This window comes from Ceratotherium simum, chromosome 21 (genome assembly GCF_057802395.1).
Source record: "Ceratotherium simum simum isolate JZ-2026a chromosome 21, ASM5780239v1, whole genome shotgun sequence".
NCBI lineage: Eukaryota > Metazoa > Chordata > Mammalia > Perissodactyla > Rhinocerotidae > Ceratotherium > Ceratotherium simum.
The window spans coordinates 331,879-401,188 of record NC_141920.1 but is presented as its reverse complement, the minus strand read 5'-3'; the positions used below and the strand labels follow the sequence as shown (position 1 = coordinate 401,188).

At 49.1% G+C, this 69,310-nt stretch overlaps 3 protein-coding genes across 11 annotated transcripts in view; all 3 read left to right on the top strand.

Annotated features, from left to right (window-relative positions):
- Positions 1 to 609, top strand: part of ABHD16B (abhydrolase domain containing 16B) — a 2,675-nt gene extending 2,066 nt beyond the window's left edge. The window contains exon 1 of the mRNA XM_004430181.3: positions 1 to 609. This exon is cut by the window's left edge and continues 2,066 nt beyond it. The gene's annotated coding sequence lies outside the window, so the exon portion shown is untranslated.
- An 839-nt stretch (positions 610 to 1,448) lies between these two features.
- On the top strand, positions 1,449 to 22,553 carry TPD52L2 (TPD52 like 2). Of its 8 annotated transcripts, none has more exons than XM_087444948.1 (9): positions 1,449 to 1,543; positions 4,791 to 4,936; positions 8,266 to 8,414; positions 9,347 to 9,406; positions 13,726 to 13,827; positions 18,042 to 18,068; positions 19,169 to 19,210; positions 20,301 to 20,349; positions 21,394 to 22,553. In XM_087444948.1, the coding sequence occupies exons 1-9, from the start codon at positions 1,525 to 1,527 to the stop codon at positions 21,397 to 21,399; spliced, it is 600 nt and encodes a 199-aa protein (XP_087301074.1). In that variant the 5' UTR covers positions 1,449 to 1,524; the 3' UTR covers positions 21,400 to 22,553. The 8 variants fall into 8 exon arrangements, with proteins under 8 accessions (XP_087301074.1, XP_004430234.1, XP_014642755.1 ...); XM_004430177.3 differs by lacking the exon at positions 21,394 to 22,553 and adding an exon at positions 20,894 to 21,132; XM_087444946.1 differs by lacking the exons at positions 1,449 to 1,543; positions 21,394 to 22,553 and adding exons at positions 4,097 to 4,119; positions 20,894 to 21,132.
- Positions 22,554 to 25,998: 3,445 nt separating this feature from the next.
- DNAJC5 (DnaJ heat shock protein family (Hsp40) member C5) lies at positions 25,999 to 68,069 on the top strand. Of its 2 annotated transcripts, XR_015555535.1 has the most exons (6): positions 25,999 to 26,179; positions 60,985 to 61,102; positions 61,897 to 62,110; positions 63,365 to 63,536; positions 63,623 to 63,697; positions 64,017 to 68,069. XR_015555535.1 is itself a non-coding variant. In XM_087444945.1 (5 exons), the coding sequence occupies exons 2-5, from the start codon at positions 60,996 to 60,998 to the stop codon at positions 64,118 to 64,120; spliced, it is 597 nt and encodes a 198-aa protein (XP_087301071.1). In that variant the 5' UTR covers positions 26,002 to 26,179; positions 60,985 to 60,995; the 3' UTR covers positions 64,121 to 68,069. The 2 variants fall into 2 exon arrangements, 1 of the variants encoding a protein (XP_087301071.1); XM_087444945.1 differs by lacking the exon at positions 63,623 to 63,697 and having other exon boundaries at positions 26,002 to 26,179.
- The last annotated feature ends 1,241 nt before the right edge of the window (positions 68,070 to 69,310 follow it).

Here is a 69,310-nt window from a genome sequence, read left to right as displayed (position 1 = left end):
ATACACAGTGGCATGTCCATGTGGGGCCACAGACACACCGGAACCGGCCACTCATTGCTGGGGGTCCCCTTCAGCCAGGCTTGGGCTGGACTTTGTTCCTGGCTCAGGGATGCAACACAGAATAAGACAAGCCCTCTGCTCACCACCATCTGTAATGCAGTCGCTTCCTTACCATCTGCCATGAACTGCATGAAGCAAGGACTACTGGCTGTCCCCAGCCCCTGGGGACAGGGGCTGTCTAGGGTGGGTTGAGCAAGAAGCTCTGGAAAAACTGAAAGAAGGCAAGTGGGGCAGACAAAAAATTGACAGCATCAGAGCAGGACATGGCCATGATGCACCTGGGCCAATGTGAGCAGAAGTAGGTATCTAAGGTGACCTAAAGTACCAGGAAGATGCCTGTGGCGAGGAGGTGAGTTTGAGCTGAGACCTTAAGAGGAGTTAGCCAGGTGAAGGAAGGGGTTTCCATGCATAGGGTAATGGCTTGGCTGGAGGCAGGGAGTGCAGTCCAGAAGGCTCAGACCCTAAAGGATGTGAATACCATTTAAGGATTTGCTTCCAGGGACAATTAGGAGCCAAAGAAGGAAAGTTGTGGGACTTGTTTTAGCGGGACCGGGTTGCCTAGTGGTTACACACCTCTCCTTTGGGAAGTCCGGCAAACTTGTACCAGAGTCTGCTGGAAGCCCCTCACTTGGCTGAGTGACCTTGGGCAAGCTACTCTAACCTCAGTTTTCTCCTCTGTAAAGCGGGGAGGGCTCCACCTGGCGCCCGGGGTTGCTGTGAAAAGGAAGTGAGAGAACTGGGTGTCCGCGCGCGGACAGAGACACCCCAGCCAGGTGAGCGCGGCGGCACCCGCAGGGCAAGAGGACAAGTCGCGGTCACGCCTTCTTCCGCGCGACCCCCATACAATACAAAAAATCATAAAAAGGAAGGACTAAAAAAACAAACAAAAAGACTGGGGGAGAGGCTAACCCCAAAGTCAGCGAGTAGGGCCACGGAGGAGTCGCAGGCGCTCTGAGTCTGACCCGCCAAGTTGCGTGAGCTGCGGCGCTCGTACGCAGCGGCAAACACCCCGGAGACCTCCCAGGGGCCCAGCACCGGGTTTCCACAGCGCCATGTTGGACGGTCCTCCCACTTCCCATCTTCCCAGTGCTCCTCCGGACCGTTCTATCTGTGCATCTCGCTGGTGGCGCCGACCTGGGAGGGATTCTCTCAGAACCCTGCCTCCCTTCTCTGCCTTGTCTGCAGCTTCGGCCAATCAGGTTGGAGTGGGTGAACGGGGACGGGCCAAACAATGCCCTCATTGGACGCCGCTCGCGGGGGCGGGACGAAGACGGAGCGCGGGTCAAAGCGGAAGTGGGCCGTCGCGTCGCTGATTACGTAATACCGCGGCGGCTGAGGCTGTCCCGCTGGCTGGTGCGTACGGGGCACGAGACTCCCGCTGCGGCGAGCTCGGCGCCCCCCCCCCCCCCCCCGAGCCCGCGACCCCCGGCCTTCCCCCAGCTGCAGCCCGGCCGCCGCCTGATCATGGACTCGGCCGGCCAAGGTACCCGCGCTCCGCCTCTCCCTGGGGTCGCGTCTCGGCCTCTGGTTTCCTCTGCCCCGCGGCCCTCCCTCAGCTGCCCGGCCCCGGCCTCGAAGCTCCCGATGCTTGTGGCTCGCGTCTCCCGCCCCCGGCTGGACCGTTCCGAGGACAGGTTCCCGGAGTTGTGGGTTCCTCACGCCAGGCAGCTCTCGTGATGCTCCGCCCGGCGCCTGCGGGGCTGGCCGCCCTCTGTCCCTGCGCAGGGCCCTCGGGGACGCTCCGTCGGGCCCTGGACCCGGGCGAGGCTCCGAGGTGTTGTGCACGGCTCCCGGGGGAAGGGGAGGTGAAGGCGTCCTCCCGTTGAGCGCAGCGCCCCGCGGGTGGCAACGCTGCTCGGAGCCTAGCCTACTTAGGGGTTGTCTCGAGGGGGAAGGGTGCGGTGAGTCAAGGGCACACCCAACACACAGGCCTGTTTCCTGAACTGACACCCCATGCCGGTTTGAGATGGCCGCTGGGGGTGTGGAGCGGGCCCAGGAGAGTAAAATCTTGAGAATGTGGTACAAGTGTTTTCCATTCTGGGGCTCCAGAGAGGGGATGCAGAATTCCCATGTTGACATAATTACACTGGATACTTTCAGGATGCGTTTCTACCGTTTGACTCGTGCCAGCTTATTAACTGAACATTAGAGTAACTGGGTTTTGATGCATTCTGTCTGTAGGTTTTTCTGCTTTTGACATCTACTTACGAAATAATTGAACATCAAAGGGACCTGCCCTGTGGCGTAGCGGTTGAGTGTGCGCGCTCCGCTTCGGCGGCCTGGGGTTCGTGGGTTCGGATCCCGGGCGCGGACCGACGCACCACTTGTCAGGCCATGCTGTGGCCGCATCCCACATATGAAGGAGAGGAAGATGGGCACAGATGTTAGCCCAGGGCCAATCTACCTCAGCAAAAAGAGAAGGATTGGCATCAGATGTTAGCTCAGGGCTAATCTTAACACACACACAAAATAATAATAATGGAGCATCAAAAGCCCTGGGCTGATAAGTTCAGGAAGCTTTTCACTGTTGACTTGCATCTCTGCTTTAGTTAGACATAGCAAGCACTGGACTCTGGTTGTGAGAATGGCAGGAAATGTTCACTGAGCCCTTACTGTGCATCAGACACCATGCTAAGCCTGTTGCTCAAGAGATCTTTTTCTGTTTTCAGAATAGCCCTTTGAGGTTGGTCCTTGTGTTAGCCCAGTTTTGCGGATGATTATACAGGCTTAAGAGAGCTAGGACTCGCCCAGGGGGAAGGACTCTAGCCCCCTGGTTTTGCCTAGGGCACCAGCCCCACGTGTAGTCTGTGTAGGTCTTTTGGCAAGACACTTTCCTGCCTCTGTCTTCTCTGAATCAGGAGACTTCAGGGTGTGAGTAGCATCTCCCTGCTGGGTTGCTGAGGCTGGTGTCACGCAGAGTGATTGTGCAGTGTCCGGCGTGTTTGGTAAGTGCCCAGTGTCTTTCTGGGGGTGATTTCCATGGGATCCGATTTTAGCTTTATAGGCAGAAACTGTGCCATGGCCTTTGTTTATGTTTTTTGTTTTTTGTTTTTTGTGAGGAAGATTGGCCCTGAGCTAACATTCATGCCAATCCTCCTCTTTTTGCAGAGGAAGACCGGCTCTGAGCTAAAATCTATTGCCAATCCTCCTCCTTTATTTTGTTCCCTTTTTCTCCCCAAAGCCCCAGTAGATAATTGTATGTCGTAGTTGCACATCCTGCTAGTTGCTGTATGTGGGACACCGCCTCAGCGTGGCCGGACAAGTGGTGTGTCAGTGGGTGACCGGGATCCAAACCCGGGCCGCCAGTAGCGGAGCGCGCGCACTTAACCGCTAAGCCACAGGGCCGGCCCCTGTTTATGTTTTAAAAATGGAAAAGAAAAATTGTGGAGATTTTAAAGCATTTAGTAAATTTGAGAGGTTCAACGTAGTGCATACAAATGATGAAGTAAAATATGTATGTTGATCTCAATTAAAAATCAGAATCAGTTGATAAAAAAAGTGGACATGCTTCATTTAATAAACATCCATTGAGTGTCAGGAAAGTGGACACTCCAGCTGTGTGGACATGTGATGGGATGCGCCAGCTAAGTAGAGCATCTTTGCTTTTAAGTGCATCCAATCTATTTTTAGCAGACTCTAGGATTTCTACAGTAGACAAACGTATCTGCAATGAAAGACATCTTTACCTCTTTCCAACCTTTATGCCTTTTATTTTAATTTACTTTTAAGGGGGGTGAGGAAGATTGGCCCTGGCCTGACATCTGTGCCCATCTTCCTCTACCTTCTATGTGGGACGTTGCCACAGCATGACTTGATAAGCGGTACGTAGGTCCCTGCCTGGGATCCGAACCCGTGAACCCCGGGCAGCTGAAGTGGAGTGTGCAAACTTAACTACTACACTACTGGGCCAGCCCCTTAATTTACTTTTAAAATGTGCCAGATACCATACAAAGCCTGTTTCTTCACAGAATGTGCTGATGAAAAGGGAAGATGTTTTCAGTGCTGATTGTATACAAGTACTATGTGGCAGTCGTGTGGTTGGAGTTGCAAAGAACTGAAGTAATCCATTTTTCCTTGTGTGGTATTTTGTAAGCTTTTAGTGCAGAGAGGAAGATGCATTTAATGCAAAGAAAGAAGAGTGACCGCAGGAATTTGAACCTGATCTAGGTGTAGCAGAGGTGGGTGGAGGTGGTGTTCCCTCTGGGCCTCACTGCATGCTGCGGCCCCCTTGCTGTGGGATGAGGGTGAGGATGGAGTAAAGAGGATTTTTGTTTTGCTGACTCCTTGCAGCAGCTGAATGACTAACCCATGCTCCTTGTGTGTAATTTTAGCGTCAGATCACTTGATTGGAAAATGGTGCTTGTTGTGTTTATAGCTGTATTAAGTTCTTTTGCTCTAAAAAATGGAGGATCCATTAGATTGGGCTGCATTGTTTGTAGCAAAGGTTTCCTGTCTCAGAAGATAGTATTCTCACAGGGGGAACCAGAGTTAGGGTATGGCTACTTTGCGCCAGGATCTTGGGTGGCCTGAGATGTGGCTGCCCTCAGTCTGATGGCCCAAACCATCTTTGCAGAACCTTTCAGAGGAGAGGCATTGTTAGTCTCCACCCGCCTCTCCCCCTGCAACCTGTCCTTTCACCCTTGCTTTCTCCCTTGGTGGAGACCTTTGTCCTATTTACTTCTCTGTAACTTCTTACTTGACACTTTTTGACCTCATTTTGTCTCTGGCAGATATCAGCCTGAATTCTCCTAACAAAGGTCTGCTGTCTGATTCCATGACGGATGTCCCTGTCGACATAGCGGTGGCTGCCCAGACTCCTGCTGTGGAGGGTCTGTCGGAGGCTGAGGAGGAGGAGCTCAGGGCTGAGCTTGCAAAGGTGCTGTATCTTGGCTGTCTGTCCTGGGTGACCCTGAGTTGAGACCCTCTCAGGGTGGTGAGGGGCCAGAATGCTGGCCCTGCTCTGGGGAACTCCACCTGGAGGTCGTCCCTGGAGCCCCACAGAAACTGCTCCTTGCTGCCCTCGCTTTGTGTGTACCTGGATCTTGTCGGTGTCCACAAGGAGAACGTCCACACAGGGATGGTGCTCTGAGCACGCCATCTGCTGGGAGTCTCTCTGTGGGAATTAACACTTGACATTTTCAAGACCCCACCAATCTATCTGCCCCTGGATCTTAATTTTTCTTTTAAAAATACTTGTTTTGTAAAAAGTGCTTTGTGTGATCTTTTTTAAGTAGGAGTCCCTTAAGAGGAAATAGGAGTTAAGAACAAAAGCCTCCAAGTATAATTTTTTTGTGTGTGTGAGGAAGATCAGCCCTGAGCTAACATCTGCCAATCCTCCTCTTTTTGCTGAGGAAGACTGGCCCTTGGCTAACGTCTGTGCCCATCTTCCTCCACTTTATATGGGACGCCGCCACAGCATGGGTTGACAAGCGGTGCGTCGGTGCGCGCCCGGGATCCGAACCAGCAAACCCCGGGCCGCCGCAGCGGAGTGGGCTCGCTTAACCACTTGTGCCACCGGGCCGGCCCCCCAAGTGTAATTTTTATTCACACCAACTGCCAAGGGTGTTTCTTTTTACCGTGTGATGTAGAGTCTAATAGTGACTCACCTGAGATTCCAGAATCTGATGAAATGAACTTGTTAATATCTGACCATAGCGTCCAGTCAGGCAGAGGCTGGAGCACTGCTTGTCCCAGGCCTCCACTCTTGCGTCAGAGATGAGCCGGTTTTGATACGTCCTGGGTCTAGTCCTAGGGCGGAACAGAGGTAGTTGTGCAGATGAACCGCAGCCCCAGGACCGGGTTTTAGATTACAGGGGAAGCATGCAGCTATTTCTGAATGGAACAGAGTTTACTGGAGAAGCAGCAAGATTCCAAGAAGACTTAGGCTTTGCATTTTATTTACGAATATGTTGGTTTAGAGACTAAAACCACAAGGTCTTTTTCAGGGTTGAATTGCAAAGTGAAGAAGTTCTGTCACTTAAAATTTTCAACTTGCATGTCCCCCAAGACAACTATATTACATGCCCTTAAGCCCTGTCAGTCATTGCACCATAGATGGAATGTTCTAGTCACTGGTTGTAACTGCTGGAGTGGTAATAGTTGGGCTTTAGATGATCCTATGTTTTTTAATTATTTCTTGTTTCAACTATTTTCTGAAGTAGAATCTAGCGATACGCAGGGCTCTAAGCTGTTCTTTTAGTTCCTTAATCCAAACAATCACCTTTTTAAGAAAGGGATTTATTTTATTGATGTCATAATAGTTTATAACATTGTGAGATTCCAGTTGTACATTGTTATTTGTCAGTCAGCATATAAGTGCGCCCCTTCACCCCTTGTGCCCACCCCCCAACTCCCTTCCCCCGGTAACCACCCAACTGTTCTCTCTGTCCGTGTGTTAGTTTATCTTCCACATATGAGAGAGGTCATACAGGGCATGTCTTTCTCTGTCTGGCTTATTTCACTTAACGTAATACCCTCCAGGTCCATCCATGTTTTTGCAAATGGGATGATTTTGTCTTTTTTTATGGCTGAGCAGTATTCCACTGTATATATATACCACATCTTCTTTATCTAATCATCTGTTGATGGACGCTTGGGTTGCTTCCACTTCTTGGCTATAGTGAATAATGCTGCAATGAACATAGGGGTGCATAGCCTTTTGGATTGTTGATTTCAAGTTCTTTGGATAAATACCCAGAAGTGGGATAGCTGGATCATAAGGTATTTCTATTTTTAATTTTTTGAGGAATCTCCATACTATTTTCCATAGAGGCTGCACCAGTTTGCATTCCCAACAGCAGTGAATGAAGGTTCCCTTTTCTCCACAACCTCTCCAACATTTGTTATTTTTTGTCTTGGTGATTATAGCCATTCTCACGGGTGTAAGGTGATATCTTAGTGTAGATTTGACTTGCATTTCCCTGATGATTAGTGATGTTGAACATCTTTTCATATGCCTATTGGCCATCTGTATATCTTCCTTGGAAAAATGTCTGTTCATATCCTTTGCCCATTTTTTGATCGGGTTATTTGTTTTTTGTTGTTGAGCGTGTGAGTTCTTTTTTTGTGTGTGTGAGGAAGATCAGCCCTGAGCTAACATCCTTGCTAATCCTCCTCTTTTTGCTGAGGAAGACTGGCTCTGAGCTAACATCTATTGCCAATCCTCCTCCTTTTTTTTTTCCCCCAAAGCCCCAGTAGATAGTTGTATGTCATAGCTGCACATCCTTCTAGTTGCTGTATGTGGGACGCGGCCTCAGCATGGCCGGAGAAGCGGTGCGTCGGTGTGCGCCCGGGATCCAAACCCGGGCCGCCAGTAGCCGAGCGCGCGCACTTAACTGCTAAGCCACGGGGCCGGCCCTGTGTGAGTTCTTTATATATTATGGAGATTAACCCCTTGTCGGATATATGATTTGCAAATATTTTCTCGCAGCCTGTGGGTTGTCAGAAAGGGATTTTTTTTAGAATAGCTGTTCACATAGGAGCTGAAAATATTGAGAACTCCAAAATAGTAAGGCTCTAAAGGATGCTCCTTTCTAAAGTCACATTCTTTTTTTTCAAACCTGAGAAGATTCAGGTCTTTATTGTCAGGATTCTTTCTGTTACCCAACTCAGACTACCTTAAGCACAAAAGATAATTTATTTTTGGCTTGTGTAGCTGGCTTTTGCCAAGGCCTGGAGCTGACCTCAGGAACATGAATGTTGTTATAAGGGCTGTTTCTCTGTCACCTGGGTCTCTGGCCATCCTTCTGTCTGTCAGCTCTGCTTCCTTCCCACTACATATGGAATTCCCTCACAGTGCAGAGGGGGCCTGGCTGCCAGCAGTTCCAGCTTCTGTTTTCCAAGCCCAGACCCAGAGCTCAGAGGGAAAGGGACTTCTCTCTTCCATCACCTGTGCCCAGTCCCAGGGAAGAGCTCTGACAGGCCTTGCTTAGTCATCCACGGGTAGGTGCAGTGATTGGTAGCCCCACCAGAATCACTTGGCTTGGGGCGATGGGATGACAGCTCTCCAGAAGACGTTGGGGTGCTAGTACCAGATAAAAACAGAACAGATGTTTGCCATAGACTCTTTTCCTAAGACGAGTTATGTTTCCGTAAGCAGAAAGTCCTTACATAATTCTGAGAAACCTCCCATTGCAGTGTATATGAGAATGTTAGTCACTTCCTGCAATAGTGGTAACTGATCATGTCAACTGCATGTTTTTGCAGGTGGAAGAGGAAATTGTCACTCTGCGCCAGGTCCTGGCAGCGAAGGAGAGACACTGTGGAGAGCTGAAAAGGAAGCTGGGCCTCTCTGCCTTGGAGGGCTTGAAGCAGAACCTGTCCAAGAGCTGGCATGATGTGCAGGTCTCTAACGCGTAGGTACCTGCTCTCTGGCAGGGACGCCCTGGACGGTTGGAGAGAGTGTTCACCAGGGTGGTGCCTCTGCCTTGTTGATGGACTGTTGAGTTCTTGGGGTGAGGCGCCTCACAGGAACAAGGAGATTGAGTGTGCTTGTGTGGAAGCAGCCAGCCAGGGTCCCTGTGTACTAGCAGCCGTTCTTGTATTTATTCAAAGAGCTTAGAGTCTTGTGGGTGGACACATTAGCTAGTTGTCCAAGCAGAAATGGATGAGAAAAGTATGCTTCAGGGTCCAAATTTGAGAGAACACTTACTAGGTCCTAATGAGACTGACTTTCCTGTCGTCCCCAGGGCTCAGTGTCTGCTGAAGTAGACATGAGTCCTTCTCATGAGTGTGATGTAGTCACAACCCCAGCACCTCTGACTCAGACATGACTCAGCTCTCTTGAGTTTGGGGAGTGTGGCTACAAGGCTCCCCAATGGGGGAGGGATGGGAAACGTTTCCCACTGTCTAAGAATCTTTGTCCCTGCAGAAAGACAGATTGAATTGAATTTCATAAATTTCACCTATGAAAAGCCTATTTCTCTGTCCTAGGAAATCATAGGTTTTGAATCCCAAAGGGTGACTGTCGGAGAAGTGTTTTGGGGCCATGGGCTGTGCCTTCTTTGCTCTTCACAGCAGTGCTGTCCCCAAGAGCCATCTTACATTGAGTGACCATGCCTTCCTTGGCATGATGGGTAAAGGACTTGTCAGTTCTGCAGCGCCTCGCGTGGCCTCGCCTGGGCCTGCACAGCAGGTGCTGAGTAGGAGCTGAGGACCTTATTCTCATGCTGGAGATCCAGTATTCCTGCCAGCCAGTCCTCTGTTTTCCGTGAGATTTCATCTGCAGTTTGAAACCTGAGTTGAAATAGTTTTTCTAAATAATTTACCACAGACTTTCTGTTTTTAGCTATGTGAAAACTTCTGAGAAACTTGGAGAGTGGAATGAGAAAGTGACCCAGTCGGACCTGTGAGTGCCTTCGCCATCAGCACCTCCCTCCTCTTCTCCTTCCCCTGACACTCCTTTTAGGGACGCAGAGGCTGTGTGCACTTGGCACAAGCGTAGTTTTGGTGTTTCTTGGCAATTTTATTTTTAATATAATTTTTCTTTTCTCAAACACAAATGAAACTGTCCTTTAAACTCTTATGGAGCAGGGTGTGGTCGCTGAAGGAAATTCACTCAGCCGCCAGACCACACTGAAAACTTCCCTCTGCCTGACATGCATCCCTTAGATAGAAGGCCTGAGCTGGGCTCGGGCAGCCTGGCTCTGGCCAGTAGACACTCCTTGGCTTTCAGAGTAGACACCGTGGTTGAGTGCCATCTGGACTGACGTTGGTGATTTTTGGTTTGGTTTTTTGCCTCCTTCCTTCCCCTGCAGACCTAGCTCCAGCTGGTGGGTTCTCAGAGCTTCACTCATACGTAAGCAGTGGTTATCGAGTGGGGGGCACGGTGTAGGCTATGCCAGCAGGATCTTGAAGGAGTCCCTTTGGTCTGACAGGCACCGAGCTGTCAGCCACACAGAAGGTTGGCAGAGCATGAGATGCTCGTGGATGGCTTTTCGCGTCTGTCGGAGTCATAGTTCAGGATGACTCCTGCTGTTGTATTTGAGATCCTTAAGCGAGATAACAGCACCTCATTTATCTGTGCTCCAGTCCGATTATAATTGCTTTGAACTGGGTGGGGCAATATTTAAAAATGGTCACTTCCTGGGATTTTTCTGTCTCTTGTTTAGAGGGAAGTGCTGTCATGGTTGCCAGAGAACATGGGCAGAAAGTCCTTCCGTGTCAGGCTGAAAGGAGCTTGTCTTTAAGGTGCCTGGGACCCCAGGTTGGCTGGCTGTGTGCATGGTGCCATTGCAGCCTGGTGTCACAAGGGGAGCTGGTGCCGGGGCTCTGGTGCATGTTTCACTGTGTTTGTGTGGTTTGATGTGACAACCACTTGTTGCTGTAGGCGTTCTAGGAGCACTGGTGTGCTGTGTCCTCAGGGCTGTGTTAGACGGTGCCTTACCAAGGAGCAGGTGTGAAGTTGAGACGGTGCCGTCATTTGTGCAGTTTGGGCACAGGCAGGCTCATGGTGCAGACTTCATCTGAAAATAGCTTTGGGAGTGCACTCTACCCCCAGCCGTCACCGCCCGCGCTCAGCCTCCCCTCGGCCCCTGCACTGCATCTGCCCCAGTTTGGAGGTTCCTGTTTCTGAAGGAGTCACTTTTGACGCCTCATCTGAAAATAGCTGTTCTGTAAAGCCAACTGACATAGAGCTGCTGGGATACCGTTTCAAGTAATTGCAGCTGTGACTCCTCTGAAAGAAACCTGTGGCTCTGAGCCTGGAATTCTGTGGCTGACAGGATGGTCCTTTCCAAGCGCTGCACCAGGCCGTGGCTGTTCCCCTGCAGTCTCACCCACAATTCCGTTGGTGGAAGAGTTGTCAAAGTGATGCTTCCAGGGCTGGAGGCATTGCTGCAGTGACAGCCCAGGAGGAGGGGGCTAACATGGCTCAGGAGATGGGGTAGCTGAGAACATGGGCTGCTCTGTGCTCTCTGGGGTGAAGGAGTGCTGGGGGCCTGGGCGGTGCCTCCCTGGCTGTCGCTGGGGGAGACTGGTGGCCGGGTTCCACTGCCCAGAGCACTGGGAGGGGGAGGTGCAGCAGGAGTGCACTCTACCCCCAGCCGTCACCGCCCGTGCTCGGCCTCCCTTCGGCCCCTGCACTGCATCTGCCCCGGTTTGGAGGTTCCTGTTTCTGAAGGAGTCACTTTTGACGCCTCGTTTCCACACCCCAGAAACGCTGAGGGCTGTGGTGTGTGGGGAAATGGCCTCGTTGGTCTTCAGCGGTGGTGCTGCCCCGTGAAGTCGCCCACAGGCGAGCTCCTCTCCTGTCGGTGGCTCAGAGCCTAGGCCCCTCTGAGTCACCCTCGGGGCTCTCCTCCTTGTCCCCAAGGACTCAACAGCACAGGTGCACGTTCGCTCCGACTGGAGGTTCCCAAACTTGGCCCTGTGGGCACAAATAGAGATTCTGTAGGGATTTTTCTTTAAATCTTCTGCTTCAGACTGTTTTTTACTTCAGCAAACCCCAGAATGGTAACATGATCTTATGTATTTGTTATTTCAGGGAAAACTGAGCTTGGAGACGTGTTCTGAGTTTGTATTTCTGAAATTCAGTGTTGCATGTCATTAGTCGCTTGTACCTGGTGTTTTATAGATAGCGACTGTGGCTCCAGGTGCACAGAGGTCTGTTTCTTGGAGATAATCTTATTTAACTTACTTTGAAATGAAGGCAATTTATTAGGCCAGGCCTTGGATTGGGGGAGGCTCTACCAGGCACTCCAGGTTGGGGGCCCCGGAAGAGGTTCCAGAGCCTTTCCTCAGCAGGCAGTGTTGTGGGGGATGTGCTGTCACACCAGCCACAGGTGCCCTGGCACCTTTATTTCCACAGTCTTGCTAGAGCCTGAGACAGACTGTGGTGTGGGTGGCAGCCCGGGGGAAGGCGCTGTCAGGTGAGAGGGTGCCTGGGGAGTTACCCAGAGTCCGTGTGGGACCCTCCTGGAAAGAGTGTGTAGACTCTGGGTTTCAGGGCCAGTCAGCATGGCCTAGGACTGACCTGCCCCTCTGCTCAGGTGATCCTGTCTAGCTTCTGGCCACGCAGCTCTCTGGGTTTCTGTACAGGTGGTCAGATTTTGTTTCAGTTCCTGTTTGTTTCAGTTCCATGGTAGTTTCAGACTGTCACAGGGGAGGGGATTTCAGGTAGTCAAATTTGTCTAAAGCCTGGATTCAGAATTAGACTTCTTTTTAGTTATTGATTTCAGGAAATGCAGAAGCCAATTTTTCAGCAAAGATTTTAGAAACTATTTTCTTCCCATTATTACAGTATGTTCCAGAATTTACTGGCCTTCCTGGAAACAGATAAATTCAATGTTCTAGTGACTTCTGGGTGTTTCCAAACTCTATTGCTGAGAAGCAGCACGTGTTTTGAGTCTTGGGCCCTACTGGACACCAGAGAAACCCAAGGCCCTGCTGTGCTGTGAGTGGGCCTCTGCCAAGAGGAGGGAGGCCCCTCCAGGGTGCTCAGGGCTGGGCAGTCCCCGAAGGACAGGGAGAGCAGGGGGTCACAGCAGAAACTGACCCCGCGTGGACAGGCTGGAGTGGTCAGGAGACTGGCCTGAGGGAGGAGGGCAGCAGGTGATCACACAGGGCCTCCTGCACGTGGCAGTGGGGAACGAATGGGAGGGAAGGGCTCAGAGGACCTACTGCTGGTACCATGTGACCTGGCCCACTGTGACCTGCTGATGTCAGCAGGGCGAGAGTAGGTTGGCATCTCAGGAGCCCTGCCATCTCAAGCCTTTATTTCCTCAAGGTGGCCAGGTTGACCAGACAGGAGCTCTTGGGTTCAGGATGCTGTGTCTTTTTTTGTAGTACAGTTGGACGAGGGTTGGCAGCTCTAGGTATTAGTTCTCAGGGTGGGCCCAAGGGTGTCCTTGCTGTCCTGTGGCCAAGGCACCCTATCTCTGCCCACCCTTTGCCTGTCCCGCTGACATTGAGGTCATGGAGCCATGTCTCCTGTGGTGCACCCATGTGTGGGTGGATGAGGCGGGAGGGCATGGAAAAGGCAGTCTTTGCTGTGAGCCAAGACCACCCCCTTGCAGTGAGACCCGTGGTGTGAGATGGGGGTCTCCCCGGTTCTGAAAGGACGTTGTGGAGACAGTGCGGGAGAGTGGAGGGCTGGAGGGTCTCCTCAGAGTCTGTGAAGGCCAGCATGCCACAGGCGGCATGTCCCACTGTCAGGTGCATCTCCCGTGGGTGTGGCTGGGCTGTGTTTTCTCCCCTCAGAGGACGGTCTTACATGAGGAGAGAGAGAAGCTTCCTGAGTGCAGTGACAGGGACCCGAGAGCACTTTCTGGCTTCTGCCCCAGACCCCGGGCCTGTTTTCTCTGCAGCAGGCAGATGCTGCGCTTTCCGAGTAGTCAGTGGCTGGGAGAAGTCGAGGAAAGTGGGATAAGTCAGTTTTGAATGAGGCGGAAGAGAACTTGAATTACACTAAGATCAGAAAACAGTGTCATTGCAGGGTTGGGAGGGCCTGACCTGGCAGTGCTGCTTCTGTCCTTGCTGCAGGTCCCCCTGGGGGCCTCAGAGACTGAATGTGTGTCTCCTCCATGGTGACCAGGCAAGCGCTCACTGACCGCTCTGACTGCTCCTCCCTCCTTTCTCGGGCACTCTCTAGGTGCTCTGTGTCCTTGCTTTGTGAGTGGTGGCTGCCCCTTTTGCTTGGTTGGTTGAAATGGTGTTTCTTCTTCCCAGCTACAAGAAGACTCAGGAAACTCTCTCTCAGGCGGGACAGAAGACTTCAGCTGCCCTGTCCACCATGGGCTCTGCCATCAGCAGGAAGCTAGGAGACATGAGGTGAGACACCCTACTCTGCCCCTGGCCCCCCTGCCCTGAGACCTGGGCCAGTCGGGTGAGGTTTTAGGTGTTTTAGATCTATTAGAGGTTCTGCAGGAAGCCTGCTGGAGCCCCAGGGCTCAGATGCACATACCCTGAGATGTGGCCATGCCAGCCCTGGCCCAGTCGGTTCATGGACTCTCGTTTGCAGGGTGCATCTGCCTCCTCTTGGCTGCCTCTTTGCCATTCCTGTATTTCTCGGGAGGGGTGGTCACTGCTGCCTTAGGGTAGCTTCTGATGCTTGGAATTGTTGAAGGTGGATGCTTGTCGTTGAGGTTTGTTTTTTTTTTTTAAGATTTTTATTTATTTATTTTTCCCCCCAAAGCCCCAGTAGATAGTTGTATGTCATAGCTGCACATCCTTCTAGTTGCTGTATGTGGGACGCAGCCTCAACATGGCTGGAGAAGCGGTGCGTTGGTGTGCACCCGGGATCGGAACCCGGGCCGCCAGCAATGGAGCGCGCACACTTAACTGCTAAGCCACGGGGCCAGCCCTGTCATTGAGGTTTCATCGAGAGAAAATGACTCCGGCCTGGGGGTCGGTGTCAGGGTGGGCCATCAGTCTGGGTGGGCCAGCAGGCAGGGCAAGTCTAGGACGAGCTTGTTGTTTCCCTGGGGTGTTTGCCTGGCCCAGATCTCCAAGGGAATGTGTGGTCGCACACCAGGGGCCCCAGCCGAGTGTTCTTCCCTAGAGGCTGACAAGACCCTCTGGCCACGAAAGGTGCCTCTTGCGCAGGACCTAGGGCCGGGGAGCACTGGGGTGGCTCAGGCACTTGGTGGACTGCACACAGTGGTACCCGCCCCAAGCCTGACAGCCACGCCCTCGCCCAGCCAGGCCACTGCTAGCCCTGTGTTGCCTACTCTGGGCTCCATGGCCATGCCTGCTAGGCCACCTCTGCTACACAGCACAGTGCCAAGGGGGTTGGACCTTGGCGCCAAAGGCCATGGTGAATCCTGGCTCGGCGACCTCCTAGCTGTGTCCTTGGCAAGGCCTCCTGCTTGGGGTTGTTAGGATGAAATGCACATCGATGAGTGACAGTGTGGAGTACAGGTCATCACCAATGCCCTGGCCTTAGCCCCCAGGTGCCACTGCCCAACCCTGCCCTGCCCCCTGACCCCTGCTCAGGACGAGTCCCCTTGCTTTTGGATTTCGAGGAGTGCCTCTCTGTAGCCCCCACCCCGTCCTGAGGCTCTTGTCCTCTCGCAGTTGAGAATCACACAGTGGGTGGTGCCTGTGGGCTTGGCATGCTGAGTGCAGTTTTGGGGGTCCACCCAGCTCTGACCCCTCACCTCTTACCTTTGAGTGGGCTCCCTCCCTGCCTGCTTAGGTTAGGCATTTCCCCACCTCACAGGCCTGGTGGTTGCCTTGTGGGACCTCATAGTGGGGGCTCTGCCCTCACCGTTTAGCCAGAAGTGAGGACACACCCCCAGGGACCCACCCAGCTGAGCAGAGGATGGCTTATACCTAGAGCTGTGCTCACTTTTTATTTTGTTTTTTTGACATAATTATCCTTCCCCCCAACGTTTTATTTTGAAATATTTCAAACCTTTGGAGAAGCTGAACAATCAGTACACAGTTGGGCCGGCCCCATGGCTTAGCGGTTAAGTGCGCGTGCTCTGCTACTGGTGGCCTGGGTTCGGATCCCGGGCACACACCGACGCACTGCTTCTCCGGCCATGCTGAGGCCGCGTCCCACATACAGCAACTAGAAGGATGTGCAACTATGACACAACTATCTACTGGGGCTTTGGGGGGAAAAAAAAAGGAGGAGGATTGGCAATAGATGTTAGCTCAGAGCCGGTCTTCCTCAGCAAAAAGAGGAGGATTAGCATGGATGTTAGCTCAGGGCTGATCTTCCTCACACACACACAAAAAAATTCAGTACGCAGTCTTGTATGTTCCTCTGTGCCTAAGGAGTATGCCCTCCACACTTGGGGCTCTGGCCATGCTCCTGAGTGGCTGTGGCTGGGGGGATTCCTGCACGTCCCCTATAAATGCAGGCCTTGCCCCCTGTAGCTGTAATTTGGGCCCAAGAGGGACCCCTCCCCCTAAGCGCGGCTCTGAGTGGGGAGCAAGGAGGGTCTGCAGTGATCCCTCCTCCGGCTTCACACTAATCTGCTGACACTTGACTTGGTGTGTGTTCCTGTAACAAATTTCATTTGAAATTAGATGGGACACCAGCACTGCTGCACTTGGGACGCCTGCTTTAGCCGCCTGAGCCACACTGTGGTAAGCCCGGTGACAGACATCACATGCCAGTGGTGGCTTGGCCTCGTTCCCAGGGACAGCCACAGAGGGGAGGTGGGCTGTCCCAGCACCGTGGAGTGAGCAGTGTGTCAGGTTGTGCCTGTTCTTTCGTCAAAATGCTGGTCTGATAACAGAGCATTTGAAGGAAGCAACAAACGTCTGCTGTGCTTAGATTACATTCTGCACCAGAAATGTCCTCTTTGACTTGTGGTGTTATTCACTCATTTTAAGTATTCTCACTTACTTTTGAGTGTGTTCAGAGCACTGTTGGTGGAAATTGGGTGAGAGGGCGGAGCCCCTGGCAGTGATGGAAATGGCCGTGGGCGAGCTGGTCCCAGGTGTTTTGATGGGGCAGTTCTCAACACGATCTGCTCTTCTCTGGAAGGGCAGCAAAGTGGTCCTGTTTCTCTGTCTGCTTCTCCGAGTCCCCTCTCTGCTCAGAGAACTGGAGTTTGCTGTGGACCAGTGGCACGTAGCTTCAGGCCACAGAACACGCAGGCTGTGGCCAGCAGGAAGCAAGTGTCCCGTCACAGCGATGCTGGGACAGCACTGTCCGTGTGCCCAGCCTCCCTGTGCCTGTGTGGAATTTGCACATGCAGTACGCGTGCGTGGGCCAGCCAGGGGGAGGAGCCAGTCGTGTCCAAGATGCCTGGAGGGATGGTCCTGTCTGCTGGTGTGTCTCACCGGGGGATCTTCCATTTGCCTGGCTTTGTTCTGTGTGTCAGTGGTGCTGTGAACTCTGACGTGAGAGGGTCCTTGATGTGTCTCCATCGTCTCACCACATGGCCTCGGGTGGTTTCTGAGGCTGAGGCCCATTAACCTCCCCATTTTAGAGCCCCACGTTGAGAGTTGACTCCTTCTCGAGAGTGAAAATCCGGTTCAGGGAGCTTTACGTCCTGAGTTTAGGGCGGGGCCATCCCTGGCTGGCAGCTGTAGTGAGGTGTATGGGGCCGGGTCCTTCGGGACGTTGCCCCATTGTGATATCCTCAACGGTCTGTCCAGGAGCAGCTCTGGCCTGAGAGGGGATGGAAGAGGGAGAAGGAACTGGATTTGGGTCAAACTCTGGGTTGAAGCAGGGTTGAATCTCCGTGCAGCTTGGTGACCTTTGACAAAGCACCCGCTTTCTCTAACCCTCTGTCAGATCTTCTCCCACCTGAGTTGTGTGGGCACATCAGGCCATATTATTGAGCATGTGTCGCTTCTGAAATGACCTCCAGGTTGGTGGCCTCCAGATTGTTGGAGGTGGAGGGCCTGGCTGGGGAGTGAGGGTAGCCCTGTGCCCTTCCCCTGCCCCGTGCCAGCAGCTGCCCTTGGACACACACACACACCCCCCACACACACACACACACCACCCACACACACGTCTCTGTCGGCCTCTGTCATCCTGATGATGGAGCCAGAGTGCCACGTGCTCAGCCCTGAGGGTCTCAGGGTCCTGTTTCGGTGTGTGTATGTGCTCCGGTCCAGCTGAAGCTCCACAGAGAATGTAGGCCGGTCTGTTGGCGTGTGTTGGCCAGCCCTGGCTGACTCAGGGTTCCAGGTGACAGCACACCAGACTTGGAGGGTTGCAGAGCCCGCCATGGCCCGTCTCACACCTTTGCACTTCTCTTTGGGGCTTCTTCCCTCTAACCTCCAGGTAGGGTTATGGACTTGCGGGTCCCTCGAGTGTGACCACACCCGGGGGGCAGGGCCGTGGGGCTGCCTGGTTGCCAGTCGTGGCATGAGGGAGCAGCCCCTTTCTCAGAGTTGAGACTGGGGGAGATTGGACAGGGGGTGCATGTCCCGCTCTCCCTGGCAGCGTGAGGCTTGGAGGGGTGTCACTGGAGTCCCTGCGTGGCCTTCTGGAGCTTGCGTGGAGGGGCAGGGCGGGCACCGGCCTCCCTTTCCTAACACTGCGTTTCTTCTTTCCTCCTGCTGCCACCTCGTAGGGCTCGTCCGTTCTCACACTCCCTTAGGTAAGCCTGATGCTGGACATACCTGTGGAAGACTTTTTTCTGGTTCAGGGCAGGGTGGACTCCGGCTGGCCTGGGGGAGGCTATGATGGATGAAGGTGGCGAGAGAGAGGTGACAGAACACCCGAGGCGGCCCCTGCCCAGCACAGCAAGGCCGGCCAGGCACTGCAGTGTGTTAGAGCGTGCACGGTCGCTTCTCAAGCTGTGGTCGTTTGGGTTGTCGCCGGCGGCACGATCGACACAGGGACTCCTCCCTGACCTCCCCAGCAATGGCTGTGTCAACATCTGGGTGCAGTCGCTGCCCGCTCCAGCCCAGCCTCACAGAGCTTATCCATCTCAGCCCACACCCGAGTTTATTCCCACAAAGAGATGTGTTCACGTGGGGGGCGTGCCAGACCCTCTAGCTGTTGTGTTCTCTGCATCGTCCTTCAAAACATGGCTCCTGTTTCCTCTTCCTCCTGAGGAGCAGTCCTGTCCCTTCCAGCTGAGTTTGCCTCATTCATTACTGAGAGCTCTTTCTGCACCGGGGCAGTGTGGGGACCCAGTTAGACATCCTGCCAAGTGGTCCTTTACCTCCTGCTAATTAAACTGTGCTCCTCCAGGCCAGCACCAGCACTCCAATGTCACACACTCTTCTAGCTTGAAGGTCTGGAACCCAGATCCAGAACAATCTGTGATTTTAGATATTTTTACTCACTTGACCTGGTTGTTTCTTTTTTGCCAAAAAGTCATTTAACTTGCTGTGAAGTCAAGTAAGGACATGTGACATCTATTTGTACCAAAAGTTTTTTAAAGCCCCAGGCCTCGGTCTTCTTAGTTCCCCTATTTTAATGCCATCCCTCAGCAATGTCTCGCTTCTGGCACGAGTTTGGAGCCAGGAGAGAGGAGCCTTGGGTTGAGTTTTTCTCTTGGTGAGACAGGCTTTATGAGGCTCCTTTTGTGTGGTGGCCAGAGTGTTCCAGCTGTGCTGGGAGTGGAGGTCCCACCGCCCACCCTGCACAGTCGAGTTTCTGCATGAACCGAGCTGGTAAGCACGGTGAGTGCAGTCTTGTCCTCGTGTTAACTCTTGCTTCCTTCTCTGCTTCTACCATGCTTCCGAGCAGCAGCTACTCCATCCGCCACTCGATAAGCATGCCAGCCATGAGGTAACGTACGCTTGTGCTTGAAGCTCCCAGAGCCAGGGTGGGAGCTGGGTGGGAGCGGGCAGCTCCTACTGGTCAGCCTTGTACTTCCCATATCCCTGAACCAAGGACCACCTTCCCGTGACAGCCTCCTGTCGGCTAAGGGTTGGGAAAGACCCCTTCTAGGCTGAAGAGCTAGTGGGGATGAGGCTCAGAGGAGACCCTTGTGCCAAATCGGCCTCCATCCAGAACTTTCCAGGCCTGCCCATGGGGTCAGGCCAGAGAGGGGCACAGAGTCTTGCACACACACCTGGCACCCGGGAGGATTCAGGTGTCGCCAAGTCTGTTATGGAGACTTATCTGCACCTGGAAGGGAGCCCTGTCTCCTTAGAACACCCAGAGCCATGGCCTGTTCCTCCTGAGAGCCCCCTGCCCGTGTTCTCTCCTGGTCTTTCTTGCAGCCCTGGCTCTCAGTGAGTTACCATCCTTGTTACTGGAGAATCTGCTGCAGCTGCTGCACCCCAGAGCATGCTGAGAGTCCTTGACAGGCTGCCCCTAGAGGCTTGGGGGCAGGGTGTGAGCCACTGAGGGGAGAGCTGGGTGGGACTGGGGCTGGCCTGCTCTCTCTTCCTCTGCCTCCTTATCACTCTCTTGTCCTGGAATTGTCCTTGGTTTTCCTTTTGCTTGACTTCTGTGAGAGATTTGTATGAAGAACACATGGAACTGTTCATAACCCCAGTATGTGTACATTTAGGGTGCAGCAGAGATGTGCACCACGTCCCGCCTGCTGCCCAGGCGAGGGGTCTGCAGTTGGCTCAGGTGAAATCTGGGTCTCACTAGCTGGTGGCATGCAGGTTTTCTGTCCTTGTGGCTGGCAGGTGTGGGTGAGCTCAGTTCTGACCTGGGGAAGCCTCCACAGTGACCTTAGCTGGGCTCTCTGCAGGGGGTGTGCCCCCCTCCCCTTTTTTTGGCTTGTCACGTTTTTGCAGTGAGTTCTCAGGACGCTGTCAGGGATCTTTCCAGAGGATGACCCTAACCTTGAGGCCCTTCAATTTAGGAGGGCAGCACAACCATTTGCTCCTTATCCTGACATCTGCTCCCTCTCTCTTTAAAGGAACTCTGCAACCTTCAAGTCATTTGAAGACCGAGTTGGGACCATAAAGGTAACTCTACCTGGACCATCCGATTCTCTTGATATGGTGTGACTTGTCATTTCCATAAACTTATGTAATCGTTGTAGATTCATGTGCAGTTTAGGAATTAATACAGAGGCCCTTGTACCTTTTATACAGTTTCCCCCAATGATAACATCTTGCAGCATCACAACCAGGATATGACATCAATACTTCTAGATAGAGAATAGTTCCGTTCCCACAAAGATCCTTTGTGGGGCACACCTTCCTCCTGCCGTGCCCCCAGCAACCACTAAACTCTTCTCCGTTTCTTTAATTTGGTCATGCTGAAAATGTCACATAAATGGAACCATACAGCGTGTATCCTTTTGGGATTGGCTGTGTTCACTCTGCATAATTCCCTGAGATCGTCCAGCCTATTGCCTGTCAATAATTTGTTCCTTTTTATTGCTAAGCAGTGTTGATGATACGTCAACTCATGTAGAGAATTGAATTCCCAGCATGGGCCTAGGACCTGCCTGGCATTGTGTGCTCTGTCTCAAGTTTGTCTTTCTTGGTCTTTTCCCATCTGTAGTCTAAGGTTGTGGGTGGCCGAGAGAATGGCAGTGACAACCTTCCCTCCCCAACTGGGAGTGGCGACAAGCCCCTGCCTGACCACACGCCTTTCTAAGCCCGTAGCAGCTTTGCCCGGCCACGGAACACGTGCAAGCACACCCTCATCGCCACAACCGCACCTCTGCCAACGGAGCAGCCAGCCAGGCCGTAGGCAAGCGCGCAGAGCCGGTTTTGAAGACAGTCATGCCATCCACATGTAGACGTGGCCGCTGCGTTCACATGAGTTAGAGAACACGGTCTTGCACACAGATGCTTTACACTAAAGTTGATAGATGCAACAGATCACTGTGCCATCCTTCCCAGGGTGTGGGAAGTGGACAGGGCGGCGGGTCCCACGGCATCTTGAGCCAAAGCCCAAGCTCCCTTTGGGAACCGTCTTAGTTCGTCAGAATGTTGAAAGAATGGGAAGAGTGATGAGTACAAAATAAGTGGTATTTCCTAAACTTCTCCTTTCCTAAGTTATAGAAGGAAGAGTCATCCAGAAAGCCCTGCCTAATCTGCAGTTTTTATTTCAAAATACTAAAGAAGAAAACTGTCCATTTTCTGAGACCCTCCAGGAAAGAAACTGATTATCAGCAGCTGCCTAATTGTTACACTAATGATCTAGCTTTAACAAAAGCAAATTCTTTATTTTTTAAATGCAGTGGATCTTTCAAAAATTAAAAACTAAGCAAAGCAGCTTTAGCCTCGTAGTTAGAAAATATACTGTTTCTTCGGACTCAAGCTGAAATACAAGCCTTACATCGCCTTATGCTTAATTGGTTTATAATGTTTTTATAAATGAAAATGAGGTTCTTGAGTGGGTTTTGAGCACTCTGTAGAATTCTGCATCTAGCCCAAGTGGCAGCATGCCTGTCCCAATGGTGTGTTTTATTTTACTGAGACACTCCATCCCAGTGTATGAAACTTGCTTCTCTCTCCTCACGACTGTGGCAGCTCCCGCTGGCCAAAGGGCTCCTGGGCCTCTGGGGGTGGGGATGGGGGACAGGAGAAAGAAAAGCCAGCACCCTCCACAGTGCTCCCGCACTGCCCTTGTGTGCCCTGCTGGCACATTACCACTCAGCGCCTCCAGCCTGCCTGTTTGTTGCATGCCGGGAGCGAGCAAACAGCAGACGGACCCTGCAGGGCAGGTCAGGGCTGGGGCGCTGGGGTCAGCTGGAACTCTGCTGTCACCTTTTCTCAGGAGCTACAAAGATCTCTTTGCCATTTTGAAGCTGCCGTGCCCCAGCAGCCTCTCACCCAGGGCCCCAAGTGTTGGGTGTGTCTGCAGGGGCAGCTCCGTGCCTTACTGGCTCTTAGCGGGCAGAGACCTTGCCTGTGCGTGCGGCTGCACTCCCTATGGGGAGGAGCCGTCAGCTCCAAGTGTCCGCTCTGGGAGACTGTGATATGCTCTCGGGGACCTGAGTGTTTGCTGGTCACTCAGACACCCCGAGGGGACAGCAGGCCACACTTGTGCTGTGGAAGAACACCACTCGGTGTTTCTTCTCCAGGGTTAGAATCTCTCAGACGGGGTGTGATGAGAAGGCAGGGTGCAGGGGTAGTGACTGATTTATCTTTTCCTTAAAGCAAATACTGGGTAATTTGTCAATAAAGCATTCCTTTATTATGGGAAAAATCCACTTCAGCTTGTGTGGTGTGTCTTACTTCATTCAGGAAGGTGATGAAAGAGTAGCAAATAAACCGACGGACAAAATCCCTGTTGTCATGAGCCTACACCCTGGGGAGAGGCAGGCAAGAAATTGATAATCTCAAGCACAAATTCCAAATCTTCAACGCTATGAAGAAAAACAGAGCACGCTGTGAGAGAATATAATGGTGACAGAGCTGTGGGGTCTCTGAGGAAGGGGCATGGAGAATGAGGAGGTGGTGGCCAGGTTATAAGTTGGGTCGAGGCTGAGCTGCAAGAGTTGTGCAAGCCAGCGTTCGCCCCATTGAAGGGGCTGGGCCTGGCATGACAGCTGCTTGCAGTCTTGTGAGCATCTAGCTGCTGTTATAACAGCTGTTGCGGTGCAGGAAGGCCACCTGCGTCCCTCAGTCAGGTGAAGACCTCTCACTGAGTCTCAGGCAGTTGGAGGGAGCTCGCTGGGTGGGAAGTGGGCATCAGAAAGAAGAGGTTCCCGCTGCTCCATCAGCAGTGTGCTTGGCTGTCCCATCCTCACATCCCTGCTCTACAGATGGGACCACGTGAAGATGACGACAGGTAAATGACAAGGTCCGAGGCGAATGTGGCTAAGGTGAGCTAAGAGCACGGGCAAGCGTGGGAGCGGGGCCCTTGGTCAGGCTCCAGACAGTGGTAACTGCACAGAGCAGCTACTACCGGAGGCCTGCCTTGGTGTGCAGGGATGTGGTGGGGGTCCCCAGGCAATTCGAGGACTCCTTTGTTAAATGTTTTAAGTTAATCTGTCTCCAGGGTTCAGAAGTCAAAACTGGATGCAACATAGGCTCAGAAGTGTGCTCAGTCCTGGCCCATCCCCCACCCACCCTCTGTGTTGACTGTTACTGCTTGTTCATCTTCCCAGTGTTTCTTCATGCAGAAGCCAGCAAATAGGAATGTATGTTCTCACTCCCTTCCTTTCCTTACTCAAAAGATAGTGTATAGTGTTCTGTACCCTGCTTTCCTTCCTGCTATTTCTCTGGAGTGCTAGCTGCACCCACCTCAAAGGCCCTTTGAGGGAGAGCTTCCATTCTTTGCTGCCCTGGTGCTTCACTTGTCTCCATTCCTGCTGTCTTGAGTGTTCCCAGTGGGAAGCCCCTTTGCTGGGAGCATGGGACCTCCTTTGGGATCAGAGAGCAGGGTTTGCCCCAGGTGTAACAGTAGGGAAACGTAGTGACTTCAAATTTTGTAAGATATACACCCCTGCGTGATGGTCCAGTACAACAGTGAGCTGGTACAAAGGGCAGAAAGCACCACTGCTGCTTGCAGTTCACATTTACCCTCATTTACGTTTGAAATGGGTTCCACGTGGTCTTCGCTTATTCAGTATTTAAGTGTCCTGTGGGTAAGAGTCTGCTAGGTTTTGTGGGGTACAAGGGTGAATCTGGTGGGGACCCAGCCCTAAAGGAATTTGCACTTCCGTTTGTTAGGGAAGACAAGGTGTTCCCTAAGTAATCGACTTGTAGAGATGAGCTTTGAGAATCTGGAGGACTGGAGCAACAGGTGGGGTGAGTGGAACCGTGGACACTGGAGGGACTGGCGTTGGAGAGTAGCAGCAGCACCTGCTTCTCTGGAGCCTCAGCTCCCTAGTCTTGTCTTGGGGGAGGGTAATGGGGTCCACCTTACCCAATTAAAAGGCATGTAAAGCACAGGGCCTGACTGTCACCACTGGTGACCTTTGACAGGTACCCTTCCTGTCTTATTTTCTCTAAACAGGATTGGCTTGTTTGTTTATAAACATACTTGTCATAATGTACTTTTTATATATCATACATTTTGCTCATTTTACTTTCAGGAACTATCACAAGAATTTTCTATGCTATTATGTAGCTTTTGTATACATCTTTAATAACCTATTCCCTTTGAATGTGCTTATTGTACAGTTGGGCGGGTTTCCATTTTCACTATAAATGACACCATCAAGAGCAGCTTAATGCATACACCTTTTTCTGTGTTTAGGAACATTGTCTTAGGAAGAATATCCCTAAGGGGGAACTACTAGGTCAAGAAGGGACTCAATAAGGCCTGATTTATTCGTTCTTGCAGCTCCCAACACAGGCTGAACACAGCTTCAATCTGAAATTGCCGCCAGGTACATTTTGTTATTTCAGTCCTCCTCTGATTCTAGGCCGAAATCTTTCATCCTCTTGACTCTACAGACATAGTTATTAATCTGGCCTTTCTGCTGTTTGGTTTTCATAGGCCTTTTCTCGCTGCCTGCTTGATGTTACACAATTTAATGATTGCCAGGAGATTTCTTGAGCTCTCGGACACTTATAGGCCCTGAGCCTGGGACAAAGTGGGCAGTTTAAGGCTGGCATGATGGAAGAGAGGTGTAAGAAGACTGCAGAGGTAGACGGGGGCCAGAGCTTGTTGGCAGAGTTTGGATTTTACCCAGTGTCATAGGAAGACTTGGATGTCATCAGGTCTCTGTTTTAAGAAAACAACTCTGCTGAATGGAAAATGGCGAATGGGCAAGAGTGGAAGTGAGGAGGCAGGAGCACTCATCAGAAAGATCTGTTTGGGGGGCTTCTAGAATGAGAACTGGCACATACCAGTGTACCAGACACAGAGCAGGCCCTCAGTAAACGGTAGGATTGTTATGGTTACAGGGAATGATAGAGAAAGATGATGAGCAGGTAGGTCTCCCTTGCCTCAGGCGGTGAATGGGATGAGCAGGGGTCGCACCTGGACATGGAGGGAAGCGAGTGGAAGTGGGTTCTCCTGCCCTTCTACGCCGTTGTTTGAAGGTGATTCTGGGAGGGTGGCTGGATAATGACGGTGGCACTGCGGTGATGGGGCAGGAAGGAAGTCCTATCTCTGTGCTCCTTGGATGAGCAAATGTCAGTCCCAAACAGTGGCTTAGGGGGCGTCGGCCTCCAGGTAATCTCCCGCCATCTCCCTCTCCCATTCTTTGACGAGGACCATTACGTTTCCGCAATGTTATGTAAAGCGATGAAGAAACTCAGCTGCAAGACGAGTCTTCGCACCTCTACTTCCACGCAGCTCGCTGCAGCATCTGCCGGCCCACCTGAGAGCACCTGCGGCACTGGCGGGCAGGGCTCTCCCGGGCGCTCGGCCCCGCCCCTGCCGGGCGGCGGGAGCTTCCGGCTCCGCGCTGCGAGCTCCGCCCACAGCCCCGGAGCCTCTGCCCACTTGCGCAGGCTGTCAGCCCAGGCCCCGCCCTCTAGTGGGCGGAGCCTCACGCTGGGCGCTCCGGCACCTCTGCTCACTGCTGTCACTCGGGGATAGGCCGTCGCATGGGCGGAGCCTCCGCCTAGCGCTCTGGGTGCACGCGCGGCCTGCCCCCGCCCGCGGCTCCCACCCTCCGGGCTCACGTCCTACCGGGAGCGCGCGCGCCGGGTGCGTGTGCATGCGTGTGCGTGCGCGCCCCCGCCGCGTCTGCCGGTGCTGCTCCCGCGCCCTCTGTTGCTGCCCCCGTCGCCGTCCCCGCCGTTGCCGCCGCCGCCCCGGGTCCCCGAGGCGCAGCCCCTGCTGAGGAGCGCGTCGGCTGGTGCCCAGCAGCGCCGCGAGCGGAGCAGCGGAGCCGCGGAGCCGGGGGCCGCGGACGGCGGGCGGGCGCGCGGACAGGTGAGCTCGCGGCGGGCCCGGCGGCCTTCCGTCAGGCCGGGGCGGGGCGGGGCGGGGGCCGCGGGGCGCCCGCAGCCGGAGGTGGGGGCGACGCTCCCTCGAGGCGGTGGCGGCCGGGGCCGGGCGCGGGCAGCGCCCTCCCGGAGCGCCGGCGGCGGCGGGGCCGGTGGACGCTGCGGCCTAGGAGGAGGGACGGGCGGCCCCGGGCGGGCGGGAAGCTGCGACCCGGGTGCGCGGCGCCCGCGGAGGTCCGCCAGGTGCGCCTCGCCTCGCCTCGCCTCGCCTCGCCTCGCCTCGCGGGGGTCTGCTTTCGGGAAGAGGTGCTGGCGGGCTGTGCGAGGCTTCCGCGGTCCGTCCCCGTCCTTCCAGGTCGCAGTGAGCGCGCAGCGTCCCCCGCCCCCACTGTCCCCGTGACCGCCCGGAGGGTCTCTTCCTTCGCGGAGGGGGAGGTTGAGTGCCGCTGGTGGAGGAGGCAGACAGCCTGGCCCCGGGTCGTTGTGTTTATAGCTCCAGGAGTTGAACTTTGTTCTGTAACGCGCTGTCAATTATCTTTTAGATTAAAATCATTTGGTTTGTAAAAAAATGTTTTATCTGCCTCATAAAGACGACAATTTTAAGGAATGCTTTGTGTTGTTCTCTTAAGGAAAGAGTATTAGGAACGCATCCGTTCGGGTTCTGACTTGCTTAAGTGGCTGGATTAAGGATTCCCTTCTTCGTGTGCCTGAGATGATTTCTCAGAGTTCATTCAGTTGTGTGTCATAACAGGAAAAGGAAGCAAAGGTTTGTTTTATGTCTGTTCTCAGGTTTAGGCTTAATAAGGGGACATTTTAACCCGCGAGTCATAGGCTAAAGGTGCTGTGTTTGAATGTTAGACACCTTTGTCCTTACTTAGTCTGTTTAAAAACTGTTTTAGTGCAAAAACAGTTATATTGCCCCATCTATTATCATGGTTGCCTGAAGGAGAAGCTCTAGCCAGAGTTTCTAAGATGTTATGTTCATTATTTGCTTTTCTTTTGTTAGATGTCGTGCTGAGCTTCAGGATCGAGTAATCCGTCAAACCGGAGATGAAATTAGAAGCCAGGTTTTACGGGCTATGGGAAACTTTATGGTTGAGGGCGTATGGTTTTCCTTTCACCTGTGTCCGAGTTCTAGCACTCAGGGCAGCTCCGGGTGGCATGGGGCCAAGCTAAGGGCTGTAGGAGCTGGCGCTGGCTGGCTGGCTGTGTGGTAGATCTGCTTGGGTGATGCATTTGGCCTTGTCCCCCGGGCGGTCATTGTGGATGGTCAGTGTGGACCAGCACTGAGCCCTGAGGGAGATGTGTGTTGCAGGACCCCTGTGCCTGGCCCCCTTGGCCCTGGTGAAAGCAGAGCCCCAGGGATTGTGTGCTGGGCATGTGGAGGAGACTCTGTGGGTGCTTAGGGACTTCAGCTGTGGAGCTGGTGTGGCCTCTGGTTGGGGAACCTTGTGGGGGCGGGATGCCTGTCCAGCCACCCACACTCCTCTGTGACCAGTCTTCTACCACCAGCCCCCTGACTCGCGGCCCCCCACAGCGGCCTCCGTGCTGGTCTAGACAAACTCGTGTGCTCTGTCCTCGGGTTTCCCCGGGACACACTTCCTCACACTCATGCCTATGAGGCCAGGCCCTCCCTGACTGCCCTGCCTAGAAGTTCAGCTTGCCACCTCCTGTTTCCTGTCTCCCTTCCCTGCTTAATTTTCCCATAGCACTTAATGCTTCTAATATCCTATTTAATGTGTTTGTTATACTTAGTATTTTAATGTGAGGGAAAGTCCAGAGGGAGGATGTTCTGTGCAGAAAACAGTTGCTGGCACATAGTAGGTACCCAGTGAATGCTTGTTGAATGAATGAAAGTGATGAGCTTAGCGACAGCTGTGCAATAGGGTGGCTTGTCTCGTGAAAGTCACCGTTGCTGAGTACTGAGCACTGAGGAGTGCCAGGTTCTGAGGGAGGTCTGTGGCGAGTCACCTGCCCTTTGGGAAAGTTAAGTCAGATGTGCCACTGATAATAATGCTTTTAGAAATTTTGTCTTTGGTTACCCTCTCCTGCCCCCAAAAAAACCCACACGCTAGTCTTAATACTCGGTGACATTTGTTGATCAGGTGGAGTCATCTCTTAGAAGAACCGCGTGGAAGTGAGCTGTTCTGATGCCCTCAGCCTGAGGCTCGTTACTGTGGTGCTGTGACAGAGCCAAAGTAAATCCTGCTTTACGACTAAAGCACTCTGGAGTCGTTTCTGGAACCTTCACCTCATGCCCACATTAACTCAGCGAGTGGATTTTCTTGCCTTTCTAGGGATGATTCTGTTGATGTGATACAGGGGTTGAACGGATGCTGCGTGCTTCTTGCTGTTTTTGTTCTCAAGTCCCCCTCGCTTGCAGAGGATGAGTGGCACCGTGCTCAGTTATGAGCTCCCCTGGAGACCAGTGCCTTGCTTAGTCTCAGACTTGGAACTTGAATTCATGCCTCCTGTACTGGTTCTTGTACTGACTACTACCTGACACCACCATGCAGAATCCCCTAACAAGCTGCTGATGGTGCATCTTCAGACCCCAAATGTGAGCTGCTCACATTGGCCCTGGGGTGTAGTACATGCTCAGTAGATGTTTGCTGAATGAATGACTAAAACGCAGTGAGGCTGGGGTTCATGGTAAGGTAGGATTTTATCTATGGTGAGAGTTTGCCTCTAAAGTCAGGGAGGAAAATGAGCATGATAAACACAGATATGATCGGCCTTGCAAAATTCCTCAACTCTCCTACAAAGTACTCTGCGCAGGGTTTGGAGTAGGCAAACCATATCTCAGCCAGTGAAGGCAGTCAGTTTTCTAGTAAAGAAAACAGACCTCTATGTCTTCAGGGGATGGGTATCAGGCCTGATGACCCATCCTTGCACAAGAAGTGGAGGAGAGGCTCTTAGCTCTCTGTGGTGCTCTCCCTCTAACAGTTAAAGTGACAGGACTCCTGAAACAAAGTTCCTTCTCATGTTCTGGTTGGATAATTCGGTCAGAGCGTTCTTGGGCTGCAGACGCACCTCCTGCTCTGTTGTAGTCCTTGCCCCTCTGCATGTCAGCAGAATCTGTGCTAAACTTTCCTTCCTGAAAGAGGACGAGACTAGGGCTCACATGACAGGGCCCTCCTAAAATGAGTCTCATGGTCCCGGCCTGCCTGCCTGTTGGGGGATTATAGGAGTTGATAAATGGAAACACATCTCATTGGCTGCTTCCTCATTGACTGTCCCTTCCTAATAGACAAAGGTGCTGAACAATGATAACCGTCATATTTTAGGAAAATGCTGCTCCTGATTTAAGAGAGGGAACGGCTGTGCCTCCACTATCCTGGCACCAGGCCGCCCTCAGACAGTGACATCCCCTGAAGAGGATTAGCAGCTGGTCTGTCGTCGGAAGATTTAAGGATTAGATTACCAAACAGCCTTTAGTTTAGATTCTGTCTTTCGTTACTCTTGGCATTAATTTTGTGTGACTATGTTGTGTCAGTGAAATCGTGTGTCCTGCCTCAGTTCTTGGTAACGGCTGGCATTTAGTAGGTTTAGGTCTTTAACAAATAAAAATTGTTTTAAATTCTAAGAGTTTTGCAGACATATGGGTAGTTAACATTGACATTGCAGAAATGAAGTACAACATCTCTTTCTCTAAAAAGAGAAGTACGTGTGAGACCAGCTTTGGGATGTCACTGAAAACATCGTCTTAAGCCGTTTCCTTTCCAGGTTTGATCTATATACAGTAAAGGTTCACTTCATTCCACAGTCATTCTGCATTGTACATGTATCTATGTAAGTGGCTTCTAAGACTTAGTTCTGTGGCAGAAACCGTTGTCTTTTATTTCTGATATATTAAACCTGGCTGATATTTTTATTTATTTTTTGTTTTTATATTTTTATTTTTTTTGGTGAGGAAGACTGGCCCTGAGCTAACTAACATCTGTTGCCCATCTTTCTCTATTTTGTATGTGGGAGGCTGCCACAGCATGGCTTGATGAGCGATGTGTAGGTCTGCGCCCAGGATCCAAACCCACAAACCCCGGGCCACCAAAGCGGAGCATGCAAACTTAACCACTATGTCACCGGGCCGGCCCCCTGGCTGCTAATAGTTTTAAATTTTGATACATTGTGAGTGATCAGTCATATTCTTTGAATATATGAGCGTAAATGAACCTAATTCGTCATCATGGGTTATTTGTAATTTTATTATCCTTTAAAAAGTTTTCGACATTGACCTTGTATCACTGGCGAACATGGTAGTTTATAAGATGAAATGTACAGTCATTTGTTGTTTCCTGGTTGCTGTGTTCTGAGGAATTCTATGCCAGTTGGTTATAAAGTTGCAATCTTGGGAGTCAGAGGGTTGGAATGCTGACTTGCCACCCTGTCAGCTGTGCACCTCCCTGTCTATATCTCTGATGGCCAGCCCCTTTCTTAGAGAGCTCTCCTTGCCGTCTGCCTCTGTTTTTTTCACTGGGTGGAGTGGAAATGTGTTATAGTGAAACCAAGAAAACCAAAATCTCCTGTCTTATTCTAACCCTGCATTACTTCAAGGGCCAGGGGCTGAATTCAGGTGCTAGGAGCCCAAGACCACAGGCTCCCCATCAGACAGTCCCAGTGAATGGGGGGGAGCCCGGGTTGGAGGTGCATGGCCCGACCAAGCTGCAGGCACTGGGCAGAGGAGTGGCCTGCTTTTGTTTTTTTCCTTCTATGATTGGGAGGGATTAGCAGCATAGCAAATGTTGTTAGCTAGGCAGTCCCATTGAATTTTTCTTTATCAAATAGGAGTATTTTTTTTACTGTGAGACGGTTTCTCTAAGATAAATAATGAAAAATTCTGTGTCAAAGAGTACAAACTTTAGGGCCAGCCCCGTGGCTTGGAGGTTAAGTGTGCACGCTCTGCTGCTGGCGGCCCGGGTTTGGATCCCGGGCGCACACCGTCGCACCGCTTCTCCGGCCATGCTGAGGCCGCGTCCCACATACAGCAACTAGAAGGATGTGCAGCTATGACATACAACTATCTACTGGGGCTTTGGGGAAAAAATAAATAAATAAAATTATTTAAAAAAATTGCCTTCTATTACCAAGTCCCTCTGGCAGTGTCTTTTCCTTTTCAAGTTTTTTTTTTTTTGCCAGTTGCAATAAATTATAGTGTGTCCTTTAAAATAAGAATTGTTATAAATAAAATAAAATAAGAAATTTAGTTATAAATGGACTTTTTAAAAAGCATGAAACCAGTCAATATGTGTTTTTTTAAAATAACTGCAAAAGAAGTTGTGTTCTGGATAAAGACTTTTTCTGGACTATTTCATCTTATACTTTGAATCATGAGGCTCATCACACATAAAGTTGAAAATTTTTTAATGCAGTCGGGGCCAGCCCAGTGGCGCAGACCTTAAGTTCACGCTCTGCACTTCAGCATCCCAGGGTTTGCAGGTTTGGATCCCAGGCGCCGACCTACACACCACTCACATGCTGTGGTGGCATCCCACATACAAAATAATTTTATTTATTTATTTACTTTTCCCCCCAAAGCCCCAGTAGATAGTTGTATGTCATAGCTGCACATCCTTCTGGTTGCTGTATGTGGGACGCGGCCTCAGCATGGCCGGAGAAGTGGTGCGTCGGTGCGCGCCTGGGATCCGAACCCGGGCTGCCAGCAGCGGAGTGCGTGCACTTAACTGCTAAGCCACGGGGCCGGCCCCCACATACAAAATAGAGGAAGATTGGCACAGATGTTAGCTCAGGGACAACCTTCCTCACCAAAAAAAAAAAAATTTAATGCAATCTAATGGTCCAATTCCATTTTGAGATGAAACTAGAAAGTCTACAGGTTAAGGATAACGGTTATCTATAAAGTATTTCTTAACTTGTCCAAGCTAAGTTGCCTCCTGTTTGAAACAGTGTGTTTTCTCTTGAAATTCACTTAGAGGATGCCTCCCTCCACCTACAAGGGCAAACCCTGGAAATGATCCCACTTACTGTTTGTGGACAGGTCAGGGTTACTTAACGTGCATCAGCCGTAATCCCCAGGACAGCCTTGCAAGGTAGCTGTTATTCAATTTCATAGGTAAGGAAATTGAGTTACATATTTTCTCTAGTATAAAGGTGTGGTATTCGGAATCAGCACAAATAATGCCATCATGCGTGTCAAGATGACAACACACAGGACATATACCTCGTAAGATGCCGTTTCTGTGGGTGTGGTTTTCTCTTGCGTCATCCTGCCTGGTTGGGTAAGCCTAACTGATTGTTACCAATAGCATCCTTTTCCCCGGGGCATAGTATTGATGTGGCTCCTATGTGTGTTTGATCGGCCCCTGCCTTTTCTTTTATAAAAATTTGTCCATGACAAGGGTAACTGCAACATCATCTGAGGGGCCTGCCTTGGCAGCCCACTAGGCCCGCCCACCCAGCTGGCTCCTCACATTAACATCCTCTTTTCCTCATGCAGGTCAGCAGATTGTGATGCAACTAGGCATAAATGTCTTGGACATACTCTTGAACCTGCTGTGGTTTGGAGAAATATGCAAACCCTCATAAGCACCTGTGATTTGTACCTTTTACTTGTGACATATCTTACACTGGTCAGAGTCGCAACGTGATGTGAGGCGGCCCTGGGTAAACCTGTCAGTGCACCAGACCCACGTGCTGCTCCCTGGAGTGGGCTGGTGGTCTTTGTCCTGTCTTCCCCCCAGCATGGCCATCCAGCTGATGGACAGCTCCTCCTATCTGTGGTGGTCACAGGTGCAGAGCATGTGTCAGTGAGCAACAGTTGAGTGCAGCCTTACCTAATTAGATGCCAGCCGCCGAAGCCTTGAAGACAGATCTTCCCCTGTATTTCTAAAATGCAGTGACAGTAAAGCAAATTAATAAACTAGGGATTTTTTTAAGTTTAAGATATAAAAGGAAAACACCTTTTACATCTAAAATGTATGCAACAATGTTAGTGTTCAAGCTGAGAGATAAGTAAAATATAACCAACATAACTTTTATTCAGCATTATAAACTGTGTCTGTACGTGTAGTATTTATTTTAAAAATACAGTAGAGGGCCGGCCCCGTGGCTTGGTGGTTAAGTGAGCGTGCTCCACTGCTGGCTACCCGGGTTCGGATCCCGGGCTCGCACCGACGGGCTGCTTCTCCGGCCATGCTGAGGCCGCGTCCCACATACAGCAACTAGAAGGATGTGCAGCTATGACATACAACTATCTACTGGGGCTTTGGGGGGAAAAATAAATAAATAAAATCTTTAAAAAAAAAAAAAAATACAGTAGAGAGTTAATATATTCCTTATTCAGATAAGGCTTAATGTACAAGAAAATAAGTTATTTGTGCTCAAGGCAGGAAGAATTACTCCCGTTTGTAAAAACAGTTGCTGAGAATGAACCAAATTGTACAGCGCTTGGGAGTCAGACTTGGATTTGAAACAACCCTGCCGACCACTAGCAGAGTGAGCTCGAGTAGATTACTCAGCGTTTCTGAGCCTTGGTCTTCTCATCTGTAAATTGGAGATCATCATCATAATAGCTAATATTTATTGTGCACCTGGCACTGTTCTGAACACTTTACACAAGCTAGCTCACAGACACACCATGTGAAACTGTTTCTATCCCCATTGGACAGAGAGGAGGTGGAGATGTGGAGGTAGATGTTCGGTAACTTGCCCGGGTCACTGAGCCCATGAGTGACAGGTAGGTTCCAGCCCAGGCAGGTGACCCCAGAGCTGCCCGCCTACCATCCACTGGACCAGGCGCTTGTCCAACAGACTTCTTGGGAGTGTTCAGTGGGATCCAGGTTATGTGTGCCCCTAAATGCCAGCATGTGGTAAGTGCTCCCTGAATTGTAGCTGCTGTGTTGGTGAAATTATAACAATAATCGCAAGTTCTCTCACAGTTGTACTGGCTTTCTGTTTTCAGGTGTGTACATGTGTTTTAACACTCACTGCCTCTGACACCAGGCATGTCTTAAAATTGGGTTCTCATGGTGTAGTTGGTGCGCCCTTATACTTGGTTTCAAACTAGATTTGATGGAATAGTTTGATTCTGGTCATGGCTGCAGGGAGATGGTCACTCTGACGCTGTGTCTGCCTGCTTCATCAGAGGCAGTCCACCATGTGGGAAGCATGGGCCGCCATCTCCACAGGGGACTCACATAGAGCAGCCCTGGCTGGAGAATCACGTGCAGGGGAGTCGTGCCGTTTCCTGAAGGTGCGTTTTGGGATGTGTTCCTGTTGGAGATGCAGAAGACATCGTGCGTGGCCTCATTTGTTGCGTTTTATGAACTCTTCTTACCCACTGGGTGTGTCTTAAGCTTCTGGTCTGGAGTCGCCCCTGTTGGAGCATCCAGGCCACTCAGTAGGGGCAGAGCTGCGGCCAGGGTGGTGGGTCATTTGATTGTCAGTGTCACACGATGAACTAAATGCTCTGTGCCTGTGGACTCTCCCAGAATGTTTCACTAGGTATCTTAGCCATGCTGTTCCTAACTGAGCGACTATGATATTGCCAGTAAGATTGCAGCCATCAGTATTTTCGTGTGTTGCTTGAAGTTGAGGGTTTGAATATCGTGATGATCTCCTCCACATAATAAGAGAATTCTTCCTGTAGGCAGTCACAAGAGTGAACTTGTATTTGGTTGCCTGTCACTTTATGCCTGATGCAAAGAACCTCCAGGTTCTCCAGGTCTGCCTGCTAGTCCTCGGGCCCAGTCTGCAGAGAGCCTGGGGGCAGCAGGTACCTGTGACTTTAATATCTTGAGATTTTAGGTATTGTGAGGTTAGAAGACCAACAACCAAAAAGCCCTAATGCGCATTTCTTTTATGAGAAATACTTTGTCTTCCGTTGCTAGTTTCACATTTAGATTTGGGAATATGTTAAGGGTTTCTGGAAATTTGTGGTCATAGTAATGGTTCTGTCCTAGAATCCTCTTCTCTGGCATCATGCACGGTGAGTACTTGTTGGCTCCAGTGCTGTGATGGTGGAAGTGTCGATCGTGTTCTGGGTTTAGGGGTTCTAGCTCGTTTCAGGCTCCCTTGATACAGAGGGTTAGAAGCTGTATTAGACAGCCCTGCCTGCTGTCACACCCCAGTACCTCATTTTGTGTCACCCGGATTCATTTCGCTGTTCTTTGCACCTCAGAGATGATGAGCAGCAGGCCTGGGGGGGTGAGGTGGGAAGTGATGGGCGCCTGCCCGGGAAGGCGTGTTGGGCGTTCCTTAGAGGACCAGGCTCCCTTCCACGTTGGCTCACAGATAGGAGTACGAGGCTTTTGAGAATGTTCAGTTCTTTTTGATTCTCCTTGTATTTAAACACATATCTGTAGTTATTTTGCTCAACTTTTGGCTTCCTTTTTCTTTTGACTTATTGTATCCTTAGTATCACTTTACTAAAGAAAATCTTTATTTGGTTTCTGGACATAAGTCACTACTGATAAAATTAATTCAACGAACATTTACTGAGGGCCCTGCCAGGACTGGGGCAGTCACTCAGTATATAGCTTAGGAGGGCTTCGAGCTGCGGGTTTGTTTCTGTTTCTTGGCAGCCATCACACCCCCTCTTGCAGGAATGGTTCTGCAGTTTGGGAAACCCCGGGCTCCGGGCAAGAGAGTGGCCCTGGGTTGAGGTGTTTTGATTCTTCCTCAGGTATCTGTGTGCTGCAGCTTGTGGTGGTCAGCGTTGTTGCTTCTTCTGTTTGTTTTGTGAATCATGAGGCAGAAGGTTCGTTTTCTTTGAAGGGGAATACATGAACACGCTGTCTGTGGCCAAGCATAGTGCTTATTGTTATGTGAAAAAATGCTGGTTACTCTGCTCTGGCAGGTTCCGTTCCTATGCCTCAGATTTAGATCCATTTCCTCTCTGGTACTTTGATGATCAGTGGGGAGGTTGTCCTTAAAGAAGGGATCCGCTTTACTCTTTTTATTCTCTCTCTTTGTTTTAAGGCTCAACATGCTTTTTGTTTTTCTTAAAATTAAGGAGGAATGGTGAAATCTTTTGGGGTTCCTATATTTCCAGCGACTTTAGGAATTCTTTCCATTTGAAATTCATTTTCAGGAGTAAAGATAAGAGAAGACTGTGTGATAGTCGGCATCATCTTTTATGCCTTCCACGTTTGTTGACTCTTGCTTATAATTTCTTCAGTTATATCTCTGGAATTATTTGGTGGCCAATTCCTTCTATTCTGCAGTGTATTAATTTTTTCCTTTTGGAATAGATAATAAATTCAGAGTTACGCATTCAAGTGTTGGTTTCCTGAGCCTTGTTGTGCTCTGAGCCTCTCCCTGGCATTGCTGGTAGTTGGCCTTCCCTTGCCAGAGGCGGGTGCTCCAGAGCCGCCTGCTTCTTGAATGTCGTTTGGCAGTCGATTTTTACAAGGGTCATCACAGATTTTAAATGAAGATTCCTCCAAAGATTAGAAGTCAGCTGTTTTTGGGGTACTATTTCATTTTTACTATTTTTATTTTTAACAAAGTTTTTCTTCTGTAGGGTAGGGTCCAGGATGTTCAAAACAAAGCAGCAGGACCCTTCCCAGACGGACCCTCCCTCCCCAGAGGTGTCCACGGGTGGTCACTGGCATCTCGCATGCTGTGTTGTGCCATGCCACTGTTTCCCGACTCATCACCTACCAAGTTACCTGTGCCTCCTGTCCTGACTCAGGCAGCAGCACTGTTGTCCCCCTGTCCGTCTTGGTAGTTCTGACTGCTTACCTGCCTGTGTCTCTGTGGGACGTGACTTGGTCTTGCTCCGTCAACAGCACGCATTGTTGTCTCCCTGACTCGAGGTATCAGTGTTTCTTCTTTCCCTTCTCCTCCTCCTCTGACTTCCGTCGTCTGTCCCTTCACCTTTACACTGTTAAGGCAGAGAAATTTACATCGTGTTTTGTGACCGTAAAGTTACTTGTCTATAAGTTTACTACTGAAAATCCATAAAACGCTTACATTATTTCCACTTGTGAACACAATGTTTATTATAGAGCCAGAGTCCCATGCTCTAATTACATTTTCTTTCTAGAGTAGTGCCCCCCCACCCCCCGCCCCGGGTTCCTCACAGCCTTTTTCTTACACTGTTGGCCTTTTTCTTAGCGTCTTTGTTTTCAGACTGCCCATCATACGATGTATGATCTTTGTGGCCTGGAACTTTCCTCTGGGCACTCTGTCTTTCTGCCCCTGGCCAGACAGTGGCTCTTGAGGCTACCTGTCCAGCCACAGTCCTGGGATGACCCACCGTGGGCAGGGAGGTGGAGAGCACTGCATGGCAGCCTCTGCATCTCGGAGGAGTGTCACCAGAGACTGTGAGAAGCCCTTGGTGTGACCTTCACACTGCTGCACATCTCCATTGCTGCATGGTACCACCCAAACTTGACGCCATAAAGCCTGGACGCAGGGGACACAGGGAGCAAACCTCTGCTCACCGAGGAGTATAGCTCACGTGCTTACCTTATAACTGCTTTTAACATCCTCCTTGTCTTCATAGTGGACCCTTGTATTAAAACATGATTGTTTAAGTAGTAGTATCTAATGATGTGTGTAGAAATACCAAAGAATCTGTAGCTTTTGTAAAAATTTTTGAGATTGCCTCAGATAATTTTGGAGGTTTTTGAATAAAGTATGCTGAGAATGGAACAAAATAGAGAGCCCCCAAACAGATGTCACATGTGGAAGTTTGTAATAAGCTAGAGGCACCTGCAGGTCCCAGGGAAAGACGGGCAGTTCTCTGGGGCTCCTGGGACTTGGGGCGCTAGGCGCCACTCAGTTGCAGCTGGTGTGTGCCTCATGCCGTGCCCAGAGGAACTCCAGATGAGGCGGATTACCTGTGGATGACAGAATTCGAGGAGAAAGTATAGGAGGGGGCCAGCTCGGTGGCGTAATGGTTAAAATTGCGCCCTCTGCTTCCCGGCCTGGGGTTCACAGGTTCAGATCACTGTCGAGGAACAACGCACTGCTTATCAAGCCATGGTGTGGCAGGTGTCTGACATACACAATAGAGGAATATGGGCACGGGTGTTAGCTCAGGGCCAGTCTTTCTCAGCAAAAAGAGGAAGATTGGCAACAGATGTTAGCTCAGGGCTAAGTCTTCTCACCAAAAATATAAAATAAAAATAAATTTAAAAAAAGAAGAAGAAAGGAGAATTTACTTTTGACCTTGGGATCAAGAAGGATTTATTAAACAAATACAAAAACGGAAAATAGGTTAAGTTCACAAAGATTTGAATGTTTAATTACGTTAAAATTAAGAACTTGTGAGAGATCTGTTGCACAACAATGTGCGTATAGTTAACACTACTGAACTGTATGCTTAAAAATGGTTAAGATGGTAAATTTTATGTTTTTTACCACAATAGAAAAATTTGAGGGCTGGCCCCATGGCTTAGTGGTTAAGTGCGCGCGCTCCACTACTGGCAGCCCGGATTCGCATTCTGGGCGTGCACCGAGGCACCGCTTCTCCGGCCATGCTGAGGCGGCGTCCCACGTGCAGCAACTAGAAGGATGTACAGCTGTGACATAGAACTATCTACTGGGGCTTTGAGGAGAAAAAGGGGAAAAAAAAAAAAAAGGAGGAGGATTGGCAATAGATCTTAGCTCAGGGCTGGTCTTCCTCAGCAAAAAGAGGAGGATTGGCATGGATGTTAGCTTAGGGTTGATCTTCCTCACAAAAAAAAAAAAGAAAGAAAAATTTAAGAACTTGTGTTCATCAAAAGACACCATAAGACACCATAATAAGTAAAAAGAACTGGGAACTAGAAGAAGATATTGGTAGCATTTGTAACCAGTGAAGGCTTGGTCCGAGATGTGTCAACAGCTGCTGCAGTCTGCTGGGGGCAGGCACTGCGCCGTGGCACCCTGACAGGCCCTTGGAGCACGCTCCCTCAGCAGTCCTGCGGGCAAATGCTGGTGGGGCTGGGTGCTATTCTCCGAGCAGGTGAGCGCTATCGGGAGGCCTGGCAGACCTGGTCACTGCTGAGGTGGAGAACGGCGGGGGGCGCATATAGGTGCAGTGAGCCCGCCCGTTCTCTGGGACCCTGAAGTTCCACTTCTAGGTACACATCCTACAGCAATTCTTCCTAAACTGTTTGTGGTGAAGGACCAGATTTTATTTTATTAAATTTCCAGTCTATCACAGGCTGATAATTCTTTTGTAAACTACAATGAAAATGACTAACTCGAAAAAGAAATCACAAACAAAATGTATAAAATGCCAGCTCAGATTTTTTCTTCTATTTATTTATTTGTTTATTTTTTTGAAGATTAGCCCTGAACTAACATCTGTTGCCAGTCCTCCTCTTTTTTGCTGAGGAAGATTTGCCCTGGGCTAACATCCGTGCCCATCTTCCTCTACTTTATATGGGACACCGCCACAGCGTGGCTTGATGAGTGTTGTGTAGGTGCGTGCCCGGGATCCAAACCCCGGGCCACCAAAGCAAAGCAAGCGAACCTAACCACTACACCACCGGACTGGGCCCAGATTTTTTCTTCTTTTAATTTTTAAATGAACATACAGTAAAATTGACCTTTTTTGTTAAAGTACAGTTCTCTGAGTTGTATATAATACACAGCGATTTGTGTAACCATCACCCTACTCAGGATATGGAGCACTCCATCAACACTCTCCCTCAACCCCTGGCATCCACTGTTCTGTCAGTATAGTTTTGTCTGTTCGAGAATGTCATATATGGTAGTCCCCCCTTATCCATGGTTTTGCTATCTACGATTTCAGTTACCAGCAGTCAACTGTAGTCTGAAAATATTAAATGGAAAATTCCAGAAATAATTCATAAGTTTTAAATTACGTGTCATTTTGAGTATCGTGAGGAAATCTCGCCCCGGCCCGCTCCATCCCACCTGGGATGAGAATCACCCCTTTGTCCAGCGGACCCGCGCTGTACATTCCACCCCCCCATTAGTTTCTTAGTAGCCGTCTCAGTTATCAGATCGACTGTCACGGTGTCACAGTGCCTGTGTGTTTTACGTCACCCTTATTTTACTTAATAATGGCCCCAAAGCACAAGAGCAGTGATGCTGGCAACTGGGACATGCCAGAGAGAAGCCTTAAGGTGCTTCCTTTAAGTGAAAAGGTGAAAGTTCTCAATGAGGAAAGAAAAAAAATCGTATGCTAAGATCTATGGTAACTTCTATTACAATATATTGTTATAATTGTTCTATTTTATAGTTATTGTTGTTAATCTCTTAATGTGCCTAATTCATAAATTAAACCTTATCATAGGTATGTATGTATAGGGAAAAACATAGTATGTATAGGGGTCAGTACTATCCACAGTTTCGGGCATCTACTGGGGTCTTGGAACACGTTTCCCACGGATAAGGAGGGACTACTGTACATGAAGTTATCCAGTGGGTAGCCTTTGAGACTGGCCTCTCTCACTCAGCGTAATGTTTGAGAGTCATCCAAGTTGTGTGGGAGATGCCTCGTTCCTTTTTACCGCTGAGTGTGTCCCGTTGTGTTGATGTTCCAGTTTTCCAGTTTGTTATCCATTCACAAGGACATATGTGTTGTTTCTGGGTTTGGTGATTATAAGTATTCGTGTACAGGTTTTCTGTGTGAATGTCAGTTTCCATTTCTCTTAGGTAGATGCTTAGGAATGGGCTTGCTGGGTCATGTGATAAGCCTATTTTTAACTTTATAAGAAACTTGCAGACTCGTTTCCAGAGTGGCTGCCTGTTTTGTGCCCGCCTGCAGTGAGGGTTCTAGTCGTCATTCATCCTCACCAGCATTTGGTGGTGTTGGGTTATTTTTGTAAGCCATCCTGATAGGTGTGTAGTGGTATCTCACAGTAGTTTTAATTTGCATTCCCCAAATGAGTAAAGATGTTGAGTATCTTCTCCTGTGCTTATTTGCTGTTGCTAAAACAGTTTAACTCTTGCTGTCAACTTCTGCACTTCCCACCAAGCCGGAGGAGGGCTGTGCCACCCCACCATGCCTGGCAATACCCTAAAGAAACTTGCATGCCAGAAACTGCTCAGGAGTGTTCAGAGCAGCGTTGTAATAGCACAAGGACCCAAGCGTCCTGCAGTAGCAGACTGGATAAGCTGTGGTCTGTTCTCAAAAAGGAACTTGTCCAGTACTGGAAATGGGTGAATTATAGCCACATCAGCAACATGGATGAATCTTAGAAACATGCTGAGTTTCAAAAGCAAGGCACAGAAGGCTGCATACAGTGTTGGACCATTTTTTTTAAGCTCAAAAAATTAAAAGTAAATAGTGTTAAGGGAGAAACGTATGAGGTAATTTTATTAAGGCAAGAGAGTAATAAACATCAATTCAGGGTAATGTGTACGGGGAGAAGCAAGCTTCACAGTTATTGGTAATTTTCTAGTTTTTAAATTGAAGGATGAGATCATGGTGTTTATTTTATTACTATGTAACATAATTTATATTTTCCATATATTTCTTTCTGTGTATCAAGTATTAGATAATAAAATATTTAAACAGAACAAAAATAGTCTTCCTTTTAAGATGTTTTCAAATCTTCTTCCAAAGTTGGAATATGATTTTTTCCCCCAATAGTAGGTTGCTGACATTACACCTAGAAACACAGGAGTCAGAATACACAGCTCTTTTCCCTGAAGACTTTTAAGTCTTCTAAGAAGCATAGACGTGGCCCATGAGGACAGAGATTTTTGTCTGTTTTGTTCATTTTGTTCACTGCTAAATCCCCAGCTTTGAAAACAGAGCGTGGCATGTGGCAGGTGCTTCATAAACATTTGTCGAACAAATGAGTGACACAAACACATGCTCAAGGCCCAGGATGGCTCCATAGAATGTGCCAGGCTCTGCTGCGTGTGCATGGAGCCAGCGGCCGGGAGAGGTTTCCCAGGGCCACAGATGTCTCTGCAGGGTTCAGAGGTCTAACTAGGAGCTCTCCACATAGAAGAAGAGCCCCCGTACTCGTGTGACTGCACTGCCTCTGCCAGAGAGCAGGCGGTCACACCAGTCTTGCCGTGAGGCCCACTGGGTGCAGTGGTGGGAAGAGGCTGGTAGGGGACAGGGCCTGCGTCCTCAGGGACCTTGTAGGGCAGGCCAGGGAGCTGGGATTTGATGCTGCAGCCAGTGGGGTATTGGGGAAGGACCTGAGTGGGGTGGTGATGGGAGCAGAGCCTGGCAACATTGAGCGGCGCAGACCGAGTGTCTTCCAGGAAACCCTCTGTCTTACCAGACTCCTGCCTCTTGTGCTTGGCGAGCTCATTGTTCCTGCTCGGTGTGTGGTCTTGTCTGGCTGGCAATACAGAAGGGCCTGGTGCTCTTTTTAGCATCACCCACCAGGATGCGCTACAGATTTGCAACATTTTTAAAGATATGATGTTACTCATAGTTAAAATGTCCATACTGGGCTGGCCCCGTGGCTTAGCGGTTAAGTGCGCGCGCTCCGCTACTGGCGGCCCGGGTTCGGATGCCGGGCGCTCACTGACCCACCGCTTCTCTGGCCATGCTGGGGCCACGTCCCACATACAGCAACTAGAAGGATGTGCAACTATGACATACAACTATCTACTGGGGCTTTGGGGGGAAAAAAATGTCCATACTGCTTAAAGCAATCTAGAGATTCAGTGCAATCCCTTTCAAAGTTCCAATGACATTTTCACAGAAATACAACAAAGAATCCTAAAATTTATATGGAACAACAAAGACCCCAAATAGCCAAAGGAATCCTGAGAAAAAAGAACAAAGCTGGAGGTACTACACTCCGTGATTTCAACATATACACAAAGCTCTGGTAATCAAAACAGCATGGTACTGGCACAAAAACAGACACACAGATCAATGGAACAGAATTGAGAGCCCAGAAATAAACCACACATCTGTGGACAGCTAATTTTTGACAAGGCAGCCAAGAATATACAATGGAGAAAGAAAAGTCTCTTCAATAAATGGTGTTGGGAAAACGGGATGGCCACATGCAAAAGAATGAAAGTAGACCATTATCTTACACCATACACAAAAATTAACTCAAAATGGATTAAAGATTTTATTTATTCAGTTTTTTTCCCCCAAAGCCCCAGTAGACAGTTGTATGTCATAGGTTCACATCCTTCTAGTTGCTGTACGTGGGACCCGGCCTTGTGTTGGAGGGAGAAGTGGTGCCTCGGGGCGCTCCCGGGATCCAAACCCGGGTCGCCAGCATCAGAGCGCGAGCACTTAACCGCCAAGCCACAGAGCCGGCCCTCAAAATGGATTAAAGACTTGAATGTAAGACCTGAAAGAAACCAAAAAACTTCTAGAAGAAAACATAGGCAGTACACTCTTTTTTCTTTTTTTTTTGAGGAAGATCAGCCCTGAGCTAACATCCGATGCCAATCCTCCTCTTTTTGCTGAGGAAGATTGGCCCTGGGCTAACATCTGTGCCCATCTTCCTCTACTTTATATGGGATGCCACCACAGCATGGCTTGACAAGTGGTGCGTCAGTGCACGCCCGGGATCCAAACCTGCGAACCCCAGGCCACGGCAGTGGAGCACGTGCACTTAACTGCTACACCACCGGGCTGGCCCGGCAGTACACTCTTTGACATCAGTCTTGGCAGCATATTTTCAAATACAATGTCTGACCAGGCAAGGGAAACAATAGAAAAAATAAACAAATGGGACTACATCAAACTAAAAACCTTCTGCACAGCAAAGGAAACCATCAACAAAACGAAAAGACAACCTGACAGTTGGGAGAAGATATTTGCCAACCATATATCTGATAAGGGGTTAATCTCCAAAATATATAAAGAACTCATACATCTCAACAACAAAAAACTAACAACCCAATTAAAAAATGGGCAAAAGATCTGAACAGACATTTTTCGAAAGAAGATATACAGATGGCCAACAATCACAAGAAAAGATGTTCAACATCACTAATTATTAGGGAAATGCAAATCAAAACTAAAATGAGATATCACCTCGCCCCCATCAGAATGGCTATAATTAACAAGACAGGAAATAATAAGTGTTGGAGAGGATGTGGAGAAAAGAGAACTCTCGGACACTGCTGGTGGGAATGCAAACTGGTGCAGCTGCTATGGAAAACAGTATGGAGATTCCTCAAAAAATTAAGAATAGAACTAGCATACGATCCAGCTATTCCACTGCTGGGTATTCATCCAAAGAACATGAAAACACAAATATGTAAAGATACATGCACCCCTATGTTCATTGCAGCATTATTCACAATAGCCAAGACTTGGAAACAACCTAAGTGCCCATCAAGGGACGAATGGATCAAGAAGATGTGGTATATATACACAATGGAATACTACTCAGCCATAAAAAAGATGAAATCTTGCTGTTCACGACAACATGGAAAGACCCTGAGGGTAGTATGCTAAGCAAAATAAGTCAGAGGGTACAAATCAAATACTGTATGATCTCACTCATAAATAGAAGATAACAACAAACAACAAACACATAGATACAGAGATTAGATTGGTGGTTACCAGAGGGGAAGGGGGGAGGGAGGAGGGTGAAAGGGATGACTGGGCACATGTGTGTGGTGATGGATGGTAATTAGTCTTTGGGTGGTGAACATGATGTAGTCTACACAGAAATCAAAATATAATGATGTACACCTGAAATATATAATATTATAAACCAATGTTACCTCAACTAAAAAAGATACGATGTTACTAAAGAAGATCCAGCCTAAAGACTGCGTTTTAACCTTTCTGGAAGGAAGACTGGGAATAACCCTGTAATGGCCGTTTGTGAATTACAGCCCATGGAGTTCGGGTAGATTCGACTGCTCTCCAGATCTTGACATGGGTCTTAGGAATGCCTTTGAAATTTAATTAAAACAGGTTTAGGAAAAAGAAAATGGGGGCCGGCCCGGTGGCGCAAGCGGTTAAGTGCGCATGCTCCGCTGTGGCGGCCCGGGGTTCGCTGGTTCGGATCCCGCGTGCGCACCAACGCACCGCTTAGCAAGCCATGCTGTGGCAGTGTCCCATATAAAGTAGAGGAAGATGGGCACGGATGTTAGCCCCGAGCCGGTCTTCCTCAGCAAAAAAAGAGGAGGATTGGCAGATGTTAGCTCAGGGCTGGTCTTCCTCACAAAAAAAAAAAAAAAAAAGAAAATGGTGAGGTGCTACTTCAGACAGCAGGTGGCAAACTACTGGACTCATCACTCCAAGGAAATATAAAGACATCTGAAAGGATTGGACCCGGCTGAAGACTAGTCACCAACTCATCAAAGCTAGGCTATTACAGGACCTCCAGGCTGGTGGCAAGCATACCTGGTTTCCCCGTGACGCTTCCGTGGGCCTGCCCATGGCCGTGACCTTAGAGCCTGTGGGACCAGGTGCTGGGGAAGTAGAGAAAATAAGAGGGCACAGGAGACAGGTGACAAGGAAACTAGAACATAACCAGGTGCACAGTGAGTATTCTTTCTTCAGTTTATTACTTGTAGGCTAGTATTTTTAAGATGATCTCTTTTCCTGTATTGGAAAAATGTTTATTTCTTCTATCACGGAAGTATACCTGCTCGTTATAGAAAATTAGGAAAATCAAGTATTAAGACAGCAACTTTTTTCAAAAGTTGATTGTAATGATTAAAAAAACCCACAAAACTTCATTCCTTCTTTCTCCCCTTAACTGTTTTCTCTCATCTGACCTCCTCAACCTTGCTGTTTCAGCAGCCTCCTGGCTGCATTTCCCAATGTTACATACGTGAAGATTGGAATAAGATCCTTCCGTTTGCGGTTTAAGTCTGTCTTTTAGTTACAAGATGGTGTTCTATCTGAACCTGAAACATTTAAAGGTGCATATTGCCTGGCAGTAGTTAGTTTCTAACTGGAATGCTAACTTTTGAAATGTGTGTGAAAATGGTGTCAGAATTTAAATTTAATAATTCCAGTGCTTGGACAGCATCCAGTGTTTCTAGCAGCCACTTTTTTCTTAAAGGGCCGGACACTGAGTGTCTTAGGCATTACGGTCTCAGTCTCTGCTGAGAGCAGCTGCACGTTACAGAAGCAAATGGAGATGACTGTGTCCCAGTGAGAGTTTGTAAAAATAGGCAGCCTCTTCTAGAAGACTGGAGAATTTTGTTTCGTTTGATTTTCTTTAGTATCTAAACAAATAACCTTAATTACAACAGCTGCTTTCTTTTTTTAATGCAAGTGAAATTGACATACAGTGAAATGTACAGATCTTAACTGTATAAATTTCAGTGAGATTTGGTATATGTACACACTTGTGAAATCACTACCTCAGTTATAGAATATTTCTGTCATTCTAGAAGGTTCCCTTCACTGCCTTTATTTTTTTTTTAATTTTATTTATTTTTCCCCCAAAGCCCCAGTAGATAGTTGTATTTCATAGCTGCACTTCCTTCTAGTTGCTGTATGTGGGACGTGGCCTCAGCGTGGCCTGACAAGCGGTGCGTCAGTGCGCGCCCGGGATCCGAACCCAGGCCGCCAGCAGCAGAACGCGCGCACTTAACCGCTAAGCCACAGGGCTGGCCCCCTTCACTGCCTTTAAACAGTCACTTTTCTTTTCTTTTTTTTTTTTTTTTTTTTTTTAAAGATTTTATTTATTTTATTTTTTCCCCCCAAAGCCCCAGTGGATAGTTGTGTGTCGTAGCTGCACATCCTTCTAGTTGCTGTATGTGGGACTCGGCCTCAGGATGAACGGAGAAGTGGTGCCTCGATGCGCACCCGGGATCCGAACCCGGGCCGCCAGCATCGCAGCGCGCGCACTTAACCACCAAGCCACAGGGCCGGCCCTAAACAGTCACTTTTCTAATTTATATCACGATAGATTATTTTTCGTTTTTCTAATTTATATCACGATAGATTGTTTTTTTCACTTTTCTAACATATCACGTTAGATTGTTTTTCTTGTTAATCTTTGCATAAATGGAATCATTTTGTGTCTAGCTTATTTGTGAGATTTCTGTCTTCTATCGCTTGTGTCAGTGTGTTATCCTTTTTATTGGTGAGTAGTGCCCCATATAGAATACACCAAAACGGTCCCTCTGTTGCCATGTGGTCTTTGCTCATGTTGGGGTTCCCAGTGTGCCGCTCCACCTGAAACCATGTCGCTCCATTCCTCCTCCCCCTTCTCCTTTGGGTGTAGATGTCCTATGTGTTACATCTTACCCACATGATAAACCCCACAAGCCTGTTTGCTTTCAGTAGCCCTGTGTATTTTTAAAAAATGAAAAGGAAAAAACTGTCTTTTACCTCGATACTTGGCATTTCCAGTGGCCTTCATTCCCTCCTGAAGATGCCAGTTTCTGTCTGGTGTCGTCTCCCTTCAGCCCAGATAACTGTCTTTCGCATTTCTTGTGTTTTAGGTCTCTGTAATGGGTTCTCTTGTCTCTGTTTATCTGAAAATGTCTTTATTTCATCTTTGTTTCAAGGGATGTTTTTCTTGAAATAGCATTCTAGTTAGACAGGTGTTTTATTTCAGCACTTTGAAGATGTGCTCCACGGCCTTCTGGTTCCCGTGGTCTCTGGTGAGAAGATGTAATTCAATGACTGTCCCCTAGGTGACGTGTCTGTTTTCTCTCTTGGTCTCTGGTTTTCAGCGGTTTGACTGTGACATGCCTAGGCATGATTTTCTTCATATTGATTCTGTACCCTGCAGCCAGAATGATCTTAAAGCATAAGCAAGCTGCCTGTGTTGCATTTTCCCATAAAACTGCGTTCTTGGGGAACTGTGTTCACAGTGATTTCAGGTGTCCTCGTCCACTAAACTCACTCCCCAGGATAGGATCATGTCCCCTGCTCATCGCAGTGTTCCCAGCACCTGGCATGTGGGAGGGCTCAGTAAATATTTTTTGAATAAGTGATCGTGAAGAATGATAAATGCCACGTGAGACAGACTTGTATCTCTTGAACAAAGTAATAGTCATTGAAGCCCCAACAAAACTTGATGAAGTCCTCTTATTCCTTAGGCGTGGTCTTGCACTGTCGTTGGCTGTGACCTGTAGCCGTTGGCGGTAGTGGGAGACAGGCAGGGCATCGTCTTCAGGAGCACTTTGTACCTGATGCAGTCAGTGCACTTTCTCTCGGCATTGAAGAAACGTGTGCCAACTAGGGGAGCTCGTTTTTATGTTCGTTGGTATGAAGATATTGTAAGGATAGTTGTTCCATATTACATGATAATTTAAATTTAATTAAAATTCCAGTTGGAGAAACCCCCAAGATATTTTGAGGCTGTGTGATTGGGAGGATCAGCATGTCTGATGTATGAGCTGTGGTGGTCGCCAGTGTTATGTTATTTGAAGTACCCTTCCTCTGCCCGTCCAGATGTCTAGCCCTTTGGATGTGCCAAGCTCTGTGTTACGGCCCTAGGAGACCTGACTGGTGAAGCAGCAAGTCACAGTTCTCCCGGCAGAGGGTGCTGTGCCTGCAAGGTCCCTCTCAGACGGTGTTGTAACAACCGCTGTGTCTTATGCAGTTGCGTCTGTCTCATGACTTTTGAATTTGTCTTCTGGTTCAGATTTTCCCACTTGCTGTGTACTCATTTCCAGATATGTTGCCAGAGAACACAGTGAGTAAATCATTGTCTGAAGTGAGGAGAATGAATTAAGGAGGGTGACATTGAGTGCTCTTGCATGGTTTCTGCTAAAAATGCCATCACCTCTCACACAGCTTTTCCAGCGGTTCTGTGTAAACAAGTGGGTGCTCTTGCTGGCCTAATTGCTTTGTGTTGCAACAGATTTCTTTGAATTTCTCCATCTTAATTGAAAATGTATATTCAAAACATTTCCTTAGTCACAGTGTGTGCCTGCATCTTTGTTTTCTGTTTGTGCAAAGTTAATTTTGAGGATAGTCACAGTGACTCAGCCTGCACTTGTCCACGGTACATGAACATAAGTGACCGTCTGCAAGACCTTGGATAATCCACAAGAGAGCCGTTACTTGACCTTTGGGGCAGGGGTTGCACCCACTTCTGGAATTAAATCAGGTTTTATTGGAGCACAGCTGTGCCCGCTCATTCACACATTGTGTACTTTCATGCTCCGAAGGCAGAGCTGAGAACTGGGGGCCTGACAACAGAGACTGCCTGTATGGCCTGAAAGACTGAAAGATTTACTATCTCGCCCTTTGCAAAAAAGCTTGCCAGTGCCTGCTCTAGAGTAAATAATCCTTTGAGGAACAGCACCAAAAGAAACCTAGGTGATAAAGTTTGTGTACCCAGCTTGCTCTTTCCTTTTTGGTTTGGGTTTTTTTTTTTTTTTTTTTTTGGTGAGGGAGATCAGCCCTGAGCTAACATCCGTGCTAATCCTCCTCTTTTTGCTGAGGAAGACCGGCTCTGCAGCTTGCTCTTTTCTGATGTGTATTAGGCTTGAGCTGTGCAGACCATCCCTGTGCTGTCAGACATTTCATTAAAATGTAAGGAAGGTTAGTCTCACTCTCACTGTGATGTCAGAAAACTCCAAATGATTTAAAATTGGATTGGGAGGGAGTCCACATTGGATGTTTGCCAGTTCTTAGGAGAATTTGGGGTTGACTAGACCCTGATTGACCGCACCCTCCATCTAGGTCCCTTTGATTGGCCAGTGGCCAAAACAGACCCCAAGTGAACAGCCTTCTCTTGAGCTCTGATGAGATGGGGCTCTGTGGGGACTGTTTGTTGCAGGTTCGCTGGTTGCAAGAGGGAAATTAGCACATGGGGATGAGCTCCAGACCCCTGGGCTTAAAGGGACATTGTTGGCTAGGTGGACTGGTGTTCTCAGTATCCCTGACGGCCCAGCACACTGAAGTTACATGACAGGTGCTTAATAAAGCTGTCCTGGAAGTGACTCATTAAAAGTTGCCTTCTAGGAAGGGCAGACATACACCTGGAAGCACTGTTAGGAGTGTGGCGGCTCATTTTCTTAGAATGGCAACTTTGTAGTTTTTATTAAAATGATACATAAATTTATAAAAAGCTCAAACAATACAGAAAAGCATAGAGAAGAACATAATGAAAAAATCAAGTGATGGTATAGAAATAGGTAAAGAAATGGTATACAACAAAGAATAAGTCTTTTTAACCTCTGCTCCCTAGTTCTTCCCAGAAACAACCAGATTACCAAATACTTACCTGCCAAAGATACTTGCATAGTCTTCTTTTTTTGTGTGTGAGGAAGATCAGCCCTGAGCTAACATCCATGCTAATCCTCCTCTTTTTGCTGAGGAAGACCGGCCCTGAGCTAACATCTATTGCCAATCCTCCTCCTTTTTTTTTTTCCCCAAAGCCCCAGTAGATAGTTGTATCTCGTAGCTGCACATCGTTCTAGTTGCTGTATGTGGGACGCCGCCTCAGCATGGCCGACAAGCGGTGCGTTGGTGCGCAACCGAGATGCGAACCCGGGCCACCAGTAGCGGAGCGTGCACACTTAACCGCTAAGCCATGGGGCCGGCCCCTTGCATAATCTTTTAAATAAGAAAGCACTTGTTTCACTTTTCCTTGAATCTGGCAAACAGAAAATCAAGATGATAGTCAGGAAGCTGCTGCTGCCTCACCGCAAGCAGACCCACAGCCTTAAGGAGGGATGTGTCCGCACCAGGTTCTATGCCCCTGCTGGGGCGGCGTGGAACCCCACACACTCTTTCCCCACTTGCCTCCTGACTGTCGTTTGAGGTTTGTGGTGTTTACATTCGGATTTGTCCCCACAGCCCCATGCCTTAGTCCAGTTCTTGTGTTTCCACGGGTGTGGCGCCTGCCTGCAGCCCTGCTACCCTGCTTTCCATTGGTGACCACCTTCTCCACGGTTTGCGTCTTCACTGGCTGGATGTTATCACCAAGTCACTTTTTCTAGAATCTCTGTGTTCTGTCAGTTCTTGCATCCACATGGACATTAGTCTGTTCCTCTGTCTGTGGAGAACTTGCCTGATTATAGCATTATTGGGTCAGAAACGTGCAGATGTTGCTCTGCTGACGTTCTGGCGCTGAGTATTACAGATTGATGCTGCTCAAGTTACAAGAAACAGAATGCTGCCAATCACAAGTGACTCAGGACACAGAACTTATTGTTTCATCTCTGGGTTTGAGGAGATGCGTTTTTTATTAAACAAGTATTAGCCTTTAAAGTTTGGATATAGTTACTGGCAATGCATTGAAACTAAGAAAATTAATTCTAAGATTTTAAAGTCTATGATCTTTACCTGTTAAGAAGCAAATAATTGGTCCAGCCTGGTGGCTTAGCGGGTAAGTACGTGCGCTCCGCTTTGGCTGCCCGAGGGTTAGCAGGTTCGGATCCCGGGCGCACACCGACGCACCACTTGTCAAGCCACGCTGTGGCGGGGTCCCATGTAAAGTGGAGGAAGATGGGCACAGGTGTTAGCCCAGGGCCAGTCTTCCTCGGCAAAAAGAGGAGGATTGGCATCAGATGTTAGCTCAGGGCTGATCTTCCTCACACACAAAAAGAGCAACAAATAATGAACCAAAATGATCCGCTTACCTAGTAGCTAAGCCAGGTATATATTGATTTTTCTTAGACTGGTTCTATCTGAGACTAGGAAATTTTGACATTCAGTGCAGTAATATCTGTGATATCTAGCATATTCACTGACTTTTTCTTTTTTTCCTCCCCAAAGCCCCAGTGCATGGTTGTATATTCTGGTTGTAAGGCCTTCTAGTTCTTCTGTGTGAGCTGCCACCACAGCATGGCAACTGACAGATGAGTGAGTGGTGTGGTTCTGTGCCTGGGAACCGAACCCAGGCCACCGAAGCAGTGAGAGTACCTAACTTTAACCCTAGGCTGTCAGGGCCGGCTCCTCACTGACTTTTAAGTGGTTTGAATCATAATTTAAAACGCAAAAGTTAAAATGTGAATTCTCTTTAGTCAAATTAAGTACCTGACTACTTCTAGATGTCTTAGATATAGTCAGTTACTTTTATAGAACAGACATAAAAGTATTAATTATTGATATTTTTCTGTGGATGGGGTCTAGAAGCCAACTTTTTAGTAGGCACTGAGTAACTGAGAATAAAAAATAATTTGTCAAATTAGTATTTTCGAGAACAGTTCCTAAGGACCAAAAAAATTACTTATCGGGTGGTAAAGTTGACAATGCTGTGGTACTTGTGTTATGGATTAAATGGATAAAATACTTAGTAATGGAGAGTTGTCTAGAATATGCTACTTGATCAACATCAGTAAAAAGGCCTGCTTCTTACCCAGGATTTCCTGGCTCTGTGCCAGCCCAGCCCCTCTGCAGGTGAGGAGGACTCCAAGCACTGAGGGGACTTGTCCAAGTCACACAGCTAGAAGCTTTCAGAACTGGGCTTAGAATTCTCACATCCTGACTGCAAAACCCATAATCCCCTCAGTGGCAGTGAGACTTGTTTTATTTTCCGTCCTCAGCACACACCACCGTCCCTTAGGCTTAGGGGTGAGGTGGCTTACCGGGGGTCCCTAAGCCAAGAGGTGGTGCCCTTCAGTTTGGGTTCAGATCCTGCCTTCACCTGTCTGTGCTTCAGTCTCTTCATCTGTGGTGTCATTGCCACAGTGCCTGCCTCATGAGGTTCTGGGGGTGGGGGGAGCCCTGACCCCTGTGAACTGCCACACTCAAGAACCCAGTCCGGCGGTCGAGGTGGGCGCTGGAGGGAGTTGAGGGCCCCGGCACCCTCCTTTTCCTCATGAGAGTCCTGTCATCTTCACGTTTGATTATGTGTTGTAATCAAGCACAGAGAAAGAAGTGCACTGCCTGCCGCCTGCAGGAGCGCGGAGCAGCTCCTCGTATCTCCTGCCTGCCCTCCTTTCTTCTGCGACGCACCCACACACTGCCCCTTTTTTTATCACACGTTTCCTGCTTTCCTTCCTCATTTTGTGGAAGCACCTCCTCAGATGGTCATTTCATTTAGGGTGCATGAGCAGTCTGTCATTCAGGCTCTTGCATTTATATGTTCTTTTGATCTTATACTTGGTTGATAGTAGATTTCTAAGCTGAAAATCTTTTCTCCTTAGAATTTGAAACTTTTTTGCTTTGGGGCCTTCTCAGTTTTGAGCAGGATGTTTAAGTGTGGCCTTAGATTTGATGGGGCCTCAGTTTGCACACGTGTGTTTTCCCTCAGCTCTAGTTTTATTTTCTTTTGTTTCTAATTATTTTTTTCTCAGTTGGCTATATTCTTTGCGTTTCAAATTCCTGCTAGACAGATTTTCTCATTTTCTTTGTGCTGGTTCTCTTAAGATCTTTCCTGAATTGTATCTTCTCTGTGCTTCGGCCTTCAGCCATTTCAGTGTGTTATTGTGCCCGTCTGCCTGGTTTACGGCTTCGCTGCTCAGATGGTGCCTTCCAAGGACTGTCTTACCCTTTTGTGCTCCTTTTTCTCCACAGCTTATTTTAATTTTATAGAAATAATAGCCTTCAATTTCTGAGGATACCAAAACTTAAAAGTTTGCTGCTTTTCCTCTGGCATCATGAACTATTTTTTGTATTTTGTTTTTTAATTGATAGACTATTTTTTAGAGTAGTTTTAGGTGTATAGTGGAATGTAGAGAATTCCCATGTACTTCCCCCAGCCCCACAGTTTCCCCTATTATTAACATCTTGCATTGCTGTGGTACATTGTTACAATTGATGATCCAGTATTGATACATTATCAACTAAAGTCATAGTGTACATTAGGGTTCATCTTGGTGTTGCACATTCTGTGGGTTTTGACCAATGTACAAGGACATGTATCCACCATTGTAGTATTCCACAGAAGGGTTTCATCACCCTAAAAATGCTCTGTGCTCTGCCTTTTAATCCCTCCCTCTCCCCTAACCCCTGGCAACCCCTGATCTTTTTACTGTCCCCTTAGTTTTGCCTTTTCCAGAACGTCGTATGGTTGGAATCATACACTGTGTGGCCTTTTCATGGCTTGATAGCTCATTTTGTTTCATCAGTCAATCATATTCCAGTGTCTGCATGTACCCCAGTTTATTTATCCATCCACCTACTGAAAGACGTCTTGGTTGCTTCTGAGTTTTGGCGGTTATGAACATATCAACATATTTTTCAGTAGTAGTCTGTAATCACACATAGATTGTTAGATCAGTAACAAGTTTAGAAATCATGTCCATCCCCTCATTTTTCAGAAGGTTGACCTCAGGTTACTAGCTGCCAGGGAGGGATGGAGCTGGGCGACTCCTGGGCCTTGGCCCATCCACGGTTCTCTTCACAGATGAGGAAGTGGTAGAGAGAGATTTGAAGCCCCCTTTTTAGGGGCATCACTGTGAAACCACCACAAGTATTTCCTGGAAAGGCAGTTTATTATTTTTCGCTCACTTTAGGCAGTGGGTCACAGCTTTGGACAGTGTACCTTTGTGTCTTGCTGACGGCACAGCCATTTCTTGGCATTCAGCCTGAAGTGGAGAGTCAGCAGGCAGGCGCCTCTCAGTGCAGTTGGTCCCTGAATTTAAAATCAGGCCGGCTTCCAGGCCTGCCCTTGTTATTAATTCTTTGTAAATTTTGATAAATCATTTTCCATCTCAGGGCTTCCATTGGATCTTCTGTAAGGTCAGGGAATTAGGCCAGGTCACAGCTGAGGTCTCTCCTTCCAGTGTTTTACTCTTTCTAATTAGTTTAGATCTGGCCTTTGCTGCTGGTAACAATACGCCGTGTTATCTCTAGTTAAAACTTATTTTAATGGTCTAAACCAACCAAGTAACCCTGAATCGGTCCAGTAATTAGCTGTTAATTACGATGTTAATTGAGATAGTTATAGATTCACATGTAGTTATAAGAAATAACACAGACACACGCTTTGCCTGGTTTCCCCCAGTGGTGATCTTCTGCAGAACTGTGGTTTTATATCGCAGCCAGAGTGCTTCCGTTGATAGAATCCACCCATCTTACTCAGATTTCCCCAGTTTTACTTTTCCTTGAGTAAGGTGTGTATGTGTGTGTGTGTTACCTTCTCTACAGTTTTATCACTGGTGCGGGTTTGTATTTCCACCACCAGAGTCAGGGTCCTGAGCATTTTCAGCATGGCGGGCCCCTTGTGGGTACCCTTTTACAGTCACAGTTGCCTCCTATCCCTAACCCCTGGAACCACCCGTCTGTCTGCTGTTTCTAACATTTTACCATTGCAAAAATGTTATATAAATGGAATCAGACCGGATGTAATCTTTTGGGATTGGCTTTTATCTGCTCAGTGTAATTCCACAGAGATTCATCCAAGTTAGGTGCATCAGTGGTTTTGTTTTTTGCTCAGTGGTGTTTCACGATGTATATGTACCACAGTCTTTTAACCCTCTGATTGAAGGACATCTGGGCTGATTCCCCTTTGGGGCTATTACAGATACAGCTGCTGTGAACGTTTGTGCACAGGTGTTTATGTGAGTATGTGCTTTCTTTTCTCTTGGGTAGATCACCCAGGAATGGAACTGCCGGACCCTGTGGTAGGTGTGCACCAAAGAGTTTTCCTAAGTTTCCTTGAGCCCCTTCGTAATCCATCTCTCCCTCTGCCCCCACATTCAGGCAACCAGTGATCTGCCTTCTGTAGATTACTCTGCATTTTCTGGAGCTTCATGTAAGGGACTCACACATTCTCCTTGACGTCTGACCCGTTTCACTCAGCAAAGTGCTTTGAGAGTCGCCATGGTGTTGTGTGTGTGAAGGTAGCCCATTGCCTGTATGCTGAGCAGTCTTCCATTGTTTGTTTATCCATTCTCCTGTTGATGGACATTTGGATTGTTTCCAGATTTCGGCTATGGTGAATAAAGGTGCTATGAACATCTGTGTATAAGTCTTTGTGTGGACATATGTTTTCATTTCTTATAGGTAAGTACCATACCTAGCAGTGGAACTGCTGGGTCATATGGTGAGTGTATGTTTAACTTTTTAAGGTATACCAAACATTTCTAAAGGGATTATGCCAATTTACGTTTTCAGCATAGATGAGAGTTCATGTTGCTTCACATCCTTACCAACACTTGAAATAATCCATCTTTTTAATATAAGCTATTCTGGTAGATGTGTAATAGCATCGCGTTTTATTTTGCATTTCTGAATGAAAAATGATGTTGAGCATCTTTTCATGTACTGTTGACCATCTGTATATCTTTTGAAGTGTCCAAATCTTTTCCCCATTTTTTTTGTGTGTATGTGAGGAAGATTAGCCCTGAGCTAACATCTGATGCCAGTCCTCCTCTTTTTGCTGAGGAAGATTGGCCCTGGGCTAACATCTGTGCCCATCTTCCTCTATTTTATACGGGACACCACCACAGCCTGGCTTGACAAGCAGTGCATCAGTCCACGCCTGGGATCTGAACCTGCAAACCCTGGGCCGCTGCAATGGAGCGCACGAATTTAACTACTATGCCACCAGGCCGACCCCTTGCCCATTTTTATAACTTGGGTTTTTTGTCTTAATAATTGAGTTGTGTGAGAAGTCTCTATGCATTGTGGATGTGAGTTATTTTTCAGATATGTGTAATGTGACTATTTCCCCCCATTCTGTGGCTTGCCTGTAAGTGTGGACTAGACTTACACAGTCCAGTGCTGAACTCTGTGCTGTGCTCTTGGTTTCTGTGTCTGTCTTCACTAGTACCAACCAGCCTTGGTTAGTATAGATTTACAGTTTGTCTTAAAATCAGGTAGGATAAGTCCTCCAGCTGTGTTCTTATTATTAATGTTGCTGTGGCTAATCTAGGCTTGTTGCATTTCCATACAAATTTTGAAATCAGTTTGTCAGTTTCTACAAAAAAGCCTGCTGGGATTAGAGTTAAGATCGTTTTGAATCTGTAGATCAATCTGGAGAGAATTGCCATCTTAACAATGTTGAGTCTTCTAATCCTTGAACATGGTAAATCTGGTTTTTTAGGTTGTCTTTCATTTCTCTCAGAAGTGTGTAGTTGTCAATGTAGAATCTTGTATGTCTTCTGTTAGATTTTACTCCTAAATAATTTTATGGCATTGGATGCTGCTGAAAATGAAATTTATATATAATAAAAGTTTCCAATTGTTTACTGCTCTCAAAAATACAATTGATTGTTTTAAATATTAAACTTTTATCCTGTGATCTTACTAAATTCACTTATTAGTTCTCATTTTTTGTAGATTCCTTAGAATTTTCCAAGTCATCTATGAATAGGGATAGTTTTATGTCTTTTTATTTATTTTTTTCCTTACTGCAGTGTTCAGGATGCTAAAACAGTGTTGAATAGAAGTGGTAAGAGCAAGCCATCCTTGTCATATTTTAATTTTAAGAGAAAAACATTCAGTATTTCACTGCTAAGCATATTACTTATAGGTTTTTGGTTAGATGACCTTTCTCAGACTGAGGAAGTTCCCTTCTGTTTCCAATATGCTGAGAATTTTTTTTTTTTTTTAATTTTTATTTATTTTATTTTTTCCCCCAAAGCCCCAGTAGATAGTTGTATGTCATAGCTGCACATCCTTCTAGTTGCTGTATGTGGGATGCGGCCTCAGCATGGCTGGACAAGTGGTGTGTCGGTGCATGCCCGGGATCCGAACCCGGGCCACCAGCAGCAGAGCGCGGGCACTTAACCGCTAAGCCCCGGGGCCGGCCCGAGAATTTTTAAAATCATGAATTGGTCTTGAATTTTACCAAATGCTTTTATGAATCTATTGAGATGATCATGTGGTTTATCTCATTTGTTCTATGAATCTAATGAATTGCATTGATTTATTTTGAAATGTGAACTCAAGTTTGCATTCCTGGGATAATTTCTACTTGAACATGATGTATATAACTTTTTGTATATTGTTAGATTCAGTTTGCTACTGTTTTGCTGAGGATTTTGAGTCTGTGTTTGTGAGGGGATTTTTGGTGATGTCTTCAGCAGGTCTGGGTGGCAGGTCATGCTGGCCTCCAAAAGCAAGTTGGGAAAAGTTCCCTCCTCCTCTGTTTTTGGAAAAGTTAGTCTAAGATTGGTGTCATTCCTTCCTTGAATATTTGGTAGAAAAGCCATCTGGGCCTGGAATTTTCTTTGTGGGAAGGTTTTCTATTACAAATTCAATTTTATAAATGGATAGAGGGCTATTCAGATTTTCTGTTTCATCCTGTGGTAATTTTGGTAAATTGTATTTTTCAAAGTATTTGTCCATTTCACCTAATTTCTTGACATAAAATTATCTGTGATCTCATCTTTTTTGTGCCTGTAGGGTCTGTAGTGACAGCCCCTCTTTCTTTCCTCCCTCGTGTTGCTGACTTCTGTTTGTTTTTTCCTTCATCAGTCTGGCCTGTTTATCAATTTTGCTCTTGTTTTCAAAGAACCAACTTTTGGCTTTGTAAAATTTCTCTATTGTTTATCTGTTTTCTATTTTGTTGCTTTCTGCTCTTCATTATTTCCTTCCTTCCATTTCTTTTGGGTTTACCCTGCTGTTTTCTAGTTTCATGAGGTTGAACCCTAGGTCTTGATTAATATATTGTATTTTGTTATTATTTAATTCAAAATATTTTCTAATTTCCCTTGTAATTTTTTCCTTAGAGCTACATGTTATTTATTTATTTATTTATTTATTTTTTTTTTTTTAAAGATTTTTTTTTATTTATTCATTCAGTTTTTTTCCCCCCAAAGCCCCAGTAGATAGTTGCATGTCATAGGTTCACATCCTTCTGGTTGCTGTACGTGGGACTCGGCCTCACATTGGACGGAGAAGCGGTGCCTCGGGGCGCCCCCGGGATCCGAACCCGGGCCGCCAGCATCAGAGCGCGCGCACTTAACCGCTAAGCCACGGAGCCGGCCCAACTACATGTTATTTAGAAGTGTATCATTTAATGTTAAATACTTGAGGTTTCCCTAGATATCTTCCTATTGGGTTTCTAATTCTGTTAAGGTCAAGGAACATACTGTGTATGATTTCAGTCCATTCAAATTGATTGAAACTGGGCCCGCCCCGTGGCTTAGCGGTTAAGTGCGCGCGTTCTGCTGCTGGCAGCCCGGGTTCAGATCCCGGGCGTGCACCGACGCGCCGCTTCTCCGGCCACGCTGAGGCCGCGTCCCACATACAGCAACTAGAGGGATGTGCAGCTGTGACATACAACTATCTACTGGGGCTTTGGGGGGGAACATAAATAAATAAAATCCAAAAAAAAAAAAAATTGATTGAAACTTGTTTTAAGGCCCAACGTGTGTTATGTCTTGGTGATTTTTAAAACATATATATTCCAGGGGCTGGCCAAGTGATGCAAGCGGTTGGGTGCACACGCTCCGCTGCGGTGGCCCGGGGTTCACCAGTTCGGATCCCAGGTGTGCACCGCTTGTTGAGCCATGCTGTGGTGGCATCCCACATAAAGTGGAGGAAGATGGGTATGGATGTTAGCCCAGGGCCAGTCTTCCTCAGCAAAAAGAGGAGGATTGGCACTGGATGTTAGCTCAGGGCTGATCTTCCTCACACACAAAATATATATATATATATATATATATATATATATATATATGGTTTTTTTTTCCCATAGGTGTTAGGCGTCATACAAGGCTCAGGTTGCAGTGGTTGATAGTGTCCTTTATTTATTTATTTATTTTTGGTTTTTTTGTGAGGAAGATCAGCCCTGAGCTGACATCCATGCTAATCTTCCTCTTTTTGCTGAGGAAGACCAGCTCTGAGCTAACATCTATTGCCAATCCTCCTCCTTTTTTTTTGTTCTTTTTCCCCAAAGCCCCAGTAGATAGTTGTATGTCATAGCTGCACATCCTTCTAGTTGCTGTATGTGGGATGCCGCCTCAGCATGGCCGGTGAAGCGGTGCGTCGGTGCATGCCCGGGCCACCAGTAGCGGAGCGCGCGCACTTAACTGCTAAGCCATGGGGCAGGCCTGATAGTGTCCTTTAAGATTTTATTTATTTTATTTTTTCCCCCCAAAGCCCCAGTAGGTAGTTGTATGTCACAGCTGCACATCCTTCTAGTTGCTGTATGTGGGACTCGGCCTCAGGATGGACGGAGAAGTGGTGCCTCAATGCGCACCCGGGATCCGAACCCGGGCCACCAGCATTGCAGCGCGCGCACTTAACCACCAAGCCACAGGGCCGGCCTGATAGTGTCCTTTAGATTGTCAGTATTTTTCCTGATTTTTTTTTTTTTTTTTTGGTGTGTGTGTGTCTATTCTGTCAATTTCTGAAAGAGAAGTTTTAAGATTTTTGTAGCTGTGGCGTTGTCTATTTCTCCCTCTAATTCTGTCAGTACTTGCTTCATGTGTTTTAGGGCTCTTAGGTCTTGCCTTTTTATCCATTTTGACAATGTCCTCCTTTAATTGGAGTTTTTAGTCTAAAGAGTTTCCTTTTCCTTTTCCTTTTAACTTTTTAACCATACCTCTTTGCATTTTTTATTTAGAGGTTGCTCTAGGGATTACAATAAACACAATTTTTTGTGTGTGTGAGAGTAAGATCAGCCCTGAGCTAACATCCATGCCAATCCTCTGTTTGCTGAGGAGGACCGGCTCTGAGCTAACATCTATTGCCAATCCTCCTCCTTTTTTTTGTTCCCCACAGCCCCAGTAGATAGTTGTATGTCATAGTTGCACAGCCTTCTAGTTGCTGTACGTGGGACGCGGCCTCAGCATGGCCGGATAAGCGGTGTGTCGGTGCGCACCCGGGATCTGAACCCCGGGCCACCAGTAGCTGAGCGTGTGCACTTAACCGCTAAGCCATGGGGCCAGCCCTAAACACAATTTTTTACATTCTACTTAGAGTAGCAATATTGTAGCACTCCACATGCACAATTAGAAACTTTGCCCTTTGCCGCCACGTGGAACCACTGGGCACTCCTTTATGCTGTAGTTGAGTGTGTTAATCTGTGTGCATTATGATGTCCACGAATAGTTTGTGGGTTTTTTGCTTAAAACAGTCTTATGGAATAAAGTCCCTCAGCTCTGTGCTTGGAATTTTTATCTTTACTTTTTGGTGTTTTCTTGTAGACTAGCCTATCATGGCAGACCAGAGACAGCGCTCACTTTCTACCTCTGGAGAATCACTGTACCATGTTCTCGGGCTGGACAGGAACGCGACCTCGGATGACATTAAGAAGTCCTACCGGTAAGAGGCCACGCCCCCGGGAGGACTCTGGCACCTGGCGCCTGTGAGGTTTGCTCTGCATTTACTAAGAACTACTCCATGTGGTTTGTCCTGGCCGACTCCATATTTAACTGGTAACAGTTCATTGCATCTCTGTATGTGTAGTCTGTTCCCTTATAGCTTAAAATTGTTATATTAATGTTTTCTTGGCAACAAAAGATAGATAATACAAACTGTTTGCCCTGGAGCAGACACTTCCACAGGGAAGCAGGTCTGAACCTGCTGAGCAGAGGCTTTAGAGTATCTCCGCCCTGCTGTAGCCTCTGATGGAACTCCAAGAACTTAGCCCTTATGTACGGTCTCGCTGAGTAAGTGGTAGGAGAGACATCATCATTAACCCAGACACTTCATGTAGTCTCCTTTATGTTCTCAGTGTTGTATAGTTATTAAACACATATTATCAGCACACCCCTCCTTGCCACCACTTTATTTGGCAAATGCACAGTTAGGCCGCTACAGGTCAGCAGTAGGGTTTGCCTTCGTGCTGTGGAGAGTCATCGGGAGTGGTCCATCGCAGGCTGTGTGCAGGCCAGCCGCTCTGCCAGGTTAGTGCTCACCTCGGGACTTACTCCTCTGGATGGATCAGGGCGGAGAGATTTGCCCTGAAATGATTGCCGAGATTTCTTTTGACCCTGACATTCTCGAGTTCTGAGGAAAGTTGGAAAGCAAGTTGGTAAATGGGTCAGCATTTCTTCCACTGGGCCCTCTGTTGATGAATGTGTGACGTGAGACCAGGAAATGGTTTTGGTTTGCAGGAAACTTGCCTTGAAATATCACCCTGATAAGAACCCTGATAACCCGGAGGCCGCAGACAAGTTTAAGGAGATCAACAACGCCCACGCCATCCTGACGGACGCCACAAAAAGAAACATCTACGACAAGTACGGCTCGCTTGGGCTCTACGTGGCCGAGCAGTTTGGGGAGGAGAACGTAAACACCTACTTCGTGCTCTCCAGTTGGTGGGCCAAGGTGAGGGGAACGGACGGCTCGATGCAGCATAAACGTGCTGAGATAATCTCATGCCTGATAGGATTTCAGATCTCATGGAATCACTGCATTTCATCAAATACTCTACACTCTTGAGAAATGGTTTCTTGGCATGTGGCAGTCTCTCTCCTCATGCTGTGTGAATATGGGCAAAGGTTTCAGTCGCCTGCTGTTGGTAGCTGTCTTGTAGCCTGCCTGCAACAAGCCAGAATGCACAGAGCAAGATCAGTGCTGAGCCACTGGTAGCAACATAATTTTCTCTCATGAATCACTGTGCGTTCTTAAAAAGAGAGATAGGAAATACACTTTTTCATCGTATGTGGATAGATCTTTTTTGTTATTAGGGAAGACTTGTTAGAAATCTAACTTGAGAAACTTTGGATGTATCATGCAATTGTTTTATTTTCTAACGTTTCTCCTCATTTCATTCAGAGCATCTGTCACATGTAAGGTCAGAGCACGTGACTGATCCCAGGGCTCTGAGCTGTGGGAAGCCTATCTTTGCTGTTGACTAGTCAGCCCTTATTCCCATCTTCAAAAATTACATTTCTTTAAGCAACTGATCTCTGTCTCTCCTGTCTTCCTGGGTTTTTTTGTTTTTTTTTTTTAATTTAATTTTTTTTTTTTTTGCCCCCAAAGCCCCAGTAGATAGTTGTGTGTCATAGCTGCACGTCCTTCTAGCTGCTGTATGTGGGACGAGGCCCCAGCATGGCCGGAGAAGCGGTGCGTCGGTGCGCGCCCGGGACCCGAACCTGGGTCGCCAGCAGCGGAGCACGCGCACTTAACCGCTAAGCCACACGGCCGGCCCGTGTCTTCCTGTTTTAAGTCCGTCCTTTATACCTCTTGATCTGGTAAAGAGCACTCTTCGCCTGAGGGCCGGCCCCGTGGCTTAGCGGTTAAGTGCGCGTGCTCCGCTGCTGGCGACCCAGGTTCGGGTCCCGGGCGCGCACCGACGCACCGCTTCTCCGGCCATGCTGAGGCCACGTCCCACATACAGCAACTAGAAGGATGTGCAACTATGACATACAACTATCTACTGGGGCTTTGGGGGAAAAAAATAAATAAATACAAATTAAAAAAAAAAGAACACTCTTCGCCTGAAGCATCCTCTGTAGCTCTTGCAGAGCGAGCTGCAGGCTTGCAGTGGGGTGGGGTGGGGGGTAAGTGCCGCCTGGAAGGGGGTGTCGGGGTCCCGAGTGGCTGCATGGTGTCAGCGCTCCCATTCTGCGCCCCCAGGCCCTGTTTGTCTTCTGTGGGCTCCTCACGTGCTGCTACTGCTGCTGCTGCCTGTGCTGCTGCTTCAACTGCTGCTGTGGGAAGTGCAAGCCCAAGGCACCCGAGGGCGAGGAGACTGAGTTCTACGTGTCCCCCGAGGACCTGGAGGCGCAGCTGCAGTCTGATGAGAGAGGTGAGTGGCAGTCCAAGGACCTGGTGTGCGTGCGTGGGGCGAAGCCAGAACGGGCCCTGAACGGTGTCACCTGTCTTGTCAAACAGGAGGGCACTGACACTGTGCCGGGAGTGTTTGTGGTGGCAGCTGGGACTGTTGAGGTGTGAACATGGATACTTGAGGTAAAAGCAGACGCAGAGGGCTGTCCCCACCCGCGAACTGTGGTAGCCGTAGTGCCGAGGGACCAAGTAGGTGGGGAGGGGCCAAGGGCTGGTGGTGACCTGAGGCGACTGAGGAAGGTCGTGTTGGGCAGAGGTCAGCAAATAGCCTCTCCTCTTTGACTGCTTGTCCTACAACCTCTGACCTCAGTAGAGCAGCAACCAGGCGACCGAGTGTTGTCACACGAGGACGGTGTTGTTGGGGGGCTGCGTGGTGCTTTGTGAGACCTGATGGTGAGGCTGCTGTCCTCATGCAGTGAGCATGCGTGTGCTTGCTTTTCAGAGGCCACAGACACGCCGATCGTCATACAGCCAGCATCTGCCACAGAGACCACCCAGCTCACGGCTGACTCCCACCCCAGCTACCACACTGATGGGTTCAATTAAGTTCAGGAGAAGCTGTGGTGAGAGGATAAATCAGCACCTGGCCACTTCCACCTTAGAATCATGAACTGTAGTCACAGAGATGGGGGGAGCCACTCTGGCCACGGAGGAGGGGCAGCCGCCAACCCGCCACGGCTGCCTTGGGGCCCCTCCCGCCTCTGTGCCCGCCATCCATCGATCCCTGATCCATGAAGTGCGTAGCATGCAGTATTTAAAGCAGTTTAGCTACGGTCTTCTTCTTCTGTTTCTCCTTTTGTAATAGCATGTCTGGGGTTCTGTCCACGTCTGTGTTGTGGATGTGTTGCTGCGTGACCGCGTGAACCGGACGGCGGAGCCGCCTCGGGGCTCTCGGTCAGGTCAGTGCGCTGAACTGACTGCGGCTGCATGGCGCCTCCTGGCCAGGCGGGCTCAGGCCGGAGGAGCCGCTCCGTTCCCCTGTGCTTGTGAGGGACGGAGGCAGGTGTGCCCAGCAGGGGCTGTGGGGTCTGGTCCCCTCAGTGCTCGCCAGCTGTGTGGCCGCAGGCAGGGCCTCTGGACTTACCTGCGGGAGGAGCTGGGCACATCCTCCCAGCGCCCGGTGCCGTTGGCACTTCGTGGTGTTCTTGTTGAGGACAGTTTACAGGATCTGTTCCCCTTGTTTGCTTAGCCTTGTAGCGGGGTTTCTCCCGTGGGTAAGTTTGTTGTGGGAAGTGCGGGAGGCTCTCTTGATCCTGAGACCAAGTTCTCTGTGTCCAGCCTGGGTCTCTGGGTCACGTGGACCTGAGGCTCCTCTCCTGTCAGTGTGTTCCCTCGCCAGGGTGTAGGAGGTGGGTTTTCTACGTTTCTGCACTTCCCCCAGGCCACGAGCTGGGCTGAGGGGCCGCATTCCGGCAGTTTCTCCCTCCTACTCCTGCCTCATCCTCCACATTCCTTGAGGCCCGCGCAGCCTCTTTGTAATCCTTTTTGGACCTCTGAGAACTACACCTGGTAGCAGCGGCCCAATTAGTATAGCCAGAGGGGTAGAGAGTCCAGGTCGCTGGTGGCGTGTGGCTGCACAGCCCTCTGCTTCCTAGCATGCCCACCTACCCCATTTTCCTTCACCTGCTCCCTTTGGCTGTTGTTGATGGTTCAGGCAGAGCTGGAGGCATCAGGTTCCTGGAGGAAGGACCAGCTGGACCGAAGGCACGCTGGAGCCTAGGAGGGTTGGTCCTAGGGAAGCCCTGTGTCCTTTGGCTTGTTAGTCGCTGGCCAGACCACAGAACGTCCTCTCACCACTGTTGCTGGCAGCACCTTTTGTGAACTGTGGGAAGTCAGTCTTTCTTGTTTGTGTCCCAGACCTTGTGGGTGGTGCCCCACTGAGAGGGACCGAGGAAACGGGTCGTGACATGCCTGTGCTCAACCCGCTGGACCTGCCCCCGGCTACGGGAGGCCCGAGAGGCTCCAGTGGGCCTGGTTTCTGCAGAATGACCCCCATGGCTGCTGCTGGGTGTCTCCTAGACTTCCAGTAGAGGTGAGGAACACAGAGTGGAAAGCTGCACGAGTGGCAGTTCTCCGCTCAGACGTACCAGCATGTGTTCCCGAAGCCGACTGTCTCCCCGTCCACCTGCTGACCCACGGCCCCAGCTCCCCGCCCTTGCTTGCCCCCTGGGCCGTGCAGAGAGGAGGCTCATGTTGGCCTGGAAGGTGGTGGAAGGAACAGCAGTGTCAGGCAGAATGTGGGCCTCTGGGAAAGCCATGCTGGTGTGAGGCCGGCTCTGGCAGAGCCACTTCATGCTAGGGCTCCCAGCCGACCTCTCGTGCAGGCCAGTACCAGGTCCTTGGGCAGTTTTTTGGTCCCGTTTTGTTTTGTTTTTCTCTCATTGAGACGATCATGCGGATATTCAGTGAGAGGGGAGGTATGCACTATAATACTAAATCAGAAATAATTTGGGCCGGCCCCGTGGCTTAGCGGTTAAGTGCGTGCTCTCCACTGCTGGCGGCCCGGGTTCGGATCCCGGGCGTGCACTGACGCGCCGCTTCTCCGGCCATGCTGGGGCCGCGTCCCACATACAGCGGCTAGAAGGATGTGCAGCTATGACATACAACTATCTACTGGGGCTTTGGGGGAAAAATAAAAAAAAAAAAATTAAAAAAAAAAAAAAGAAATAATTTGCTAAAATCAGACCTCTTGTAAAAGGATAAGAAGTTCATTGTTTGACCCACCCTGGAATGAGGGAGGAGGCAAGACAACAGGGCAGTCTTCTGTGCCAATCCCAAAACAGCAACAAGAATTCAGCCTCAGATGCAGGCTGTAGTCAGCCTCAGTGATGTTGCTGGAAATAACTTAGGAGATGAGTTGTTTTTCCCCAGAATGGCAAGAACCAAGTTCAAAGCTTAGATTTAAGGTAGAAGGCCACCCCTTCTGCAGTGGCTGTGCTGTTCCTGGGTGCCTGGCCTCAGCCCAGCCAGGTCCCTCTGTGGGGTCTGCAGGGGACCACTGCAGCTCTGGGCTCGTCACACGTGTCAAAGTGAATCCCTGCCAGGTGTCTCTCAGTTACAGAATCTTATGGATCACTTCCTAGAAGCATGAAGCTCCCCTGGGGGCCACGGCGTGGAAAAGAGGGGCAGGTCTGGAAGTCTGTTGAACCCAGTCTCCTGTAGAATTTGTGAAGACTAAGTCAGTCATGACAGCGATGATAAACCTCAAGGTGATGGTGAAGATTGCACAAGGCTGGGTGCTCCCCCTGCCTGACCCCGAAAGCTTGTACCGTTTGTGAGTCAGAGGTAGAAGCCCTTCCAAGGCTTGACTGGACTCACTGTCAGGCCCCTGCCTTGATTCAGGACAGGGATGCCCTGGACACATTTCCCTTTTTCCTGGTGGTCCGTCTGTTTCCCTGGTGAGGAGAGGTGCTGAGTCTGGAGGGATGTCCCTGTTCGTGTGCTAAGGGAACGACCCTCTGCCTGCTGTGGCAGTCACAGGAGCTCCTTGGCCCTCCCTCTAGGGCTGCCCAGGTCTGGGGCCCGTGTGGCCAGTGGTGCTGTCAGCTAGTGTGAGTGGGTGGGGCAGTGTGCCATTGGTGCACGCCAAAGCCTGTCCCGTTTCAGCAAGGGCAGGGCTTGCCCAGCAGGCTCCCAGAGCAGTAGTGCCCCAGGGGGTCTGGCAGCAAGCAGGAAGCACGTGAGAGAGACCTGCCAGGCATCCGACGGGGCTAGCAGTGTGTAGGTTTCTGTTTCTAGTGACGTGGTCTTTTCTGTCTTCCTTTTGGCTTTATTATATTTTCAGACTGCTTTAGATATTACCGCTGCGTGAGCCTTCCCAGCTCTCTGATCAGTCAGTGCAGCCAGTGCCGCTGGAACTCGTTAGAGAAAGAAGCCAGGGCACGCTGTGAGCTGCCGGGCTTGGCAGTGAGGCTCCTGCTCAGGGAAATGCCCTGCCGGGACCGTGCTTGCATGTTCTAACCACGGGTGGTCACTCCAGGTGAGCTCATGCTGGAGGAACGACCCATTGGGGCAGCTGGTGGTCTGGGGAGACAAGAGGCCTCCCTAGCACCTGGCCCCTCGAGTGAGACCAGTGAGCAGGATGGCGACCCCACACAGGCTCTCTCACTGGAGGGGCCAGGTGATGCGTGGGCAGAGCTGGGGGCCCTGTCCGTCCTTCCCTGGCTCTCAGCACATCCTCCCGGGGGACCGGTTGTGAGGGGTATGAAAAAAGTGACTGATCTCATTCCTTTCTCAATATTCTGAGCTGTGAACCCATGTGACACAGGACTGACCTGTTTTTGTTATTTGGTTGTGAATCCTCTTCCTGTGGAATTGGCAAAAGCTACATTTTTCCTGTCCTTACAAGCACGATTGGCATCGTCTGTGCTGTTGGTGTGGGCCGTGGGTGTACTCGGTGTGTACATATGTGTATATGTATATATCACGTGGCGGGCCTTGCTGCTGTGTCCAGTGGCCAAGCAACAAGTACAATAAACGTTGGCTCCAAAATGGCCTCTGGTTTCCTGTGAGTCGGGGCAGGAACGGGTCTCGGTGAACCCCTTTGCTGGGTGCGCAGAGGGGACACCCACCCTGCTGTGTGCCTAGAGTTCGAGTGGGTGCTGGGCGTGGCACCTGAGCGCACTTCAGTGGCCTTCCGCTGCCGGCGTCAGCTTCTCCAGGGCAAGGGTGCCAGGGCTCCTGAGGTCACAGGTGTCATGCTCACCTGACCCACAGGTGAGGGTCCCCATGTGACATCGAAGAGGTGGCTGGAAACCTTTCTCTTCCTTGAAACATTCAAGCCAGTTTTCTAAGCATCAGGTACAATCAGTGACAAAGCTGTGTTCTAAAAGGGTCTGTGTCCTGAGCCCTGGTCTGCCCTGGGAGGGCCCACAGGGAGGAGCCGGGGCCGGCAGCGCCATCCTCCAGGGTCCTACGGGCAGCACTTTTGGTAGCTTTTGTTTCCCTGGAAAACGGGATAATGTTTCAAGCTAAGTGAGGGGAGGCAGTTTACACTGAAATACATATACACGTTGTTTTTAAAAACTAGATGCAAATGCATGGAAAGCAGTCGTCCATGCACTGGTTCTGTCCTGTACTGGCCCTGACTCCCAGTGCACCTGAGGGCCGGCTGGAAGGTCAGGATGGTTTCCACGGTGATCTCCGTCTCCTGTGCTGCGTGTTGACCTGAAATAAAGATAACTGTTGTACAATAAATGTTTTCACTGCAGATAACTGCAGACGTGCGTCTTCTTTCATGGTCCCTGCAGAATCCTCTTGTTGGGGGGTCTCACTGAGGGGGCAGCTGACCTTGGGCCTCCGGGACCTCGCTCCCACCTGCCTGGTCTGTGTGTGGACAGGTGCCCCCCAGTTTGGTTTGTATCTCCATTATCTAAACACCAAGACGGGAGTCCCTTCCTCCCCACCTGGCTGACCATCACTGACTCCTCCTACCGCCTCAGCCTCTGAGAACCGTCCATGCCGCCCCCAGAGACAGCGGCACCACCTTCCATCCTGTTGCCCGTTAGTGACCGTCCTGCTGGATGAGCAGGGCTGCAGCTGTTGAACAGCACACCTGAACCCTGGGCTGCACGGCAGACCTGTCCTCAGCTGGCAGCACAAAGGGAAGACAGGGGTGACAGCACAGGGCACCTGGTATAGGCCAGCCAGCCCTTTCCGACCCCTGTGGCAGTGACCTCAGTGTGGTCATGGTGGTGGCTGGGCCTGTGCTCTGTGCTGACCCTCGGGCAGCTCCAT

Coding starts and splice junctions, on each gene's coding strand:
- DNAJC5 (XM_087444945.1), top strand. CDS start 60,996: ATGGCAGACCAGAGACAGCGCTCACTTTCTACCTCTGGAGAATCACTG. Junction 62,111..63,364: donor TCTCCAGTTGGTGGGCCAAG/GTGAGGGGAACG, acceptor CTGCGCCCCCAG/GCCCTGTTTGTCTTCTGTGG. Junction 63,537..64,016: donor GCTGCAGTCTGATGAGAGAG/GTGAGTGGCAGT, acceptor CTTGCTTTTCAG/AGGCCACAGACACGCCGATC.
- TPD52L2 (XM_004430177.3), top strand. Junction 19,211..20,300: donor ATAAGCATGCCAGCCATGAG/GTAACGTACGCT, acceptor CTCTCTTTAAAG/GAACTCTGCAACCTTCAAGT. Junction 20,350..20,893: donor ACCGAGTTGGGACCATAAAG/GTAACTCTACCT, acceptor TCCCATCTGTAG/TCTAAGGTTGTGGGTGGCCG.